Genomic DNA, 72,089 nt, shown 5'->3' with positions numbered 1-72,089 from the left:
CTAACAGGAAACTGAGACGTGGCAGACAGAAGAGTGGGGTCTTAAACCAGCCCCCGTGGGGCATTAAAACTCAGCTGAAGCAAACAACACAACACTTCACTTTTTTATTTTTTATCTTTTTTTTCCCTCTTTTTTTGTATTATTTTTTCTTCATTCTATTTTGATTTATTTTTTGTTATTTTATTTTCTCTTTTTCCCCCCCACTTCTCCCTCTTTCATCCTGGTTTCTCTTCTCCTGTGCCCACGTTAGTTTTCCTCTTTCCTTTCTTTTTACCCCTTGTTAAAAATTGATCTTATCTGCTTTATTGCTGTGTTATTATTGTAGTCTCTGTGGGCTTACTCATGTATCTAACTAGAGGCCCAGTGCATGATTGAATCATGCATGTGTAGGGTCCCCTACACGCTTTCGCTGTTCACGGTGGAGCTGGGTGCCTGTCTGCTGGTGCACCAGGCCTTTCAGAAGCCTCCAGCATGGCGGAGGCTTCTGAAAGGCCTGGTGCCGGAGCAGACAGGCACCCAGCTCCCCCACTTTTGATGGTCCGCGGCCGCTGAGGGGGGCTACCCTGCTGTTGAGAGGCACAGGGGGCGGGACTCCAGCCCCCTGCGCCTCTCAACGGCCACTGAGGGGGGCTGCCGTGGACACCTGGCTACCCTGCCGTTGAGAGGCGCAGCTGGGTGTCCGCGGCAGGCCCCCTCAGCAGCCGTGGATCTGGCCGTTGAGAGGCACAGGGGGCGGGAGTCCTGCCCCCTGCACCTCTCAACAGCAGGGTAGCCCCCCTCAGTGGCAGCGGATCCATGCCTCTCAATGACCAGATAGGCCACCCCGAGTCCCGCCCCCCAGCCTCCCGCCGCCCAATCGTGGGCGTAGTGGAGTGATGGTAATTTACATGTTACTCTGTTATTAGATAGGATTTCCTCTCCCCTGCTCCAAGTCGATGCAACCTTCTCCTTTCTCTTTCTTTGCTAATTTTCTTGTGAAATTTTTTAAAAACATATTTTTATTGATTTCATAGAGGAAGGGAGAGGGAGAGAGAGAGATAGAAACATCAATGATGAGAGAGAATTATGGATCGGCTGCCTCCTGCACACCCCCTACTGAGGATGGAGCCTGCAAACCAGGCATGTGTCCTTGACCAGAATCAATCCCAGGATCCTTCAGTCCACAGGCTGATGACACTCTATCCACTGAGCCAAACCAGCTAGGGCTCAAGTTGTATTTTGTGCTGTTCAGTCAATGTGGTAGAGAGTAAGCCACATAACCAGACACCCTGAGACAAGACTCCATCCACAAGTGGGACAATAACACTCAAGACCCCCTACCAAGAGAACCCAAGTATCCCAAGTAGGGGGCATCCCTAGAATACCCAGCAGAAAAGACCTGAGAGATTGCACCACTGGGTCCCACAAAACATCTATATATATAAAAGGCTAAGTGACCAGCTGGTAGCTATGACACCCACTGACCACCGGGGGGCAGACGCTCAATACAGGAGCTGCGGAGTGACAGCAACTTTGTAGAGTGCCCTCTCGCACTCCGGGACCCCTTGGGAGATGTCAGACTACTGGTTTCAGCCCAATCCCTGCAGGCCAGCCCAAGGGACCCCACCTGCCAGAGGAACTCTGCTCACTCTGCAGATGCCCTTCAAGCCCCGGTGCCACCCCAGGTGTGGTCGGCCAGGGAGGCACCACAGGAGGTTGGCTCCAGGGTGTGTCCGGCCCATCTCGTCCAGTCCCACCCCGCCAGCCACCTTCTAATTAATTTACTTTCAATGTACATGAATCCATGCACTGGACCTCCAGTCTACTATATAAGACAAACTAAAAAAATCTGGGTGGCATGGCAATTTGATCTAATACATAGAAACATTCACAAAGGAACAATAATAATGGGGAGACAAAAAAATAACCCCCATACAAAAGAAAAGGAGGAATCACCAGAAAATAAAATAAATGAAATGGAGGCAAGCAATTTGTCAGAGAAAGAATTCAGAGCAAAGGTTATAATGATGCTGCAAAGAAGGAAAGACAAATTCAAAAACATGTGTAAGAACCAAGAGGAGATGAAGAAGAAGCAAGAAGAAATGAAGAATACAATAAAGAACACAATGGAAAGTATCAAAAGTAGTCTAGAAGAAGCTGAGGACTGCATCAGTGAGTTAGAAGATACAACAGAAAAAAACACCCGGGCAGAGCAGCAACTGGAAAAAAAAAAAACTTAAAAAGCAGGAGAAGAGCCTAAGGAAGCTTTGGGACAACATGAAACAAAACAACATCTGCATAATAAGGGTGCCAGAAGGAGAGGAAACTGAGCAAGGAATAGAAAACCTGTTTGAAAAATAATGACAGAAAACTTCCCTGATTTTGGGAAGAAAAAAGTCATACAAGTCCAAGAAGCACACAGAGTCCCAAACAAGATGAATCCAAAATGACCAACACACGTCCCTTCGATAGCTCAGCTGGTAGAGCGGAGGACTGTAGTTGATTTCCAAAATGAACAACACAAAGACATGTCATAATTAAATTGGCAAAATCAACGACAAAGTAAGAATCTTAAAGGCTGCCAGAGAGAGACAGAAAGTTACCTACAAGGGATCTCCCATTAGACTATCAACTGATTTCTCTACAGAAACACATCAGGCCAGAAGGGAATAGAATGAAATATACAAAGAGATGCAAAGCAAGGGACTGAATCCAAGAATAATATACCCAGCAAGGCTATCATTCAAAATTGAAGGAGAAATCAGAAGCTTCACAGGAAAAAAAAAGGCTAAGGGAGTTTATTACCACCAAGCCAGAAATGCAAGAAATACTAAAGGATTGCTGCAAAAAGAAGAAATAGAAAGAGAAGAAGGAACACAGGCATAAAGAATAATAATGGCAACAAACAAGTACCTATCTATCTATACTAATAAAAGGGTAATATGCTAATTAGACCGGGAGACCTCCTGGACAAAGCCATGGTGGCAGGGCCGAGGCAGAGGCAGTCAGGGGTGATCAGGCCAGGAGAGGAGGGCAGTTGGGGGCCAGCAGGCTAGAGGGGGGGCAGTTGGGGGCAAGCAGACTGGCAGTGGTGGGCAGTTGGGGGTGATCAGGCTGGCAGGGGGGGCAGTTGGGGGCAAGCAGGCCAGCAGAAGAGGGGTAGTTGGGGGCGATCAGGCTGGCGGGTGGGGGCAGTTGGGGGCAAGCAGGCCGGCAGGGTGGGGGCAGATGGGGGTGAGCAGGCCAGCGGGGAGGCAGTTGGGGGTAAGCAGGCTGGCAGGGGGGCAGTTGGGGTGAGCAGGCCAGCAGGAAGAGTGGTTAGGGGTGATCAGGCAGGCAGGCAGGTGAGCGGTTAGGAGACACTAGTCCCGGATTGCGAGAGGGATGTCTAAGTGCCAGTTTAGGCCCGATACCTATGATTGGACTTAAACTGGCAGTCAGACATCCCCTGAGGGGTCCCAGATTGGAGAGGGTGTAGGCCAGGCTGAGAGACATACCCCCCCTTTACATGAATTTCATGCACCGGGCAACTAGTCCTATCTAATAAAGAGGGAATATGCTAATTGACCATCACTCCATCACAAAGATGGCTGCACCCACAGCTGAGGCCAAGTTCCCATAAGGAGCCTTAACAAGCAATCAGCAGGGACCTGAGGCTATGCCCTCTCCTGCCCCCATGGGGCTTGACAGGAGACCTTAGGCCATGCCCTTCACCCTGGTGTCAGGCTGCACCTCCCTGCCCCGGTGCCAGGCCAGGGGACCTGAGGCCACGTCCTCTGCCCAATGGGGCTTGACAGGGGACCTCAAGGTGCACTTCCCATCCTGTTGCTGGGCTAGGGGACCTCAGGCTGCTCCCCCCGCCCCAGTGCCAGGCCAGGGGATCTCAGACCGCACCCCCCACCCAGCAAGGCTTGAAAGGGGACCTCAGGCCATGTCCCCCACCCTAGCACCGGGCCAGGGGATCTGAGGCTGTGCCCCCCTGCCTGTCTGGGCTTGACAGGGGACCTCAGACTGTGCCCCCCACCCAGCAGGGCTTGACGGGGGACCTCAAGGTGCACCCCCATGCTGGGTCGGGGGAACTCAGGCTGCACCCATGCCCAGCAGAATTTGACGGGGGACCTGAGGGTGCGCCCCCCCTCCTGGTGCTGGGCCGGGGGACCTGAGGCTGCCCTCCAACCTGATGGGGCTTGATGGGGGACCTCAGGCCATGCTCCCCACCCAGTGGGGCTTGACAAGGGATTTCAGGTCGTGTCCCCCACCTGGTGGGGCTTGATGGAGGACCTCAAGGCACAACCCCTGCCCCGGTCTGAGCTGGGGGACCTCAGGCCATGCCCCCCATCCTGGTGCCGGGCCAGGGAACCTGAGGCTACGCCCCCTGCCCGGCAGGTGACAAGATATTATACATAGAAAAGAACTAAAACCTAGACTTCTCAGACTATTCCAAAAAATTCAAGAGGAAGGCACACTTCTAAGCTCTTTCTATGAAGCCAACATTACCCTAATCCCAAAACCAGATAAAGGCACTACTAAGAAAGAGAATTACAAGCCAATATCCCTGATGAATATAGATGCTAAAATCCTCAACAAAATTCTAGCAAATCAGATCGAGCATTACATTAGAAAAATCATACAGCATGCCCAAGCAGGATTTATTCTGGGGATGCAAGGATGGTACAATATCTGCAAATCAATAAACATTATATACCACATAAACAAATTGAGAGACAAAAATCATATCAATTGATGCAGAAAAAGCATTTGACAAAATCCAACACTGATTCTTGATAAAAACTTTCAGCAAAGTGGGAATAGAGGGATCATACCTCAACATAATAAAAGCCTTATATGACAAACCTACAGTCAACATCACATTCAATGGGCAAAAACTAAAACCATTTCCCCTAAGAACAGGAACAAGACAGGGATGCCTGCTTTCACCACTCCTGTTCGACATAGAATTGGAAGTGCTAGCCATAGCGATCAGACAAGATGAAAAAATAAAAGGCATCCAAATTGGAAAAAGAAGTAAAACTGTCATTATTTGCAGGTGAAAAGATATTGTACATAGAAAACCCTAAAGACTTCATCAAAAAAAGAGTAGACTTAATAAATGCGTTCAGGGAGGAGAAACCAAGATGGTGGCATAGGCAAACACCTAAACTGCAGCCTCGCACAACAATTTCAAAAATATAACTAAAAGACAAAACGGACATCATCCAGAACCACAGGAAAGCTGACTGTCTGGAAATTCTACAACTAGAAGGAAAGAGAAAACCACAAGGAAAATCAGAGGAGCTGTAAAAGCCTGAGGTACGGAGACACGGGCGCACGCGTGCGAAGAGGACGGGGCAGCTGAGTGCCTGGCTGGCATTCTCTAGCAGGAAGAAGATAAAAGCTCTGGACTGTGCTGAACCCCAGTTCCTACTGCACTGAACCCCAGTTCCAGGCGAGACTCTGGGGACCCAGACTCATACTGGGGGAATCTGGGCTGTAAGGCGGAAACTCAGGGGAACGGCGAAAGGCAGAGCTCCAGAGGCACGCACGTGAATGTGCGCTGAGGACGGACTGTTGACTGTGCCGTTGGATTGTCCTAGCGGAAAGGAGACAAAAGCTCCGGACTGCACTGAACCCCAGTTCCGGGCGAGAATCTGGGAATCCAGATTCATTGGGGGAGAGACTAGACTGTCTGGCAGCAGGTGAAACTCGAGGGCACTTTTCTCTCAGAGGTGCTTGCAGCGAGTACCGAGGGACAGTGAGGGACACTGAGACCCAGGAACCTCATAGGGCAGGGCTGACGGGAAGCCAAGGCTGTAGGCTCCACCCTGAAACTCCGCCCCATCCAAGCTGAGCACAGAGGCTTTTGCAATTTTGCAAGTCTAGTCGAATAAGGCTGTCTCCCAGTGTAGACACAGCTGATCCTCACAGGCAATTGGCCTGGAGGTCAACTCCTCCCAGTGATACCAACAACAATCAAGACTTAACTACAACAAGGCTGTATACACAGTCCACAAAGGGGTGCACCAAGAGTGTCCACCTCAGGTAACTGGGGAGGCCGAGCCACTGGCCCATATAGGACACCTAGCACACAAAGCTACTCTACCAACTCAGGGAAGCAGTGAAAATGCGGAGACAAAGAAACAGATCACAAACGAAAGAAATGGAGGAAAACAAACGACTGGAGATAGAGTTCAAAACCACAGTTATAAGGTTTTTCAAGAATTTCCTAGAAATGGCCGATAAATTTAGCGAGACCCTCGAGGATATGAGAGAGACCCTCGAGGATATGGAAAAGGACCAACTAGAAATTAAACATACACTGTCTGAAATAAAAAATATTATGCAGACACCCAACAGCAAACTAGAGGAACACAAGAATCAAGTCAAAGATTTGAAATACAAAGAAGCAAAAATCACTCAACTGGAAAAGCTAAAAGAAAAAAGAATCCAAAAACATGAAGATAGTGTAAGAAGCCTCTGGGACAACTTCAAGCGTACCAACATCAGAATTATGGGGGTGCCAGAAGAAGAGAGAGAGCAAGATACTAAAAACTTATTTGAAGAAATAATGACTGAAAACTTCCCCCACCTGGTGAAAGAAATAGACTTACAAGTCAGGAAGTGCACAGAACCCCAAACAAAAGGAATCCAAAGAGGACCACATCATAATTAAAATGCCAAGAGCAAAAGACAAAGAGAGAATATTAAAAGCAGCAAGAGAAAAACAGTTAATTACCTACAAGGGAGCACCCATATGATTGTCAGCTGATTTCTCAACAGAAACTATGCAGGCCAGAAGGCAGTGGCAAGAAATAGTCAAAGTGATGAATAGCAAGAACCTACAACCAAGATTACTCTACCCAGCCAAGCTGACATTCAGAATTGAAGGGCAGATAAAGAGCTTCACAGATAAGAAAAAGCTAAAGGAGTTCATCAATACCAAACCAGTATTATATGAAATGCTGAAAGGTATTCTTTAAGAAGAGGAAGAAGGAGAAAAAGATAAAGATAAAAATTATGAACAACAAATACATATCTATCAACAAGTGAATCTAAAAATCAAGTGAATTAAAAATCTGATGTACAGAATAAACTGGTGAATATAATAGAATCAAGGGCATAGACAGGGAGTGGACTGACAACTCTTAGGGGGAAAGGGGTGTGGGGGGTGTGGGAAGAGACTGGACAAAAATCGTACACCTATGGATGAGGACAGTGGCGGGGAGGTAAGGGAAGAGGGTGGAATGGGAACCAGGTGGAGGGGAGCTATGGGGGGAAAAAAGAGGAACAACTGTAATAATCTGAACAATAAAGATTTATTAAATTTAAATAAAAACAAAAAACAGCGCTGGATTCATGGTACCATGAGTGTACGTGGCCAGAAAGGCCCCACCTGAGAGCACTGGCCAGACAGCATTATCTCCTTTACTTACTTCTTATGAAAACAACCTGTGTCCATTGATGGATAGACAAATATAGAAGATGTGGCATATACATACAACAGACTACTACTCAGCTATAAAAATGGTGGAAGCCTATCATTTGTCACGACACGGATGGGCCTTGAGGGTATTGTGCCAAGTAAAATAAGTCAGGTGGGTGCCCTCATAGGAAAAGACACATACCATATGACTTCTCTTGTATGTGGAATATTAAAAAACAACTAACAAGCAAAAAAGCAAAAACAAGCTCCTAGAGGCAGATTACAGATTGGTGGTTGGGGTGAAGAGGGGCAGGAGGGCAGAATGGGAAAAAGGGTTCAATTGTATGGTGATGGATGGAAACTAGACTTTTGGTGGTAAGCACGATGTAGAATGTACAAATGTCAAATTATAATGTTAGACACCTGAAATTTATATATGTTACCTCAAAAATAAAAAAAATAAAATAAAAAAAATAAATGTGTTCATTAATGCAGCAGGATACAAAATTAACACCCAGAAATCTATGGCTTTTTTATACACCAATAAAGAACTCACAGAAAGAGAAACTAAAAAAAAATCCAAATTTTCATTGTAACAAAAAAAATTAAGATACCTAGGAATAAACTTAACAAAGGAGGTAAAAGACCTGTACTCAGAAAACTACAGGACACTGAAAAAAGAGATAGAGGAAGACATAAACAAATGAAAGAATATACCATGTTCATGGATTGGTAGAATCAATATCATTAAAATGTCCATACTACCCAAAGTAATCTATAGATTTAATGCAATCCCCATTAAAATACCAATAGCACATTTCACAGACCTAGAAAAAAACTCTCCCAAAATTCATCTGGAATAAAAAAAGACCCCGAATAGCTGAAGCAATCCTGAGAAAGAAGAACAAAGTTGGAGGGATTGCAATACCAGATATCAAGCTATATTACAAAGCCACAGTTCTCAAAACTGCCTGGTACTGGCACAAGAACAGACATATACCCCGATGGAACAGAACAGAGAACCCAGAAATCGACCCAAGCTATTATGCTCAATTAATATTTGACAAAGGAGGCAAGAGCATACAATGGTGTCAAGACAGTCTCTTCACTAAATGGTGTTGGGAAAATTGGACAGATACATGCAAAAAAAAAAATGAAACTAGACCACTAACTTACACCATACACAAAAATAAAATCAAAATGGATAAAGGACTTAAACATAAGGTGCAAAACCATAAAAATCTTAGAAGAATCCATAGGCAGCAAAATATCAGATACATGTCGTAGCAATATCTTTTCCAATAGAGCTCCTAGAACAATAAAAAGCTTCTGCACAGCAAAAGAACCCATCAACAAAACAACAAGAAAGCCCACTGCATGGGAGAACATATTTGCAAATGTTATCTCTGATAAGTGTTTAATCTCCAAAATATACAGAGAACTCAAACAACTTAACAAAAGGAAGATAAACACTCCAATCAAAAAATGGGCAAAGGACCTAAATAGACAATTTTCAAAAGAGGACATATAGAAGGCTGAGAGACATAAAAAAATATGCTCAAAGTCACTAATCATCTGAGAGATGCAAATCAAAACAACAATGAGGTACCACTTCATACCTGTCAGAATGGCTATCATCAACAAATCAACAAATGACAAGTGCTGGAGAGGATGCGGAGAAAAAGGAACCCTCGTGCACTGCTGGTGGGAATGCAGACTGGTGCAGCCACTGTGGAGAACAGTATGGAGTTTCCTGAAAAAACTAAAAATGGAACTCCCATTTGACCCAGTGATCCCACTTCTAGGAACATATCCCAAGAAACTAGAAACACCAATCAGAAAGGACATGCGCTGTACTTATTTATACTATTGGCAGTGCAGGTTTGTTTACACTAGCATCACCACAAACATGTGAATTTTTTTGTGGTGTCTTTATCTGGTTTTGGGATTAGGGTAACGCTGGCTTCATAGAAAGAGGTTGGAAGTGTGCCTTCTTTTTGGAATAGTCTGAGGAGGATAGGTTTTAGTTCTTCTTTGATTGCTTGGTAGAACTCCCCTGTAAAGCCATGAAGACCAGGGCTTTTGTTTGCTGGAAGATTTTTGATTGCTGCTTCAATTTCTTCAGTAGTTATTGGCCTATTCAGGTTTTTTTATGCTTTTTTATTGAGTTTTGGGAGCTTGTATTTTTCTAAGAATACGTTCATGTCATCTAGGTTGTCCATTTTGTTGGAATAGAGTTGTTCATAGTTATTTTTTCATAATCATTTGTATTTCTGTGGGATCAGTTGTTACTTCACCTCTTTCATTTCTGATTTTGTTTATTTGGGTCCTCTCTCTTTGCTTCTTGGTGAGCCTGGCTAGAGGTTCATCAATCTTGTTTATCCTTTCAAAGAACCAGCTCTTGGTTTTGTTGATCTTTTATATTGTTTTTTCGTTGTTGTTGTTGTTCTCTATGTCGTTTATCTCCGCTCTGATCTTTATTATTTCCTTCCTTCTGCTTACACTGGGCTTTTCTTGTTGCTCTCTTTCTAACTCTTTGAGTTGTAGGGTTAGGTAGTTTATTACCATTGTTTCTTGTTTTTTGAGATAGGCCTGTAGAGCTATGAACTTCCCTCTCAAGACTTCTTTCTCTGTGTCCCATAGATTTTGGATTGTTGTTTTTTCATTGTCATTTGTTGCCATGATGCTTTTTATTTCTTCTTTGATCTCTTTGGTAACCAAATCATTGTTTAATAGCATGCTATTTAACCTCCAGGTGTTTGATTTTTTTATTGTTTTTTATTGTAGTTGATTTCTAATTTTATGCCATTGTGATCTGAGAAGATGCTTCATATGATTTCTATTTTCTTGAATTTGAAGAGACTTTGCCTGTGCCCCAATATGTGGTCTATCTTTGAAAATGTCCTATGTGCACTTGAGAAGAACGTATATTCTGTGGCTTTGGGGTGGAATGTTCTGAAGATGTCAATTAATTCCATCTGATCTAGTGAGTCATTGAGGATTGATGTTTCTTTGCTGATGTTTTGTTTAAAGGATTTGTCCAGTGGTGTTAGTGGGGTATTAAAGTCCCCTACTATGACTGTATTGCTGTCAATCTCTCCCATGGTATCCTCCAGAAGTATTTTTATGTATTTGGGTGCTCCTGTATTGGGTGCATATATGTTTACCAGAGTTATATATTCTTGTTGAATTGCTCTCTTTAGTATTATGAAGTGGCCTTCCTTATCTCTTGTTATGGCCTTCACTTTGAGGTCTAATTTGTCAGATATAAGTATTGCTACCCCAGCTTTTTATTTTCATTTCCATTCGCCTGAAAAACCTTTTTCCGTCCCTTCACCATCAGTTTGTGTGAGTCCTTTGTTCTAAGGTGGGTTTCCTATAGACAGCAGATATATGGGTCATGTTTTCTTATCCACTCAGCTACCCTATGTCTTTTGATTGGGGCATTTTATCCATTTACATTTAAAGTTATTATTGATAGGTACTTGTTTTTTGCCATTTTTATTCTTTATGTCTGTGTTCCTTCTTCCCTTCCCATTTCTTCTTTTATGGCTGACCCCTTAGCATTTCTTGCATTGCTGGTTTGGTGGTAATGAACTCCCTTAGTCCTTTTTTGTCTGTGAAGCTCCTGATTTCATCCTCAATTTCAACTGATAGCCTTGCTGGGTACAGTATTCTTGGATTCAGACCCTTGCTTTGCATGACTTTGTATATTTCATTCCATTCCATTCTGGCCTGATGTGTTTCTGTTGAGAAATCAGTCGATAGTCTGATGGGAGATCCTTTGTAGGTAACTTTCGGTCTCCCTCTGGCAGCCTTTAAGATTCTTACTTTGTTGTTGGTGTTTGCCAATTTAATTATAATGTGTCTTGGTGTTGTACTTTTGGGGTTCATCTTGTTTGGGACTCTGTGAGCTTCTTGGACTTGTGTGAGTTTTTTCTTCCAAATATCAGGAAAGTTTTCTGTCATTATTTCTTCAAACAGGTTTTCTATTCCTTGCTCAGTTTCCTCTCCTCTGGCACCCCTGTTATGCGGATGTTGTTTCATTTCATGTTGTCCCAAAGTTCTCTTAGGCTCTCCTCCTGTTTTTTAAGTGTGTTTTTTTTTCCTAGATATTGTTCTGCTTGGGTATTTTTTCCTACCTTGTTTTCTAGCTCACTGATGTGGTCTCCACTTCTTCTAGTCCACTCTTGATGCTTTCTATTGAGTTCTTTATTGCAGTGATGTCATTTTTCATTTCTTCTTGCTTCTTCTTCATTTCCTCTTGGTTCTTACACATGTTGTTGAATTAGTCTTCCATCCTTTTCTGAAAACTTAATGACCATTGCTCTGAATGTTTTTCTCTGTCATATTGCTTGCCTCCATTTCATTTACTTCCTTTTCTGGTGATTCCTCCTTTTCTTTCATATGCGGGCTGTTTCTTTGTCTCCTCATGATCACTCCTCTCAGGATTTCTGGTTATGTAGCTCTCTCTCTCCTGCGTTGACTTTCTCTAGGTGATAACTGACCTTTCCGTTGGTGGATAGCCTCACTAGCTGTGTTTAATTCACCAGTTCCTGGTGGGTGCTGTTTGATTCAGCTCTTCCTTCTATCTGCTCTGTGAGAAGGTGCAGGGCCCGTCCACATTTTCTGCACCACTTTGTCTCCCCTTGAGCAGACCTCCCAGGCGCCCATGATCAGGGAGGCTGGAATTCTGGCATTCATAGATTCGCAGCTCAGGTAACTGGTTCCTGGGCATTGTGGTTGTAAGGTCCCGGGAGGTATCCAAGTTCTCCCCGGTTGAAGGTGAGGCTGGGGTTCTGATCACCATCGATTTCCTGATCACAACCAGTCTCCCCTTCAAGATGGCGCAGCCACTGAGGCAGAGCTGGCCGCTCTGGGAGAGATTTCAGCCACAGTAGAGGCTGCCTGGTCAGGGGGGCACTGGTCCAGCAGTCCCCAACAATCCCTTGGAATATAGCTGTCCCTTACTCACAAAAACAGACACTCCCTGCACGTCCACGCACTCTCCTTTCTTTCTCTCAGTCACACACTATTTTGCAGCCTGCCATCCCGTCAGCTGCCATCTTGGATATCTCATGATTTTTTAATTGACATAGAAATCCATAAGTTAGTGTGAGCGCTTGAGAAAAAGGATTGTTGAAATCTTTTGACTATACTTCTCTTAAAAATTAACAGCCAAGAGAGACTGGGAGAAAATATTTGCTGAACATACACCCAACAAAGGACTGGTATCTACAATGTATAAATAATTCTTACAATTCAATAATATGAAAACAAGCAATTCAGTGAAAAAATAGTCAAAATATTTGAAAAAACAATTCACACAAAAATATGTGGATGGCAAGTAAGCACATGAAAAAATGTTCAACGTCATCAGTAGTTATTAGGAAAATACAAATCAAAACTACAATAAGATACAACCACTTCACATCTACTAGTATGCTAAAACTAAAAAGACTGATCATAAGCACTGTGAGAATGGGGGCAACTGGAACACATACACTACTGGTAGGAATGTAGAATGGCTCAGTCACTTTGGAAAACAATTACCACAATTTGGCATCATCTTTGAAAGTTAAACATATATCTACCATGCAATCCAGCCATTCTACTCCTATTTACCTAAGAGAAAGTAAAGCATATGTCCCTACAAAGACATCAATTTTCATAACAACATTCTCTGCAATAGCTAAAACACTAGAAACAATCCAAATCCCATCTCAAAGTGAATAGATATGCAAATGCTGGCATATGCATACAATTCAGCAATAACAGGGAATGAAATAGTGATACCCACAACAACATGACTGAAAGAATCCAGACCAAAGCCCTGACCGGGTGGCTCATTTGGTTGGAGCGTCGTCCTGTACACCAAAAGGTTGCGGGTTCTATTCCCAATTAGGGCATATACTTAGGTTGTGGGTTTGGTCCCCAGTCAGGGGCGAATGGGAGGCAACTAATCAATATTTATCTCTCTCCTTCCTCTCTCTATAAAAATCAATAAAAACATATCCTTGGGTGAGGATGAAAAAAAGAATCCAGACTGAAAAATAGTACAAATTGCATTATTCCATTTATATCAAAATCTAGAAAATGCAAACACATCTATCATATAGTGACAGAAAGCAGGTAGCTGGTCCCTGAGGGATGAGGGAGGGTGGGAAAGCCTAGAGAAGGGATGACTAAGGGACACAACGAAACTCGGAGGAGTGATGGGTATGTTAACTATCTGGATTATGGTGATGGCTTCATGGTACATACGTATGTCAAAATGTGTCAAGTTGTAGTTTAAATACGTGCAGTTTACTGAGGAACAATCATACCTCAATAAAATTATAACCAAAGAACTGTGTTTCTTTTGACTCATATTTTTTCTAAGTATTTAATGAAGCATGAAAAACAAGAACAGAAGCCTGTATTAAAAACTATTAAGTACAGCCCTAGCCGGTTTGGCTAAGAGGATAGAGCGTCAGCCTGCGAACTGAAGGGTCCCTGGTTTGATTCCTGAAAAGGTCACATGCCTGGGTTGTGGGCTTGATCCCCACTAGGGAGTATGCAGGAGGCAGCCAATCAATGATTCTCTCTCATCACTCATGTTTCTCTCTCTCTCTCTCTCTCTCTCTCTCTCTCTCTCTCTCTCTCTCCCTTCCTCTCTGAAATATATATATATTATATATATATATATATATATATATATATATATATACTGTTAAATATATATATATCTTTTTTTAAAAAAACTGTTAAATACAGTGTGTAATAGAAAACTACTGGAGCCTGGCTGGTGGGGCTCAGTGGTTGAGCATTGACCCATAATCCAGGAGGTCACCAGTTCAACTCCTGGTCAGGAATTCACATACCTGGATTGCAGGCTCAATTCCCAGTGATGTAGATGTTTCTCTCTCTCTCTCCCTCTCCTTTCCTCTCTCTCTCTCAAATCAATAAAAACATTTTTTTTAAATTTTAAAATTGACTGTGGTGATGGTTGCACATATATGTAAATATTCTAAAAACACTGAATTGTACACTTTAAATGGGTGAATTGTGTGGTATGTGAGTTATATCTCAATGAAGCTGTTAAAAAAATCTATCTACTCTTTTTAATATTTTTTTATTGATTTCAGAGAGGAAGGGCGAGGGAAAGAGAGATAGAAACATCAATTATGAGAGAGAATCATTGATTAGCTGCCTCTGAGCATCCCACACAGGGGATTGAGCTGGCAACCCAGGCGTGTACCTGGACCGGAATCGAACCATGACCTCCTGGTTCACAGGTTAACACCTAACCACTGAGCCATGCCAGCCAGGTTCTATCTACTATTTTTTAAAAAATGTATATATTAATTTAACAAACTTTTTAACCTGGAGAAGAGAAAATACTATAGGCAAGTATGTGATTAAAAAGTGAAAAGAGCCTGGCCAGTGTGGCTCAGTGGTTGAGCGTCAACCTATGACCCAGAAGGTCACAGTTCGATTCCCAATCAAGGCACATGCCCGGGTTGTGGGCTTGATATCCAGTAGGGGGCATGTAGGAGGCAGCCAATCAATGATGTTTCTATCTCCCTCTCCCTTCATCTCTGAAATCAATAAAAATATATTTTAAAAAAGAAATAGTCTTTCTCTCAAAGATGATTTGAGAATTATTGGAGATAATGTGTACAATGCTCTTGACACAGTCCATAGCACATGGTGAGCACTCAATACATGTGGATTATCATTATTAAGGTATATATGGTACCCAAACTACAATAAAGGGCCCAAGCTAATGGCAGAAAGGCAATTTCTATCCTGTACACTTTGCTTAAGAAAGTATGGCAACACTTAAAATATGTATAAACTAGAGGCTGGATGCACAAAATTTGTGCAAGAGTAGGCCGGCTGCCTCGACCCTCGCAGCCTTGGCTTCGTCTGGAAGGTTGTTCGGATGGTCGTTCCACTGTTCGGCTGTTTGGTCGATTTGCGTATTATGCTTTTATTATTATAGAGATTTCTATCCCACATGGTTTAAGTATTTTTGAAAGTTAGTAAACAGTAAAAGCTCATCTATCTAGAATGACTTATTCTAAAGAGTATATATAACAGATTTTACTTATTTATGTAAATAGGAAAAAACCATATCATGGGTAGGTTAAGTCACAGTTTTGGAGGACATATTTAGGTTAATTTTAAAGGAGGGTACACCATCTACAATGATGTAATGGTAATGACTGTGGAATTTTAATAACACTCTTAAATTCCAGGACTCAGTCTTTGAGCCAAGTGTTTTGAAACCTGGCTTTAAGAACTCCTAAGTAACTCTTCTTGCTTATAAGGGTCCTAAGAATCTTCAGTGTCAGGGCAAAGCAAAACTACACACTCACAGAAGGCCACTTACTTTCTTCATTGCTCTGCTGAGGCTTAGGTGAGAAAGCTCAAGGGTACAAAACCCAAAAGCTCAAATGTTTAAAATATCATGTTGCTCAGCTCTCACTGGAATCTCTTTCCTTTTCCCCCTTCATCTCTTGTTTCCATGTTTGTGCTGAATCCTGGATAATGCCTGAGGCTCTGAATCTTTGGCTCTCTTAATACATGGTGTCATTTCTTTCACCTCTTCATTTCCTCAGCCAGGTTGGGAGTTAAATCTTCAATCTCTGCAGGAAGCTACGTGAATAACCATCACACACCTGTGGGCAGATGAAGCCTGCCCCATACATCATGCTCCTCGTGGAAGAAGGAAGAGCCTTCTTGGGAATGAGTTCCTCTGCGAAGGTCATCATGAAGTTACTGAAGGAGGTTAAATGAAAGACTTGGAAGAAATTATCAGAAAGAGGCAAAAGTTCTGGGTCAGGACTTGTTTCATCTGTGAGATGGCGGAGGTCCAGGGGAGATCCAGTTCACTTTCTGAGAAGAGGTTTTCCTTGGGGCTTCTTTTAAGCTCGAAGCACCGCATGTGATACATGCCAGTGTAAAGGCGGGCAGCAGCAAGGATGGCGAGGACAACAGCAACCGCCTGAAAAATGAGCAACATTTCCATGTTATCAGAGACAAGGCCCAGAAAAGGATGCTTGTAGATCCTACCAGTGCAGCCATTTGGTTAATTTAATAAGCTGAAGCCGACTTCCATGTCTAGTGAAAACCTCAGCAAACAGGGCACACTTTGCTTGCTGAGTAAAGGTGAGCATGCTATGGGAAGCACATGATGACACCATCAGGTGAAGTCCACTGAGCCAGTCACCTTCGTGATAGCATTTCCAAGGGAACCAAGGAAGCAGGAAGGCTATAAAGTGGCACCATACAAAACACAACTGTGACAGCTGGAACAGCAGTCAGCCTTCGAGTTATTGTAAAAATACCCAGCCAGGCCATTAAGAGCATTCCAGATCATTAAAATTATCCAGAAGAAAAAAAATCACAGCATCACTTTAGTGTAGTTAACACTGATGAAAATGACCCTTGGATGTTTACTTAATGTGATCGAACCAAGCCTGACCATTTAAAACACTCATTGGTCTAGGGACTAACTGGGGCGCCTGCAGACATATTAATAACGATAACTGTGGATGCTACTCAGAGCCAGTGCGCTTTCACTCTGTGTTTAGTATCCTTGCGCCAGAGTTTACATGAATCATTTTATTAAACCCTTAAACAATCCTGAGAAGCAGGTACACTTATTACTCCTACTTTACAAAAGAGGAAACTGAGGGCCAGAGAAGTTAAGAAACTTGCCTAGCTAATGAATGACAGAGCCCGCTCTGACCCAAGGCGGATGGAAAGTACTCAGAGTCTTTATGGTAGGCAGCCTCCCACAAATACACAGAGCCATGCCTTAGCCAAGAGGGTGGCCTGCGCGCGTAGCATGGCATAGTTTCACACCATTTCATTAAGAAAGGTTAAAATCTCATTGTTGCTATCCAAGACCATGAACTGAGTTACAATTTGTGGATACCCTGGGACTTTCCAAGACACAGAATATCTTTGCAATGATTCTAATTTTCCACATAAGTGAATTTTCCAGCTAGCCAAAGCTTACCCTTTGAACTCTATAACTTCTATGTTTTAAATGGCAATCCTTTACAAATCTCTCTCTGCCCTCATACAGAGGACCTGGGACATGGCTCTCGTCTTAGAATGTCTTTTAGCTGTGTGAGGAAGTGGCTCTTTGGAGAATCACAAGAATGCACACTGTGAGGAAGAGAAATTGTCCTAGCTGAAGGGACAAGAAGGGCTCCGTCTCACCTGGGCTTGGTAAAAGGCCACTTCTGAAATCTTGTACAGATGTAAAAAACCTTCCGAGTGAAAACTGGAAAATTTAGCATTTCAATCCCTAACGTTATCAGAGTAAGCCCAAGCAATGGGCTTGGTACTTAAAAGTGTCATTTTTTCCATGCAGATTTCTTCTTCCCTTTTTTTTTTTTTTTAAAGGAAACTGGTCAACATTTACTGTTTGCATAAAATAACTGATGAGTGGCACAATTCCACTGGACACTAGTTAACTTTAATTGAGTCCAAACCCACTAGCTATGAATATATAACCAGACTTAACACTTTATTCTCTGCATTCACTCAACATTTTTTGAGCTGTTGCCAGAAACCCTAATTTGCATAGAGTATGACTCTACTTGAATATGTTTTAATATATTTTCTAATTTATAAAAGTAAGACTTATCCAAGATTTAGACATGCTTAACTCGTGGCCAAGGAGAGGCGTTTATGATATTACTAAAGGCCCAGTGCACGAAATTCATGCACGGGTAGGGTCCCTAGCAGCTGTTGGCTGGGGCCTCCCTTCCTCCCCGCCCCCCTCTCCCCCCTCTGCCTGCCACGACCACCAGCTGGGGCAGGGCAGCCAGCCCCACCCCCTGGTCGAACTCCCAGTGGAGGGGACAATTTGCATATTAGGCTTTTATTATACAGGATTGTCCACCTTACCTGGGAGGGTGCACAGAAAAGAAACAATGAGGTGGCATCCTTTAGCTAAAGCCAGAGAGAAGGAATAGAAGCAAGCCCTTCATTTTAACATAAAGTTCTCTGTTCATTTTAACATAAAATTCTCCATTTAGTAGTACAAACTTGTATATTTTTTTGTTCATAAGTAAAATCAGTTTTATTAATAGATTTCCACATGTCCAGAGAAAACAATAAGTTCCAAGCAAAAAAACCTACACACAGTGAAATTGGAAGTATCTCAGGATGACAAAAATATATATAAATATGTACACCCACAATCACTGCCGCCTCCAAAAACCTTTATTCTTCCAACCTTTCTTGGGTATCTTCTTCCACTTCTTTTTTTTTTTTAAGTATATATATTTTTATTGATTTCAGAGAGGAAGGGAGAGAGATAGACACATCAATGATGAGAGAGAATTACTGATCAGCTGCCCCCTTGCACGCCCCCCACTGGGGGGGATCAAGCCCGCAACCTGGGGATGTGCCCTTGGCCGGAATTGAACCTGGGACCCCTCAGTCTGCAGGCCGATGCTCCATCCACTAAGCCAAACCGGCGAGGGCTTCTTCCATTTCTTAATAGGGTTCTGTTCCTCATCAAGATGAGGGGTTCCTCCTGTCAAAGCACTGATGTCACTGAAGTGCGTGAGAGAATGAAGCCGTGAGCTCATGACATTTTCGCGTTTTCATCGTCCTTTCTCTCGCTTACTGACACTTAAACGCGCCATCCTGCTCTCCTCATAGTTACTCCTGTGTTGATCCTCCTGACTCGGGCGAGTACCATGAGGATGCCGGCATCACGGATTTCCTCTGGAGCGTCTGAGTACTGCTCCTTAAGCTCACGGATGGCAGAGCTGCTCAATGCTCGCCTCTTGGCTCGCTCTAGACGCTTCTCCCGCTCAGCCTCTGTTTCATCATAATGTGCTGGCACCAAGCGGGTGGAACACATTACTTAACTGCTCCGTTTGCAGATTTCTTCCCTGAAGCCCCAGCCTGTCCTTCCTCCGTTTCATCTTCCTCATCCTTAGAGCTCATCGTGTTGCTGGGATGAGGCTTAACGAGTGGGTCATTCTCCCCGAGGCTGCCTGTCACTAGTCAGGAGCAGTTTGTCCATTTAATACTTCAGTTTTTGGTCCCAGGGACAAAGTTTTTCTTAAACCGTGCGAATCTCCACCAGGCTCAGAACTGCAGCAGGTCCCTGGGGAGACCCTGAGGCTTTGTGCAGAATGAGCTGACTCGTCCACAAGGTGCAGGAGCAGCAACTGGTCTTTCACTTCCAAGAGGCTGAGACGCTCTCTGTAGGCTAGGCCCCAGCTTGAACTTTTTTTGTCAGAGCTTGAACTTGGGCAGTTACAGCCATTACCTGCTCCTGGGGGTTTTTCAGAAGTGTCACCGCTCTCGGCAGATCTGACTCCAGCACCTTTGTAGGCACCAGCGCCACCATCGTCCCAAACTTGTATTGAAGATTTACTTTTTCTTTTCTCCTGACAGACTATATAGTTTTGGCGCAAGGGACATACCTAAGACAGATATAGAAAAAAACACGTTCTAGTTCTTGCTCTGATCAAGGTTCCTCTTAAACCTGGCGATTGTCTTATTCTTCCTGTGACATGATTTACTCAACTGGAAAACAGGAAAAGGTTAACCAAGCTAGAGGTAGGCACAGATTTGTCTTCCTTTTAATCTTGATGGTAGTTTTAAGATAACACCATGAGTTTCCTGTTCATCCCTGCCTTACTAGAACACTGGTCTCCACAATCTTTATTGAATCAGAAAACAAACAAATATTCAGATAACTTGAGAGCGGTAAATTGCTTGAATAAGCCTAAGGAGATAAGCAGACACTGCAGTCTGCATTGCCCAATTTCTTAGGGAATGGAGGGCAAACCCGGTGGGGAGAGGGTATGTGGCTCAAAGAGAGGAAGAGAAACTGTCCTCCAAGAATAATTCCAGTGCTATGGAAAACAGGGCCTGAGAATTACCACAAGTGGTTACTAAAACCATATGCCGACCATGCAGACGCAGGCTGAATAAAGGCTATTTGCCCATATGTGTACTAGATTCAGCTGTTATGAGAAAATGCAAACTTGAATATATTTTTTGTCAATATGCAGTGTTTGAACACTTGAAATATACAAGTACTATTGTGTGGATGTCAGCCAACATTTTTGGCTTTCAAGATAAATTCTCAGGTTTGCAAAAGCTGGGAACTACTGGTGAAGACCTCACTCTTGGGAGTTAGGTTTGGCATAAGTGAGAAGAAAGATTGAGGCTAGAGGTTACCGGATTACTAAGAGGGCCAAAAACAAGAGTCAGAAAACCCGAAAGCCAATGTACAAATTTAGCCCAAATTTAGATTCTAGACACTCTTCTTTTCCTTCATTTCATTTCAGGCATTCTAGAACAAGAAGCACGCCACACCCTCTCAACTGTCCTATCATTAAGTCAGAAGGCAGGAATTTAGAAACTCAGAATTTTGCAAAGGGTCATAAGCTTGCTGAGTTGAAATCAAATTTTTAAAAAGAATTTGAGTTAAGCATCCATCCTGTCTGAAATATGTGAATAGAAGGTTTAATAACATTATGAAAATTCTATAGCCTGAACTTCTTTGTACATGTTGAGAGGAAAAATCTTCCTTATTTCAACTTGCAAAAGAACTATCAATATTTTATTTTAGATTGTCATCCTAATACTTATTTCTGTAAGTATCTAACTGAAAATCACCACTTACAATTCTTTTAAGCCACCACTGCTCTGTAAAGACTCTCCTTACCTGATCTTCCTACAGCAACAAAACACAGAACAAGAGTATTTTATCTTTACCACCGGGGCAAAGGGCCTCTGGTTCCTCTTGACAACAAAGAGTTTGAAAGTAGCAACATGGTGCCATGATTGGGCTGGGCAGGGGCATTAAATACCACCGGGGTTGTTATTCATTAACCTACTACTAAACCAACGATTTGTTGCTGAAGAGACTGCTCATCATTACTTCTAAGCTAAGTAGACTCCGCAAGAATGCTGACCACCCCTCAGAGGCAGGGCTTTTAGCATTGAAAGTTAACATCTTTCAATGCAGTTTTAGTTTAAGCTTTTCCAGGAAAAAACAAAGAAAAAAACTTTTCCTTAAATAGTGTCATTATGAAGAACCCACTAACACCAAAAGGCAGAAAGCATGACTTTTTTTTTTTTCATTTTTAACTATCAGTAACTTTTAAACTATCAATAACTTTAATTCTCCAGGTCTTTCTCTCTCTCTCTCTCTCTTCTTCTCTTCTCTCTTCTCTCTCTTCTCTCTCTCTTCTCTTTCTTTTTAAAGGAGAATGTTAAAGAATGTTTCAGTACACTTTCCCATTTGGGGTCAAAATGAGCTATTTGCCATGAAGAAAAATCTTGCAGCTCAGTGGCTGTGGAAGATGAGTTTCTTAAAGGTCAGATTCATGATTCTAGCCCTTCAGTTTCCACAAACCATCATCAGCAAATCCTAATCCAATCATCTCTCTTTCCAAAGAGCTTCATCTGTAGTGACTTACTTTGAAATTAAATGGTTTTAAATTCTTTTCTTTTGGCTCTGGACTAATATCTCTGCCAGAATACTGACAATAGGGAAGCAAAGGCTTTACATGGGACCTAGCTTTCTTCTTTGTTAACTTAGCAATAAAAAGTAGATCAGGATACCCGGATTCAGAAGAAAGGAATCTGTGCGTTTACCACTCCTCTTTTATTATGATTATTACCATCTAACACCATTATTCCTTCCACAACTATTGACTGGCATTCTCTTCTCTCCAGGTGCAGTATCATGACCCCAGAGGCATAACTTGTGACCTCGAACCTTTTGAAAATCGCACTCACAGTTTTTTTCTAAGGAGATCGCTTCAACTGCACCCTTCCAGCCCCCAGGCTCCCAGGAGGACCGGGGCCAGCCCTTGAAAGGGTGTGGACAGTTCCCAGAGGGACAGAGGTCAAGACGGCGGCTGGCAGCCCTCAACTGCGGCCCACCCTCCACTGCCCGCACCGAGGAGGGCGAATGTGGGAGTCAGAAGACCGGGGAGGGCCGCTGGGGAGGGCACCGCGGGTTCCCGGCACCGTCCGCGCCCCCCCTGCCCGAGGGACGCCCCACGACAGCAGCCACGCTCGAGGCCGGACTCCGGCCCTCCCGCCCACGTGGCCTGACCACGGGCTGTCCCGCCGCCCAGACACCCACCGACGGCGCCGCGCCGGCCGCCCCCTCCAGACCGGACACCCGAGCGGGGTCCCGAAGCGAGCCTGAGCGGGGAGAGGGCGGGCCCTCAGGCCGCACCTCCTCGCTTTTCCCCGCCTTCTTTGTTTCCCCCGGAGATCCTATTGGCTGCTTGCGGGCGAGCCGCGGGTCTGCGGTGAGAAGCGGTTGGACGACGTGGCTGCCGCTCGGCCAGTGGCCCGCTCGCCATTGGCCGAGGCGCCGCCGGGGGTTTGAATCGCCGGGTGGGGAGGCTCTGCCCCAGTGCCACGTTGGGCCCGGCTTCGGCCGGACGGGCTGGGTCGGGGCAGCGGCGGGCGCGCTCGCGCCGGGTGCCGGCCGTTGGGGCCGTTGGGCGACGCGGGGCGAACCGGCGGCCGCGCGTCCCGCCCGAGGGCGGCTCTGGCTGAGGGCGGAGGGGCCGGCGGAGCGCCCGGGGCAGCGGCGGAGGCGGGACGGCGGCGAGGGCCGCTGCCCCTGGGAGAGCCGGCGGAGATGCTGGCGGGAAACCTGGTGGAGGGGTTCGAGATGAAGGAGGACGAGCCGTGGTACGACCACCAGGACCTCCAGCAAGGTGAGGCGGGCGCGGCGGCAGGCTCCGGCCGCGGGGCTTTCAAAAGTAGCTTCTGCTTGCGGCCCGGGGACGCCGGGCGCGGGGCGGGCCGGCGCTCACCGGACGTGGGGACCGGCCGCACCTGCCCGTCCCTCGGCGGAGGCCGCGCAGTCCTGGGCCGGCCCCGCCGGTCGCCCTCCAGGCCTGGCCCCTCGGGGCGGCGCGCCGGGACCGGACCGTGCGCTCGGGGCACCGCACAGTAACCGCGGGAGGGGACTGCTCGGCGTTGACCCCGTTTTCCAGGTGAGGACGGCGAGGGCCGCCGCGGCCCAGAGACGGCCTGCGGCCGGGAGGGGCCGCCAGCGTTTGACCCGCTCCTCCCGGAGCCGCGGGCGCCGTCCGGCTCGGCCCCCGCCGCGCACTGCCCCCCGCGCGGGGCCGGGCTGTGGGGGCTGCTGTGCCGCGTCCACCCGGCGCCCCGAGACGGCGAAGGCGCCGCTCCCTCTGCCTCTCCCCTCGCCCTGAACCCCAGCTCGTAGGTCAAGAACGGGCTTGCCTTGGATTTCTCGCCGAGTCTGTCCCCAGAGAAAAACTTGGGACGGCCGTGGACTTGGGAAGGCCCCTGCTTTTGCATGTTCGGAGCAGGAACCTGCGATTGGAGAACCTTTTTGTGTGCCAGGCACTGACTGGCCCTCAACACAGGTGTCACTGAGTCCCAACGACGGTGGAGGTAGAAGAAACTGTTATTGGGGGGCCAGGGTTCCCCTCCAAACCCCATAGCAAACTTCCCTAACCTCGGTACGGAATAATCCTCGGGATTTTCTTCAGGCGTCTTCCTTTTCTGCAGTTCTGTGTAAATGCAACTTGTTTAGCTTTAACTTGCTCTGAAAATTAGCATTTCATTTAGTGAATGTTAAATGACCATGATGTTTGGTCATGTTAACCATTGAATTGGGGGAGGGGGTAGAACGACTCACACTTAGAAAAGGAAAATAAAACAAGCACCTTTTGGGGGAAGGTGATTTCTTAAATCAGTGTGCCGTGGACAGTCACTTAAATCAAAGTGGTTTACCATTATGCTTGTTTACATAGTAGGAGCTATTTAACGGCTGCAGTGCAGTATTTACCATCATAGACTCTAAGCCCACAAGATAAAGGTGTCTTCCATTTTAACAAACCTGTTTTCAGAATTCCCCATAAGGATTGATGGCCTAGTTTGATACTTTCTCTAGGATTAACGTGACAACCAACGTGCAGTTGCAAGATTTCCTTCTAATAAACTACGCAGCTTGTATAATCAAAGCTAAATATTTTTCTTCCCTGCATTTAAGAAGCATAGATCTGTACAGGCTGGGGGGTGGAGGGGAGGCGGGAACCGGCACGTTTTGTTTTGAATCTAGCATAATACTTAGCATATAATAGAAGCTCAATTTTAATATTTGTTGGGCTGATCTGAGACACTCATTCAGGATTACTGTTTTCATGGCTCTCTTCTATCAGGTACCTTAGTCCATACTGCCCTTTCTTCTGTAGGAGGTTGTTAGGAACAGCCATTTGTAATATTTCAATCTACTTGAGAAGCAAATGCAACTTGTTGGGGTTACATGTAGAACTCCTTAACCTCTGATCAGAAGGAAGTCATCAGGTGTTAAATTAATGAAGCCCAGAGAACACAGGTCTGAACCTCCTTAATGCCAGTTTGCATTTGGAATTTGTTCTGTGCTTCTCCAAGGACTTTTACATCCATTATCATAGTGGACTTTGACATGACCCTGTATGTCATAACCAAGTGTGTGGGGTAGGAATGGATGTGAAATGCCAACAATCATACCTTGTGAATATGGCCTGTAAAAGAATGAAGGCTGCAGGCACAGCAGATCTGTCCTGCTAAACAGATTGGTAAGTAAATGTAGTGGGATTTTATCAAGTGCAGACATCTGTTCATTTGTTAACATCCTCACTACTGGCAGACCTTGTTTTATCGCACTTCACTTTATTGCATTACACTGGTTTTGCTTTTTTTTTTTTTTTAATCCTCACCCAAGGAGTGAGGATATTTTTTCCATTGATTTTTAGAGAGAGTGGAGGGGAAGAGAAAGAGACAGAGACATATAGATTGGTTGCCTCCCAAACATGCCCTATCGGGTTAGAGATTGAACCTGCAACTGAGGCACGTGCCCTTGACTAGGAATTGAAACGGCGACCCTTTGGTCAGAGGGCTGAGCTGTCACCACTGAGCAAACCAGTCAGGGTGGTGGTGCATTTTTTACAATGGAAGGCAAGACCCTCCACCAGCAGAAAGAGTATGACTCACTTTATTGTGATACTCGCTTCATTACCGTGGTCTAGAATCAAACCCACATTATCTTCAAGGTCTGCCTGTATTCACTTGATTGAGTGAGCCTTGTTTGGAGAGAGCTACTAGAACAACTTTTTAAGATCCTGTTCTCAAAGTCAGAACTACACGTTTTTTCCCTTTAGCAATAGACGCATTATTTAAATAGATTGAATTTTTGTATCATTTTGCTGGGGCATTCTTTTTTAAATTAAAATTGCTGGGGGGAAAATCTAACTTTGGAAGGCTCTGGTCTACTCTTCATACCTTTATAGAAACATGTAAAGCTGTGTGAGGCAAAAGGAGAAAACCCTTTGCTTTTACAAAACACTTTGATGAAGAGATTGTCTTTTGTCAGAGGGCTGAGTTGGCACAGGAAGAATACTGACAATGATCTCTGCGCGGCTGATCCTTTCTGGGACAGCAGGAGCCTTCTGTTAGGAACGTGCCCCTGAGAGCAAGGTGGAAAGACTTCAGAGACCGGCTTTGCCTTCGGCTGCTGTTATAATTGTTGTTTGGTGAGCTGTGTAAGCTTAGAATAAGGATTCAGGTTTCTATTGCATGGATCAGCAAATGAAATCTTAGTTTTAAGGAATCCTAAGATTCCTACTTCTTTTCAAGATGGGTACATTTTCCTGGTGTGTAATTTGCTGAATCACTGTTTGGAGGGTCATTAAAACTGACATCATCGTTTTTCTTGATGTTTATATTCAAATTTTTTGCGTCCCAATTATAGTAACGTTGGCAACAGGAGGTACACAGAAGCATCACCAAATGACGCATTTGACTTTGGAATAGGAAAAGCTTTCAGCCTTAATATTATTGAATTACTGCTGTAGACCACAGCTAATACGTTATCATCATATGATTTTGAAAATGAGGAAAATAAGAAAAATATAAAAGCAGTGGAATTTAAAGGTTTCTGATTTCTGGAAGAAAGGTACTTTTAAAAATACACTCTGGCTGCTAGAGCTAATTTTTTTCTGCCTAAGGCATATAGGGCTGAGTGGAGTATCTGTTTAAAGCTAACAGTGTAATGGATTATTGAAATGGATTATTATCGCTTGCAAAGGCTGATTAGTGAAAGCACATTAAACACGAAAGTGTTGCTAGGTTGTAGTTCTCAAGCCTGCAGTGAACCTGTGGTATTTTCAGTGCTGCCGAGGCCAGTTCAGGATTTAGAAAAGACAGCCGCCTGGTGAAAATCCTTATTGGGAAATAGATGAACAGGTGCATACGGGCTTCAAAACTGTTTTCTTTCCTTTTCTTTTGTTCCTTAATTAAAAACAATAGTAAAGAACATTGAATACTCTCCCATTTGCGCCACTGATTATTTAGAAAACCCACTTGGGCTTACTGCCAGCTTTGGCTCCTTTTGGTTATGGAAGCCGTATGCTAGATGACAGGAAATGAACTTTTTTTTAAGGGCCAAAAGAGGACCCTGGTCCTTAAACTAACAGATGAAGTAATATCCTCTTTGCAGTGTCACTTCACAGGCCCTTTCTTGTAGTTGATACTTGTCTTGCCAGGATTCTATCCTAAAGAGCCTATGAAATATGTAGGAGACTGAGTCTTGAAGTTACTGAGCCCGGTTGGGCTTTGTTTAACGGGAAAGAAGGGCTGGGATAGGACAGGGTCTTTTCTGGTTACTGCTGACTGGAAGAGGGCTTTACTTGGCATCCCTTTCTGCAGCAGCGGGAGGAGCGCTGCTCCTGGCTGGGAGTTAAGAGCTTAGGTGGTTTCATAACGGAATGGCAGTAGGTGAGGGTGGTCTAAAGTTAGTCTTGATTCGGATTTTGACTGCCAGTTAAGAGCATCTTTGATGAGTCTCTGGTCCTTCCTAGTAAGGAATTACCACTACAAAACAGGCCAGAAGAGACTTTGTCTTCCGTACAGTGTGGAGACTTCTGTGTGGCACTGTGTGTACACATTACATACCCTGCGGTACACGGTAATTCTTTCTGGAACAGCTGTAGCCTGGCATCGTTCTGTTTTCACTTAGCTTGCCTGAGGTTGTCCGCACTTTCTTTGACGGAGCAGGTAATAGGAGCTAGGTAGCTCAACTCTAGTTTCTCATTGCCATCTGTGAAAACAAGTGAAAAGCTTAAGCACCTGAGTAGGAAAATTTGCCCTCTACCTTGAAGAAGTGTGTGGACACACTGTCAGTCATCTGAAAACTGTGTAGATATGGATAATGAAGTGGAGAATGGTGATGAGAGAGTTAGAACCTGGTGATAGAAGTGTTTGTTTTGCCTGTGACTCCTGTAGATTTAATCAGGTCCGTTAGTATCTTTGTGCTTAAAGTTGTCTCATCTGAAAAACTGGCCTAAATACCTTGAAAAGATACAAAGATGGATGTCTCTTACATGATTTGAGCTTTTCATAAAGGTTCTATGTCTTGTGAATACAAGATGTTATTTCATAGAGTTGTTATTTGAAGTACTTAGTACATTAATAGGCATTGTTAATATTTAAATCATGAGAGAATTTATTTTAACACCTGTCTACCAACAGTACACTAATTTATTTTAAATGTAAAATGTGTGCTGTTAGCTGGAGTGGTAAATGGTCGATCTTGCTGCTTTATTTCCCAATGAGAGAAAATCACCCAAGCAGAACACTAGTTCTGCACTAGAATGAACAGTACCAGGTGACAAAATGTATTGCTTTTTTGTTACCACTTATTCTAGGTTGAGTTTTAATATTGGTGGTAATGAATAGATGTAAACCTTATTTGTCAATCTCTACAAGTTAAGTTTTAAAATCATGTAGTACAGGTCCCTGTTTTTGTAACAAATACCTTTTCATAATAAATATATTCGTGACATCAACTTAGAACAAAAGTCAAACTTTACCATGGCCCATAAAATCTTGTGTGATCCGGTCCCTGCCTACTTCTCCAACTTCATCTCCTACCATTCTTTCCCTGGTGCTGCTTTCACACTGGCATTTTATCGAGGACATGCCACGTTCTCTTGTGTTGCAGTGCCTCTGGCTGGCTTTTACTGGTGAGGTCCTCATCCTTCAAGCTTTAGCTAAAACGTGTCCTCAGGGTGTCTTTCCTTGTGACCTTCCTTTCTAAAGTAGATCCTTTGTTATCACCAAATCCTTTTTTTTTTCTTCTCTCACCCACCACATCCAGTTGGGTTAACACATCCTTTTAGCTCTACTTTCAAAACATATCTAGAATCCTGCCCCTTCTCTCCATCCCCATCTCTGCCACCCTAGCCAAGCCACCATCATCTATGGCCCAGATGATTGCAGTATCCACTTGTCAGTTGCTGCCCCGCTTTTGTCCCTTACACACACTGTGCTCCAACCTCATTGACCTCCTTATTCACTCTAGTGATGCTTCTTGCCAGAGTCTTGTTACTTGTTTTGCCTCTGCCTGGAATGTTGGCCACCTAGATAGATCGACATGGGTCAATTATTCTGTTTCTTCATATCTTAATTCTGTCACTCTTGTCACATTAAATTTCAACCTCCTACATTCATACTCTTCCTAGTCCCCTTCCTTGCTTTATTTTTTCTCTTGAGCAGCACTTCCTGCTAATATATATCTTATCATTCTGTTCCTCCCAATCTAATCTAATACAGAGGGAATATGCAAATTGACCATCATGCCGCAACAAAGATGGCGGCACGCACAGGGCGGAGTGTTTCCATAACACAAGATGGCTGTGCCCACAGCGGAGGCCAAGTTCCCATAACGAGCCTTAAGGAGCAATCAGCAGGGACCTGAGGCTGCGCCCACCCCCACCCCCCCACCCCCGCTCGGTGGGGCTTGACAGGGGACCTGAGGCTGCGCCCCTGCCTGGCAGGGCTTGACGGGGGTGGGGCCAGCCAGGTCTGGGTCTCGTGCGATTTCAAGGCGTGCGCAGGTGGGTGGGGACTTGACTCTGGGTCCCTTGGCACACCCCAGACTCTGACAGGAGGAAGATTTTCATATACATTTTACTAATTTCTTTTCACCTCTGACATTTCTATTATAGAGAAAGGGCAAATGCAATATTAAAATATTTCCTCTAATTAATTCCCTTTTAATGTGCACAAATTTCGTGCACCAGGCCACTAGTAGAATATAAGCTCATGAGGGCAGGAAATTTTTTAGCTAAGTTCACCCTTATATTCCCTGTGTCCAGAATGGTATCTGGTGTCAGACCAACTGAAAGAGTGTAGAGGCATTGCTAGAAATAAATGATAAAGATTTATTCAAATGTCTTAGGGTTTGCAAACCAGAAACACAAGGCAAGACCCAGAATGCTCCGAAGACAAATGAAAAACTAAGAGTTCTTATAGTAAAAAATAAATCCTTAGCCTCTGGATTGGATAACCGGTGGTCTGGATAAGTGAACATTGTTTCCTTAGTCCTTCAGGGGTGATCACATCGTTACCTGGAGGTTGGATGTATATCCAAGCATTGACAGGACTGGAAGTTTGAAAGTTTTAAGTTCCCAGGCTAGTTAAAACAAGAATAGTATTGTTTCTCAAGCCTTGGCCTGATTGCAGTAATACAGTAGCTTGACTGTAGTGACTCCATGTTACTTCCTCACTCTGTTCCTCACTGGTATTATTGAATGTATGCATGCATGTATGAATGAAGGTGTTTATCACAGTTTGCAAGTTTATCTACTTGTTATCTTGCTTCATTCGTTAATCTAGAAAAGCAGGAACTTCATTGTATTAACCGTTCAGTAACTAAAGCTTAGTGTGATGCCCAGCAATAAACTGTTATTTGTGAGTCAATACTAGTACTACTGGTACTATTTGCTTCTGTATTGCAGCTTAGTTCATAAAGTACTTCCTTCTGTATTATTTCATTTTATTTCACAATCCTATTGTCTTTAGACAAGAAGACTAAGTGAAGGGACCTTTAAAGGCCCGTCTTGAACGTATTTATCTGGTAAATGACAGTCAGCACTGGGTGCCAGACCTTCCTGCTCAGTTGGGTTCATTCCCACTACACTAAAGGGTCTCTATGAAGTTTATGCGGATAGTTACTTCAGTTACCTGTGTTAGAACAAGTGTCCTTTGGGTATCATTTAATTTTTCTGGGATTGTGTATAATACAAACAAATCCTGTCTTACGTGCATATATACCTAAGAAGCATGTCGAAAAGTGAGGTTCAAAATAGAAATATGGTTCTGTGCTAAATCAAAGTACTGTAAGAACAACTGACATGGAATTACCTCACAATCGCTGTGCTGCTTGTCTGGTTTGCTCATCTTGGAGAAGGACATGAAGAGAAGTAGAAAAAATGGAAGACCTGGGGCAGTGTTCATATTACTGCTGTATTTTCCCTTTTCTTCTTTTTGTTTACTTAATTTTTATCCCATTTGAAGGCCAGGATCTGTAACAACAAACTGCTTTGACAGTTGCAATAATACAATGCACATTTACAGCAGTCAGATTTCATAGGAACTTTAGAGACTATTTGTTTGTTTGGATCCTCACCTGAGGAATGAGGATGTTTTTTCCATTGGTTTTTAGAAAGAGTGGGAGGGAGGGAGGAGAGGAGAGAGAAACATGTATGTGAGAGAGACGCATTGATTGGTTGCCTCCTGCACACACCCCAACTGGGGACGAATATTGAACCTGCAACCCAGGTACATGCCCTTGACCAGGAATTGAACCCAGTCAATTCCGGTGCGCAGGCCCATGCTCTAACCACTGAGCAGGCCAGCCAGGGTGGAGACTATTTAAATATCTGCCTATATTTTGGTTGAGGCTCTGTCCAAAAAAGTAGGTATATAGGATATGAATAAATCCAGTCCATTAGCAAATAATTACGATTTTAGAAGTCACAATGCTGATTGATCACTTCTAGACTAATGAGTATATCTCCATAAAGTAGATGGGTCTTCTTCACATCTTAAAAGGAGGAGTACATAAGAGCATGGTACAAGTAGAGGGCCCCAGTTCAACTGGATCTTAAGTAGGACTCAGTTTTCTTTCTGGGCCATTCCACCTTCTACCGGGATTAGACGTAAATTTGCTATGTTGGGTCGGGTCTTGGTTCATTTTTATTTCATGGCCTGGGTTATATGAAATGTTGAAGTGAAATCATTTGCATTATTCACTTGTCGTGCTAGATCTCCAACTTGCTGCTGAGCTTGGGAAGACATTACTGGATCGGAACACAGAGTTGGAGGATTCTCTTCAGCAGATGTACACAACCAATCAGGAGCAGTTACAGGAAATTGAGGTAATTTACTCAGAGTTACACTTGGAGGCGTGGTATGTTGCTGCTGTTATACCAATCATTCTTCTAAAATGACACTTGCAATTAAAAGCAATGTTTAATTTCTAACACAGACTTCTTTGAGAAGAAGAACCGTCAGAGAGGGCAGAGAGGTAGATTTCTGCTTTTAGGCTTTCCCAACACTATAGTCTGAGTGATGAAAGAGTTCTCTCTGCACCTTTGGTGAAGTATATTGAAGTAAATGGTCCAGTATTTGCCACTATGTGAAGCAAAATAAAGCTATGGATATTATACTTAGTATCACTTTTTTTTTTTTTTTTTTTTTTTTAAACATATTTTTTTTATTGATTGTTTACAGAGAGGAAGGGAGAGGGATAGAGAGCTAGAAACATCGATGAGAGAGAAACATCGACCAGCTGCCTCCTGCACACCCCCTACCCGGGCTGTGCCCGCAATCCATGTATATGCCCTTGACCGGAATCGAACCTGGGACCTTTCAGTCCGCAGACCGACGCTCTATCCACTGAGCCAAACTGGTTTCGGCGTTAGTATCACTTTTTAAAAAAATATGAATTCTGCAAAGAGGTATGAGAAAATAAATAATATAATGAACACTTACGCACCCACCACCCAGCTTAAAAGAGAAAACTCACACTGTGGAGCCTTCTTGGTTGGGTCTGCCCTTCCCTTTTGCCCCCCACTCCCATCCCCACCCCAGATGTTAAAGTAACAGTAGAACCAGCTTGTGTCTACATGCAAAAACGTAAAAGATTTTTAGAACAGTGTTAAGAACTTACTGAGCTCTGATTTTATATTGAACCATATAATTAAAATGCTGGAAATTGAAAGAATTAGAATTACACAAGAATTTGAAGTCCTTGACTTGAAAGCAATCAAGAGAGGAAGGAAGAGGGAAGGAAAGAAAGAGGGAGGGAGGGAGAAAGAGACAGACATCAATGTGAAAGAAATATCCATCAATCATCTTCTGTACACACCCCAACTAGGGATCAAACCCGCAACGTAAGTATGTCCTCTGACCGGGAATCAAACCCACAACCTTTCAGTGTACAGGATGACACTCTAGCCAACTGAACCATACAAGCCAGGGCCACAAATTTCAGTTTTTGAATACAAATAAACCTATCATCAAAAGTGAGGCAAATTTATAATCTCAATATCCTTAATTTTACATAGTAGCCATAATAATCTTCTTCATCAGGATTTGTGAATATAGCCAGTGATGTGACTAAAGTACACTTTTATAATTCTAGGAAGGTACATATTATAATGATATTGAAATCACCAGCTACCATTTTTAGCACATTCATCATCTAAAGAGCATAGAACATGCCATACATGAAATTAATTACTTACAGAGTTTTGCAGAAATCTAAAAATGCAGGAAAATGAGGTGTTTTTAAACTATTAACTAGCTAGATGTCATATGTAGTTAAGGAACTCATTCTTACTTTGGTTCATAGACTTTGTTTTTCAGCTCATTGGAAGATTTCACTTAGAGGTCCTAGTGCATAAACAATATACACTGTGATATATATTTACTCGTATTTGGCTTTTGCATAGTCTTAATACATTGGATTGATGTTTTTTATGAAAATGCCTATAAATAACTATAACTGAATACTATTACTGGTATTTTTGCAGATTTCCCAAGTATAGATGGAAAAAGAAGTCCAAATATTTGCATAATTGAGATAATGATGCTTATTTGTTCCTGTAGGAGATAACACACACAATTGCTTTATAACCCAAGTAACTTGTCTTTCTAACTTTGTTTTCTGTGGTGTTGAGAATGATTAAACAGTTAAGATAGAAGGTTGGCATTCTGAAAAAAATCCAAAGATCTTTGAGATTCTCCAAATCTACAAATAACACTCCATCACCTAATGTCTTCCATGAGATGTTGCAAAGTATAATGAAAATGAAGTATCCAGTTCAGACCTTAATGATTAAATAAATATAAAATTAAATATATGTACAAGCTACTCAAATAAATTTAGCCTGTAGTAACTCTACCTCCAGCCCTGGTTGGGGCACATGCAGGAGGCAACCAATCGATGTGTCTCTCTCTGTCTCTCCCTCTCTCTTCCACACTCTCCAAAAATCTATGGAAAAATATCCTTGGGTGAGGATTAATAAAAAATAAAATAAGTAAGCCTTTAGTACTTCTAAAAACATTTTCATGAATCTCTTTTTCTTAAAAAAAATTTATTTCAATTATAATTGACATGCAATGTTATATTAATTTCAAGTGTATAGCATAGTGATTGTATATTTATATAACTTATGAAGTCATTTTCCAATATGTCTAGTATCCACTTGGCACCATACATAGTTATTATAATATCATTAATTATATTTCCTATGCTGTACTTTACAACCCCGTGACTATTTGTAAGTACCAATTAGTACTTCTTAATCCCCGCACCTTTTTCACTCATTCCCCGCTCCTGCTCCCCTCTGGCAACCTTCCCTTTGGTGCCTGTTTCTATCAGTCTATTTTTGTTTTCCTTTATTTGTTTTGTTTTTTTAATTCTACATATGACAGAAACCATTCAGTATTTGTCTTTATTTGTCTGACTTATTTCAAATAGCATAATATCCTCCTTATCCATCCATGTTGTTGCATATGGTAAAATTTCATTCTTTTTTATGGCCAAGTAATATTCCATTGCATATATGTACCATATGTTCTTTAACCATTTGTCTGTCAATGGACACTTAGGTTGTTTCCATATCTTAACTGTTGTAAATAATGCTGCAGTGAACATAGGGATGCATATATCTTTTTAAACTAGTGTTTTGGATTTCTTCAGGTAAGTACCCAGAAGTCAAATTAGTGGGTCATATGGTAATTCTGGTTTTAATTTTTTTGAGGAAACTTCAAATTTATTCTTCATAGTGGCTGTACCAATCTGCATTCCCATCACAGTGTATGAGGGATCACTTTCTTCACATTTTCCCCAATGCTTGTCATTTTTTGATTTATTGATGATAGCCATTCTGACACATGTGTTGTACTATCTCATTTTGGTTTTAATTTGCATTTCTCTGATGACTCTTGACATTGAGCATCTTTTCATATGTCTATTGGCCATTTGTATGTCCTCTTTAAAGAAATGTCTATTCAGGTACTCTGCCCAATTTTTAATCAGATTGTTCATCTTTTTGGTGTTAAGTTGTACAAGTTTTTTATATATTTTGAATATTAACATCTTATTGGGTATATCATTGGTGAATATCTTCTCCCATTCAGTAGATTGTATTTTCATTTTGTTGATGGTTTCCTTTGCTGTGCAAAAATTTTTTAGTTTCACATAATGCCATTTGTTTATTTTCTTGTTTTCCTTGCCCAAGGAGTCATATCCAAAAAATATATATATTATTAAAAGCAATGACAAGAGAGTTTACTGCCTAGTTTTCTTTAAAAGTTTTATGGTTTTGAGTCTTACATTCTTATTGGGTTGATCACTTTATCATTATCAAATATCCTTTGTCTCTTCTTATAGCCTTTTTTTTGAAGTCTATTTTGTCTGCTATAAATATTGCTTCCCATCTTTTTTTAGTTTATTCTTGTATATGGTGTAAGAAAGCGGTTTAGTTTCATTTTTTACATGTACCTGTTCAGTTTTCCCAACACCATTTATTGAAGAGACTATCTTTACTCCTTTGTATATTCTTATCTTATGAATAGATTAGTTGCCATAAGTTTTTTTCTAGGCTCTTTATTCTGTTTCATTGATCTGTGTGTCTGTTTTTATGCTAGTAATATGCTGCTTTGATTACTATGGCTTTGTAGTATAGATTGATACTATGTAGTGGAATACTTCCAACTTTGTTCTTCTCAGGATTGCTTTGACTACTCAGTGCCTTTTGTGATTCTATATAAATTCAGGATTATTTGTTCTATTTCTGTGAAAAATACCAATGGAATTTTGATAGGGATTGCATTGAATTTATAGATTGCTTTGGGTAGAGTGGACACTTTAACGATGTTAATTTTTCCTATCCATGAGCACGGTATTTGCTTCCATTGATTTGTATCTTCAGTGTCTTAAAATTTTTTTCAGTGTCTTAAATTTTTTCAAGTACATGTCTTTTACTCCTTGGTTATATTAATTCCTAGGGATTTTTTTATGGAATTATAAATGAATCATTTTCTTAATTTCTTTCTGGTATTGGTAAATATCTTTCTTTTCATTGTTGGTAAATGAAAATGCAACTGATTTCTGACTATTAATTTTGTATGCTGCTATTTTACTTAATTCATTTACCACTTCTCTAATAGTAACTTGGTGGGATTTTTAGGGTCTTCTATATACAGTATCATGTCATTTGCAAATAACGACAGTTTTACTTATTTCTTTCTTCTTTAGATACCTTTTATCCATTTTCTTTTCTGATTGCTATGGCTAGAACTTTCAGTACTATCCATATATATAAAAGCCTAAGTGACCGTTACCACTGGACAACTGGACACCCAGCTGGTAGCTATGACATGCACTGACCACCAGGGGGCAGACACTCAATGCAGAAGCTGCCCCCTGGTGGTCAGTGCACTCCCACAGCCAACCTCCCATGGCCAGCCAACCTCCTGCAATCCCTCCCCCGGCTGGCCAGCCCTGATCGGCCCCAATCGGGACTGGGTGACACAGCCCCCAATAGGCCCAAATTGCCGGCCAGGCTGAGGGATCCCACCCATGCACAAATTCGTGCACCGGGCCTCTAGTGTTAAGAGTGGTGAAAGTGGACATTCCTGTGTTCCTGATCTTTAGGAAAACACTTTTAGCTTTTCCCCATTGAGTATGATGTTAGGTATGAGTTTGTCGTGTATGGCCTTTATTATGTTGTGGTATGTTCCCACTTACTGAGAGTTTTTATCATAAATGGATGCTGGACTTTGTTAAATGCTATTTTTGCTTCTATTGATATGATCATATAATTTTTATTCTTCAGTTTGTTTATGTGGTGTATCACGTTAATTGATTTGTGGATATTGTACCAACTTTAAATCCCAGGAATAAATTCCACGTGATCATGGTGTTTGAGTTTTTTTATTTTTTTTTATTTTTTATTTTTTTAAATATATTTTATTGATTTATTACAGTGAGGAAGAGAGAGGGACAGAGAGTCAGAAACATCGATGAGAGAGAAACATCGACCAGCTGCCTCTTGCACACCCCCTACTGGGGATGTGCCCGCAACCAAGGTACATGCCCTTGACCGGAATCGAACCTGGGACCTTTCAGTCCGCAGGCCAACGCTCTATCCACTGAGCTAAACCGGTTTTGGCTGTTTGAGTTTTTTTAAATGTATTGATGAATTCATTTACTAATATTCTGTTGAGGATTTTAGCATCTTGTTCATCAGGTGTAATTTTCTTTTTTTAATAAAATAATAATTTTCTCTTTTTTTGTAATGTCTTTGTCTGCTTTTGGAATCAGGGTAATGTTGGCCTCATAAAATGAACTTGGGAGCCTTCTCTCCTCTTGAATTTTTTTGAATTGTTTGAGAAGAATAGGTAAATTTTTGAATGTCCGTTAAAATTCATCTGTGAAGCTATCTGGTCTAGGGCTTTCATTAGTGATTGGATTTCATTAGTTGTTATCAATCTCTTCAGATCTTTTGTTTCTTCTTGATTTAATCTTGAAAGTTTGTATGTTTCTAGAAATGTAGTCATTTCTTCCAGGTTGTCCAATATGCTGACATATAATTGTCTGTAGTATTTTTATTTTATTTATTTATTCGATCCTCACCTGAGGATATTTTTTCCATTGATTTTGTAGCGATTGGAAGGGAGGGGGAGAGAGAGAGAAACATCAATGTTAGAGAGATACATTGATTGGTTGCCTCCTGCACACGCCCGACCAGGGCCAGGTATTGAGCCTGCAACTTAGATACATGTCCTTGACTGGAATTGAACCTGCAACCCCTCAATGGTTAGAGTGCCAATGCTCTAACCACTGAACAAAACTGGCTAGGGCTGTCTATAGTATCTATCCTAATATATAAAAACCCAGGGTCCGTAACATCCAAAACGACCAAAGGCTCGACCAACCGGAAGTCAGTGCTGGGTTGCCGTGGCGACCCAGCACTGACTGCCCTCTGCTGTGGGGCGCCACGACCCAGCACTGACTGCTGAGGAGGCTGCGGATCAGACCCAAAGAGAGGCCTGGAGAGAGAAGCAGGGTCTGATCCATAGCCTCTGTGGCAGCTGTGATCAGCCCTTGCCTCTCTCTTTCTCTCAGGCCCTGGCCAGCAGCCACGCCTCTCTTTCTCCCTGGCCTCCACTGGGGCTGCTGATCAGCCCCACCTCTCTGATCAGGCCTGGAGACACTGACTGGCATAGAAACTGACCAATCAGAACCTAATCTGGGTGAACTGCAAAGGCAGAACCTAAGATGGGTCTGAGGAGGGGTTTTAAGGGCAACAGCTGTTTGGTGTAAGGTGTAAGAAAGCAGTTCAATTTTTTAATGACCTGTTTGGCAGTATAGTGCATATGATTGGCTATCAGTCCAGATATAGGGATTATGTATTTTTGTCTACCAGGAGCATCTCCTCCTGATGAAAAAGGCTCCCCCCCCCCCCCCCCATTTAAGCAATCCTATCCTATATAATCTATACTACTAAAAGGGTAATATGCTAATTAGACCGGGTCCACCAGACATCCGACTTCCTTCTGGACAAAGCCATGGTGGTGCGGGCCAAGGCAGAAACTGTTAGGGGCAATCAGGCTGGCAGGGGAGGGCAGTTGGGGGCGAGATCAGGCTGGCAGGGGAGGGCCATTAGGGGCAACCAGGCTGGTAGGGGAGAGCCATTGGGGGCGAGATCAGGCCAGCATGGGAGGGCCATTGGGGGTGAGATCAGGCCGCAGGGGAGGGCAGTTAGGGGTGATCAGGCAGGCAGAGGCACTTAGGGGCAATCAGGCTGGCAGGGGAGAACAGTTGGGGGTGAGATCAGGCCGGCAGGGGAGGACAATTGGGGGCAACCAGGCTGGTAGGGGAGAGCCGTTGGGGGTGAGATCAGGCCAGCATGGGAGGGCCATTGGGGGCAAGATCAGGCTGGCAGGGGAGGGCAGTTAGGGGTGATCAGGCAGGCAGAGGGGTTAGGGGCAATCAGGCAAGCAGGCAGAGGCAGTTAGCAGCGATCAGGCAGGCAGGCAGGTGAGCAGTTAGGAGCCAGTGGTCCCAGATTGCAAGAGGTATGTCCAACCGCTGGTTTAGGCCCGATCCCACAAGGACCAGGCCTAAACCAGCGTTTGGACATCCCCCAGCCTGCACCCCATTTGTAGAGGGTGCAGGCTGGGCTGAGAGGGACCCCCCTCCCCGTGCATGAATTTCGTGCACCAGGCCACTAGTATATATATAAAAGCCCAGTGACTGGAATGACAGAACAACCAGTGGCTATGCCGCGCACTGCGGCAGCCAACCGGCCTGATCCGTGCCCGATCAGCCCCCTCCCCCCCTTCCGGCTGTGTCTTTTTATCTATCTGAAGTTGGTCTCTTATAGGCAACATATATATGGGTCTTGTCTTCTTATTCATTCAGTCACTCTGCCTTTTGATTGGAGCATTTAATCCATTTACATTTAAAGTAATTATGGATAGGTATGTATTGCCATTTTACTGTTCATATTTTTTCTTCTTCTTTCTCCTTTCTCCTTCTTTCTTCTTCTCGCTTTAACATTTCTCATGATGATGATGAACTACTTTACTTTTTTCAGTTCTGGGAGGCTCATTGTCTCTCCTTTGATTCTAAATTGTAGCCTTGCTGGGTAGAGTAATCTTGGCTGTAGGATCATGCTTTGCATCAGTTTGACTATTTTGTGCCAATCCATTCTGGCCTACAAAGTTTCTGTTGAGAAATCAACTGACAGTTTTATGGGAGTTCCCTTGTAGGTAACTAACTGCTTTTCTCTTGCCACTTTTAAGATTATCTGTCTTTAACTTTTTGTATTTTAATTATCATGTGTCTTGGTGTGGGTCTCTCTGTGCTTCCTGGACTTATATGTGTCTATTTCCTTCACCAAGTTAGGAAAGTTTTTCATCATCATTTCTTCATATAGATTCTCAATCCCTTGCTCTCTCTTTTCCTTCTGGTACCACTATGATGTGACTGTTGTTACACTTGATGTTGTCCCAGAGGTCCCTTAAACTATCCTTATATATGTATATATTTTTTTAATATATTTTTATTGATTCCAGAGAGGAAGGGAGAGGGAGAGGGAGAGAGAGAGATAGAAACATCAATAATGAGGGAGAATCATTGATTGGCTGCCTCTCTGCATGCCCACCACTGGGGTTGGAGCCCACAACCTGAGCATGTGCCCTGACCAGAATCAAAGCCGGGACCCTTCAGTCTGCAAACCGACACTCTATCCACTGAGCCAAACCAGCTAGAGCATCCTATATAATAAAAGCCTAGGTGGTGTCGCACAACGTCATCACAAGATGGTCACCAGAGGTGGCTGGCAGGGGAGGGCAGTTGGGAGTGACCCAGCTTGCAGGGGAGGGCAGTTGGCGGCAACCAGGCCTTCAGGGGCGGGCATTTGGGTGTGACCAGGCCGGCAAGGGAGGGCAGTTGTGGGGGACCAGGCCTGCAGGGGAGGGTAGTTGGGGGTGACCAAGCTGGCAGAGGAGGGCAGTTGGGGTATCAGGCCGGCAGGGGAGGGCAGTTAGGGGTGACTAGACCTGTAGGGGATGGCAGCTGGGGGCGACCAGGCCTCCAGGGGAGGGCACTTGGGGTGACCAGGTCGGCAGGGGAGGGCAGTTGGGGGCCATCAGGCCGGCAGGGGAGGGCAGTTGGGGGCAAGAACAGGCCAGCAGGGGAGAGCAGTTGGGGGTGAGATCAGGCCAGCAGGGGAGGGCAGTTGGGGGCGAGCAGGCCTGCAGGGGAGGGCAGTTGGGGGTGACCAGGCCTCCAGGGGAGGGCAGTTCGGGGCAAGAACAGGCTAGCAGGGGAGGGCAGTTGGGGGCGAGATCAGGCCGGCAGAGGAGGGCAGTTGGGGGCGATCTGGCTGGCAGGCAGAAGCGGTTAGGCGCCAGCAGTCCCGGATTGTGAGAGGGATGTCTGACTGCTGGTTTAGGCCCGATCCCCTAAGGAGTCCCAGATTGGAGAAGTGTAGGCCAGGCTGAGGGACACACACACACACACACACACACACACACACACACACCATGCATGAATTTCATGCACCAGGCCTCTCGTATCCTTACATTTTTTAAATTCTTTTTTCTTTCTTGCTATTATGATTTTGTGCTTTCTACTACCTTGTCTTCCAAATTACTGATTTGATTCTCTGCTTCATTTAATCTGTTGATTCCTTCTAGTTTAGTCTTCATTTCAGATATTGTATTCTTCATTTCTGACTGGTTCTTTTTTATGGTTTCTATCACTGAGTTCACCTATTCTTCCCCTAAGTTCATTGAGTATCCTTATAACCAGTTTTGAGCTCTGTATCTGGTAGATTTCTTGCCTCCATTTCATTTAATTCTTTTTCTGGAGTTTTGTCCTGTTCTTTCACTTGGCCATGTTTCTTTATCTCCTAATTTTGGCTGTCTTCCAGTGTTTGTTTCTCTATATAGGTTGATCTGCTAGATCTCCCCATCTTGGCAGGGTAACCATATGTAGTAGGTGTCCTCTGGAGCCCAGGGGCATAGTCTTCCTGGTCACCTGAGTGGTGCTCCAGGGGTGTCCCTTGTGTGGGTTGTGTGTGCTCTCCTGTTGTAATTGAGCCTTCATTGCTGTTGGCACATCAATGGGTGGATGGACCCTCAGGCTAACTGTCTGCAGGAAGGTCTGATGCTTTTGTAAAAGTACCCAGGCAGCCCTGACAAGTTTGTCTCAGTGGTTACAGCGTCAACCCTAGAAACAAAGGGTTGTGGGTTCGATTTTCAGTCAAGGTTCCTCAGTGCAGGTTCAGGCCCCAGCCCCGGTCAGGGCACATGCAGGAGGCAACCAGTTGATGACTCTCTCTCACATCAGTGTTTCTCTCTCTCCCCCTTCTCCCTCTCTTTCACTCTCTCTCTCTAAATATCAATGGAAAAAATATCCTCAGGCGAGGATTAAAAAAAATTGCCCTACTAAAGGGTACCCATTAGATACCTATAGCCTAATTCCCTGCTAAAAGATGGCCCTTGTAAGAAAAACAAAAAAAACAAAAAAAACAAAAAAAAAAAAAAAAAAAAAAAAAAAAGATGGCCCTTGTATTATGTGTCTCTTATCACTACAACCTTTGGGAGCCCCTAAATTTTATAAGGGCTGTTTTCTTAATTCAAATCTTATGTCAGTTGTTTTTTTCTAAGTAAATTCTTTTATTGAAATACTAGAGGCCCGGTGCATGAAAATTCATGAACTGGAGGGGGAATCCCTCAGCCCGGCCTGCCTTCTCTCACAGTCTGGGAGCCCTCAGGGGCAGGAGGTGACCTGGCGATCAGGGGAAGGCGACACCCCATCACACCTCTGCTTTTGCCACCGCCGGCAGCGCAAGCCTCGGCCGGCCCTGGTTACCTGTGCCTCGGGCCAGCCCTGGGCTCAGTGGACTGGGGGACTCCAGAGGCAGGCGCACGGAGCAGCCGCGCTCCTGCCGCCCTGGCAGGGCTGAGAGGAGTGGGCGCCACCATCTTGTAGCTGTGGGTGCCGCCATCTTTGAAGGCGAGGCAGCAATTAGCATATTCCCTCCTTATTGGCTGTGGGTGTCTCCATCTTTGCAATGGTATGAGGGTTAATTAGCATATTCCCTCTTTATTAGATAGGATACATACAGAAGAAAAAGCATAAATCCTTAGTATATAGTTCAGTGAATTTTTATAAAGTAAACATACCCTGAAACCAACACCCAGATAAGAAATGGGAATTTTATCAGCTCTTCCAGTCACCATGCCCACTAACCAGCATTCTAACACCCTAGATTAGGTTAGCCTGTTTTTGAACTTTACATTAATGGAATCACTTGTACAAGTTTTAAACTAACTTTTCAGAATGTTTATTGGGAGTTTTCTTAATTAGAAAAGTAATACATGATTATTTTTAAATTTAGAAAAATATGTAGTCGAAAATCAGAGTCAGTTCTTATCCCACCAACCCAGAGAAATTTTAAATGAGACAGTTAAGAAAAATGGTCCTTGACACACTACTCATGGTGAATGAAGAATAGTGCAGCCTTAACAGGTTTGGCTGAGTGGATTGAGCGTTGGCCAGTGGACTGAAGGGTCCTGGGTTCAATTCTGGTCAAGGGCACTTACCGTGGTTGCAGGTTCCCTGGCCCTAGTCGGAGTGCATGCAGGAGGCAAGCAATCAATGTGCCTCTCTCACATCAATGTTTCTATCTCTCCATCTCTCTTCCACTCTCTAAAAAAAAAAGAAAATCAAAGGAAAAACATCCTCGTGTGAGGATTAACAACAAAAAAAGAATAGTGCCACCCATTTACTATGCCCTTTTAAGGTTGACGGCAGTGCCTTAAGAGGCTAACACAGAAGGGTAAATTAAGTCTCCGTAAAACCCAGAGAAGAGATGGTAAAACTCCTCTTTGGATCCTGTCTGAAGTCACAGCTGGGGGGAAAAAAAAGAATAGTGCAAATACTAGGTGACTGGTGAAAAATACTAACATAAAACTCCCCAAACTATGACTCGTTATGGAAACAGACAACTAGGAAACTGTCAAAGGGCATTTCTAAATAGAACTAACTACAAGTTGGCTTTCAAAAACTGTCAGAGGGTTTCAAACAATCCTTATAAAAATTGATCAATATTATGTTGGGCATCATTTTTAATGTAAAAAGATTAAATTGTTGAAAGTAATGATTGACTTCAGAGACACCTCTAGCCTTTGTCACTTTTCATTCAGTGTTAATCTGAGCAGCTAATTTTTCAAGAATTCAGAACAAATTTTTCCCCAGATGAGAAAGAGGAAAGAAGCTTTGGAGAGTAATGAGATCTGACACCCTCAGACAAAATCAGATTCTCTTCAAGTGCCTAGAATCATAGAAGCAGCCTCCACAGCCTTTTATTTGTGTTGCTTCTCTTCTTGGAACCTTCATTATCCCCACAGGAGTTGTCCCTCCCACTCAGAGTAATCTGGCCTATAAAAAAGAATGAAATCTTACTATTTGGGACAGCATGGATGGGCCTACAGGGTATTATGCTAAGTGAAATAAGCCAGTCAGAGAGAGAGAAATACCATATAATCTCACATGTGGAATCTAAAGAACAAAATAGGAGAAACCAAGATGGCAGCATAGGTAAACACTTAAACTGCTGCCTCGCACAATTTCAAAACTACAACTAAAAGACAAAATGGACATCATCCAGAACCACAGGAAGGCTGGCTGAATGGAAATTCTACAACTAGAAGGAAAGAGAAAAGCACACTGAGACTCAGAGGAGCTGCAGGAGGCAGAGGTACTGAAAAGCGCGCGTGGAGAGGACTGGCAACTGAGTGCACGGCTGGCTTTCTCAAGCGGGAGGGAGACAAAAGCTCCTAATTGCACTGAACTCCAGTTCCGGGCAAGACTCTGGGGACCCAGACTCATGGGGTGAAACTGGACTGTCAGGAAAGAGAAAAGCACACTGAGACTCAGAGGAACTGCGGAAGGCAGAGGTACCGAGGCACACGCGCAGAGAGGGCGGGCAACTGAGTATGTGGTTGGGAAACTGTTCTGAACTCCAGTTCCAGGCAAGACTCTGGGGACCAGACTCATTCGGGGAGAAACTGGACTGTCTGGCAGCGGTGGAACTCGAGGGCGTCTTTTAGAGGTGCTTGCAGCGATTACCATGGGACACTGAGACACAGGGGCCTCATAGGGCAGGGCTGACGGGAAAACAATGCTATCTGCTCCGCCCTGAGACTCCGCCCCATCCAAGCTGAGCACAGAGGCTTTTGCAAGTCTTGCCTCATAAGGGTGTCTCCAGCACAGTTCTCCCAGTGTAGACACAGCTGATCCTCACAGCCAATTGGCCTGGAGGTCAATTCCTCCCAGTGATACCAACAACAATCAAGGCTTAACTACAAAAAGACTGTGCACACAGCCCACAAAGGGGTGCACCAAAAGTGTCCACCTCAGGTAACTGGGGAGGCTGAGCCACTGGGCCCTATAGGACACCTAGCACACAAAGCCACTCTATCAACTCAGGGAAGCAGCGAAAATGCGGAGACAAAGAAACAGATCACAAATGAAAGAAATGGAGGAAAGCAAACGACTGGATATAGAGTTCAAAACCATGGTTATAAGGTTTGTCAAGAATTTTCTAGAAAAGGCTGATAAATTTAGCGAGACCCTTGACAATATGAAAAAGGACCAACTAGAAATTAAGCATACACTGACTGAAATAAAAAATATTATACAGAGATCTAACAGCAGACTAGAGGATCGTAAGAATCAAAGTTTTGAAATACAAAGAAGCAAAAAACCCTCAACCAGAGAAGCAAAAAGAAAAATGAATTCAAAAATATGAAGATAGTGTAAGGAGCCTCTGGCACAACTTCAAGCACACCAACATCAGAATTATGGGGGTGCCAGAAGAAGAGAGAGAGCAAGATACTGAAAACCTATTTGAAGAAATAATGACTGAAAACTTCCCCCACCTGGTGAAAGAAATAGACTTACAAGTCCAGGAAGCGCAGAGAACCCCAAACAAAAGGAATCCAAAGAGGACCACACCAAGACATAATTAAAATGCCAAGAGCAGAAGACAGAGAATATTAAAAGCAGCAAGAGAAAAACAGTTAGTTACCTACAAGGGAGCACCCATATGATTGTCAGCTGATTTCTCAACAGAAACTATGCAGGCCAGATGGGAGTGGCAAGAAATATTCAAAGTGATGAATAGCAAGAACCTACAACCAAGATTACTCTACCCAGCAAAGCTATCATTCAGAATTGAAGGTCAGATAAAGAGCTTCACAGATAAGAAAACGCTAAAGGAGTTCATCAACACCAAACCAGTATTATATGAAATACTGAAAGGTATTCTTTAAGAAGAGGGAGAAGAAGAAAAAGATAAAGATAAAAATTATGAACAACAAATATATATCTATCAACAAGTGAATCTAAAAATCAAGTGAATAAAAAAATCTGATGAACAGAATAAACTAGTGAATATAATAGAATCAGGGGCATAGAAAGGGAGTGGACTGACAATTCTCGGGGGGGGGAAGGGGTGTAGGGGTGCAGGAAGAGACTGGACAAAAATCGTACACCTATGGATGAGGACAGTGTGGGGGAAGTAAGGGCAGAGGTGGGGGTGGGAACCGGGTGGAGGGGAGCTATGGGGGGAAAAAAGAGGAACAATTGTAATCTGAACAATAAAGACTTATTAAATTTAAGAAAATAAATAAAATAAAGAACAAAATAAATGAAGAAACAAAACTGAAACAGACTCATAGATACAGAGAACAGACTGATGGTTGCCAGAGGGGAAGAGGGATTGGTGTGAAGAAGGTGAAGGGTAAGAAGTGCAAATTGGTAGTTGCAGAATAGTCATGGGGATGTAAAGTACAGCATAGGGAATACAGTTAATAATATTGTGATAACTGTATGGTGCCAGGTGGGTACTGGAAATATTGGGGGAACACTTTGTAAAGTATATGATTGTCTTAACCACTATGCTGTACACCTGAAATTAATATAAAATAATATTGAAAGTAAACTGAAATTGAAAAATAAATAAATTTTAAAAAACAACAAAGGGTAGCCATAGCCAGTTTTGCTCAGTGGATAAGAGCATCGGCCTGTGGACCAGAGGGTTCCAAGTTCGATTCTGGTTTAAGGGCACATACCTTGGTTGCAGGCTCCTCGGCCCAGGCCCTGGCCCTGGTCAGGGCTGGTGCAGGAGGCAGCCAATCATTGTGTTTCTCTCACATTGATGTTTCTCTTTCTTTCCCTCTCTCCCACTCTCCCTAAAGATCAATGGGGGGAAAAATATCCTCAGGTGAGGATTAATGAAACAAAAAATAGAAATCAAATCTTAACCCTTTGCACTCGGATGTCGAGTGTGACTCAACACGGTAGCATTAGAATAAAGGAATCGAGAAAAAAGCAAGCGAGTGCAAAGGGTTAAAAAAAAATAAAAGGGTAAAAGAAAAGAACAAAGTAGTCTGGTCTTTCAAGGTATCCTTTTAAGAGCTCATGTCTTTGGAAATTTTAAAGTATTTTGTGCTTCCTTTACTAAAGGTATCAATATTTTACTGTATGTTTTACTCTCTCACTTTCAAAAGTGAGATTAGGTGTGGTTTTTATTTTCACATTCATGCTTCCCTCCCCCCCCCCTTTAAATTTCCTACAGGCTAAATAATAATATTTTAATCAGGGTAAAAAGGTTTTTCAAAGGTAATAGGAAATTTCTTCAGTATTTTGGAAACTCATTTTGATACTAAATTAAGAGGATTTGGGCTTAAGTCTTAATATAAGAATAATCCCAACATTGCATAAAAGCCAAATTTCCATTCCATTCCTTAGGCATTTTTAGTTTGGGTTGTTGCTGGGACTGACCAGTAGACCATGAGTGACGAATGAATGGATTACCCTGACACATGTTTCTGTGAAAGAGAGGGCTAAGGGACTGCTTGGTTATAGGAACCAAACAGTCCCATTCACGTGTCTCCTTAGCCCCATTCACCTGCCTCCTTAGGCTTTTATTGTAACAACAGCTTAAACTAAAATTAACCTCTAGATACTATTAGCAGGGTAAGTATCCTTGAGAAAACACATATCGTGTCTTTAAAACAAGGACATTTTGAAGTCTAAACATAAAGATTCCAGTAAAACACCCAAGGCTCAGACTTGTTTGGAAAAGTCAAGGCAGGTGCCCTGACCGGTTTGGCTCAGTGGATAGAGCGTCGGCCTGTGGACTCAAGGGTCCCGGGTTCGATTCCGGTCAAGGGCATGTACCTTGGTTGTGGGCACATCCCCAGTAGGGGGTGTGCAGGAGGCAGCTGACGGATGTTTCTAACTCTCTCTCCCTTCCTCTTTGTAAAAAATCAATAAAATATATATTTTTTTTAAAAAGTCAAGGCAAGGTCTGCTGCCTTCGGCAAGGTCCCCTAGGAGCCCCTGACCTTTCAGAGAATCCTCCTTACGGACATTCTAACCAAGCCCCGTGCTTCCCATATCTTGTGTCTGTGTTTTCCTGGATTCTAGCTCGGTTCTACAATTGCAAATCCTATCTAATAAAAGGATAATATGCAAATTGACCGTACCTCCGCTACACCCACAAGCCACGCCTACTAGCCAATCAGGAGTGAGTATGCAAATTAACCCAACCAAGATGGCTGCAGCCATGGAGCTGCAGCAAGCAGGAGGCTTGGGTTTCCCTGGCAATGGAGGAAGCCAAGCTCCCATAGCCCTGGCCTGCCTTGGCCTCAGCTACAAAGTTTCAATTATAGAAGATAAATAAACCCCAGATACCAGGGCCTCTGCTTGGGTCACCGGGGGGCGTGGCCAGCCTGCAAACCACCCAGGCCCCTCGCCCAGGCCGCCCCACGCCCGAAGGGAAACCCCACCCTGATCCGGGACACCATTCAGGTCAAACCAGCTGGCCCCCACCCGTGCACCAGGCCTCCATCCTATCTAATAAAAGGGTAATATGCAAATTGGCCATCACTCCAACACACAAGATGGCTTCCCCCATGTGGACAAAGATGGCTGCCCCCATGTGGACACAAAATGGCCATGACAAGATGGCCAGCAAGGGAGGGCAGTTGGGAGGGACCAGGTCTGCAAGGGAGGGCAGTTGTGGGCCATCAGGCCAGCAAGGGAGGGCAGTTGGGGGTGATCAAGCCTGCAGTAGAGGACAGTTAGGGAGGGACCAGTCCAGAAGAGGAGGGAAGTTGGGGGCAACCGGGCCTGCAGGGAAGGGCAGTTGGGAGGGACCAGTCCTGCAGGGGAGGGCAGTTAGAGGTGACCAGGCCTTCAAGGGAGGGCAGTTAGGGGTGACCAGGCCTGCAGGGGATGGCAGTTAGGGGCAATCAGGCTGGCAGGGGAGCAGTTAGGCATCAATCAGGCTGTCAGTGGAGTGGTTAGGGGTGATCAGGCTGGCAGGCAGAAGCGGTTAGGGGCAATCAGGAAGGCAGGCAGTTAGGATCCAGCAGTCATGGATTGTGAGAGGGATGTCCCTTGAGGGGTCCCAGATTGAAGAGGGTGCAGGCTGGGCTGAGGGCCAAACCCCACCCCCCATGCATGAATTTCATGCACCGGACCTCTAGTAGTTAATATAATCCTGTAGGCCTTCCTTTTTCATACATTTGCCTCATTTGTGAAGGTGGCCTATTTTGTAGCTTTTGTGCATAACCTGAACCTTGTGCTAATAGTTGAGGTGACCTTCTGTACAAATTTTAAGACATGTGAGATAACTCACTGCACTTAAACTTTGATAATCTTGCCTGTAAGTTGACATTTTTGCTACCCCCATGTTCTCCCACTGTTTGCCTAAATGTCTCCCTTTCCCCTGTTTAATACAGCAAATACTTTTGTACATGAACTCTTTTTGGCACTTGAATTTTAGGATCCAGTCAGATTCATTTGAAACTGTGTATCAAAGATTCTGAATTGAGAAAACCAGAACATTAGAAGCATATCTGTGTTCCTTTAAGGGTAGGAAATGAACTAATCCGTTTCCTTCTACATTCAGAAAAAATGACAAGTGCTCATTTGAAGTTTCAGAAAGCAAGCCTTAAAGCAGCATCTGACTGTGTAGACTTCTGATTCTCTGGCCTTAAGTCAGTATTTGCTGAGAGATCTAATAATTTCTCTTTTAAGTTGCTGACCAATTTGGACTCATTTGCTAGGTAACCAATCACAGATTCTTGGAGAAGTGAAGGGTTTTCTGCTTAGTTTTAATAAGATTAAACTCCGACCACGTGAAAACAAGCTCCCTGCCATTTTTTGGATTATCTTTAAAGCCAAGTTCTGTAAGAGCAAAGTATCACAAGGTCTTCCTAAGTGGTTTCATTTTGTTTTTATCACAGGCTTTAACAAAAAAAACAAAAAAAAAAAATGATTGATTTGAGAGAGAGAGAGAGAAACATCAGTTTGTTGTCCCACTTATTTATGTATTCATTGGTTAATTCTTGTATGTGCCCTGATCGGGGATCGATCTAGCAACCTTGGTGTATCAGGACAATGCTCCAACCAACTGAGCTCCCCAGCCAGTGCTATCACATACATATCAAACGAGGAGGTCTTACTGTCGTTTTTCAAATAGCCTCTTTGTGCTTAGTTGCATATTGACGTGTTTCCTTTACATTGGCCATAACTAATTTGAGCATCTTGAAAAAGGGGCAACAACTTGGAACTCACATAATGGCTGGTAGGGATTGTAAATGACTCTCCTTCAGATTACTGAGGCATATGTGTGCTGTGGGCATAAATATGTGGAAATAATCTGAAAATGCAACAAGAGGGCAGAGAATTAGTGGCTAATAGAGTCTTTTTCTAAGAGGGCTATAACCAAAGTCCTTCTCAAAACCTTTAAGCCTCTGGACATGTCACAGTCTGAGTTGTACAAAGCATGACCTGCTATTGTGAAGCGAGGTCTAGAAATGGCCATTCAGCCAGTATTTTTTAGGTCTCTACTGTGTGTCAGAAATTGTGCTAAATGGGCCACATATATAAGGGGAGGTTTAGAAAGACAATGACATTGCTCGGCTGGTATGCCTCAGTGGTCGAGTGTCGACCTATGTATGAACCAAGAGGTCATCAGTTGGATTCCCGTCAGGGCACATGCCTGGGTTGCAGACCCGATCCCCCCAGTCGGGGGCATGCAGGAAGTAGCCAATTGATGTTTCTCTCTATCGCTCTCCCTTTCTCTCTCAAATCAATAAAAACATTAAAGGAAGAAAGGAAGAAAGACCTTAGCCAGTTTGGCTCAGTGGATAGAGCGTTGGCCTGCGGACTGAAGGGTCCTGGGTTCGATTCCTGTCAAGGGTACATGTCCAGATTGCAGGCTCGATCCCCGATGGGGAGGGGGTAGTGCAATGATTCTCTCTCTCATTGATGTTTCTATCTCTCTCTCTCCCTCTCTGGAATCAATAAAAATATATACTTAAAAATATATATGACATTACTAAGTAAACAGTTCAGTGACTTATTATGGTGTTCAGTGTTTTGAGGGAAATGACTAGGGTGCCTTGGGAGAAGTAGTCTGAAGAGGCTTTAGAGAAAGGCCTGAAGGGTAACTGGGGCTCTTGACTACTTTTGTGTCATGCATCCCTTTGGACGTCTGCTGAGGCCTGTATGTTCCCCTCAGAATACACACCATACAAAGAATTGTACCAGGAATCTATTCTTGAATGACTGTCAAAATGCTGGCAAAAAGGGATGTGTGATTAGTAATAGGTGTGTCTTTATGAATACATTAATGGCAGTCTAAAAACTGTAATTTCAAATAGTGATAAGTGTAACCAGTAAATCAAGATTTCTGCTGCAACGATTAGTGAGATATGAAAATATCATTGTTTCTATTGGTGAATTCCTAGATTCCTATTGGTGGTGAATGCCACCATTCATAATTGAAGGAAATGCTAAATTTCATTTAGAAGTTAGTGAAGATGAAGGTGTAACTTTCCCCACATCCAAGTTTACAAGACCCTCTCAATTTTATCCATGAACTCCAGGTTAACTGCTGGATTAGAAAGAGCCAGCAGGTGAACGGAGAGTAGGGTAAAGGTCTTAACCCTTTGCACTCGGATGTCGAGTGTGACGACATGGTTAGCAGTAGAATAAAGGAATCGAAAAAAGCAAGCGAGCCGAAACCGGTTTGGCTCAGTGGATGGAGCGTCGGCCTGCGGACTCAAGGATCCCGGGTTCGGTTCCGGTCAAGGGCATGTACCTTGGTTGCGGGCACATCGCTGGTGGGGGGTGTGCAAGAGGCAGCTGATTGATGATTCTCTCTCATCAATGTTTCTGACTCTCTATCCCTCTCTCTTCCTCTCTGTAAAAAATCAATAAAATCTATTAAAAAAAAAAAAAAAAAAGAAAGAGCCAGCAGGTGAACGGAGAGTAGGGTAAAGGTCTTAACCCTTTGCACTCGGATGTCGAGTGTGACGACATGGTTAGCAGTAGAATAAAGGAATCGAAAAAAGCAAGCGAGCCGAAACCGGTTTGGCTCAGTGGATAGAGCGTCAGCCTGCGAACTGAAAGGTTCCAGGTTCGATTCCGGTCAAGGGCATGTATCTTGGTTGCGGGCACATCCCCAGTAGGGGGTGTGCAAGAGGCAGCAGATCGATATTTCTCTCTCATCGATGTTTCTAACTCTCTATCCCTCTCTCTTCCTCTCTGTAAAAAATCAATAAAATATATTTAAAAAAAAGAAAAAGAAAAAAGCAAGCGAGTGCAAAGGGTTTTAAAGGACAAGGAACCATGAGTTAGGCAGCTCCAAAATTTTAGGGTAAATGTACCTGCTGAGTGTGAAATAAGGAAGACAATAGCTAACAGATGAAACTGGAAAAAACATTTAAGAGACAGTTGGGGAAGTATTAACACTGAAACATGAGAGATGATATAAAGGAATTATTATAGTTTTTAGGTATGATTAGAATTGTGGTTAAATTAAAAGTGTATCTTAGAAATATATAGATATGTATACTTGAATTAGATGTCTTAGGTTTGCTTTAAAATGATTGAAGATGAGAAATATGAAAGCGATGAAACAAGAGTGACTGTTTTGATAATTGTTGAAACTGGATGGTGGGTAGATGGAGGTTCATTAAACCATTTTCTCTGCATTTACGTATGTTTGAAATTATCCATAATAGAAAGTTTAATAACGTAGTAGATAAGATTAGCCGTCTGTAAAGACTCAATATTTGGGTGGGCTGAGAATTTAGGAAGAAGCACTCGAGGTTAAGGTAAGTGGTATGTAATTTCAGAGGATTATGATTCTAAAAACATCAAAATATAACATGGTAGAGAATGCTACTGTATACAGTTAATATATAGCCTAATCTTTTCTAAAAATATGTTTTTATTGATCTCAGAGAGGAAGGGAGAGGGAGAGAAAGATAGAAACATCAGTGATGAGAGACAATCATTGATCGGCACACCCAACACTGGGGATCAAGCCTGCAACCTGGGCATGTGCCCTGACTGGTAATTGAACCATGATCTCCTGGTACATGTGTCGACACTCAACTACTGAGCCACTGCTGGGCTGTAGCCTAATCTTAATGACTAACTGCAACTAAACTAAGTTCTCAGAAGGGAAATGGTTAGGTTAAGCTTCAGAATTGTTGCCCTGGCTAAATAACCCGGTAGGTTAGAGCAGTGGTCGGCAAACCATGGCTCGGGAGCCACATGCGGCTCTTTGGCCCCTTGAGTGTGGCTCTTCCACAAAATACCATGGCCTGGACGAATCTATTTTGAAGAAGTGGCATTAGAAGTAGTTTAAGTTTAACAAATTTGGCTCTCTAAAGAAATTTCAATCGTTGTACTGTTGATATTTGGCTCTGTTGACTAATGAGTTTGCCGACCACTGGGTTAGAGCATCATCTGATACACCAAGGTGTATTGGATCCCCAGTCAGGGCATATGCAAGAAACACCCAATAAATGCATAAATAAGTGGAACAACAAATCAATGTTTTTCTTTCAAGTCAATCAATTAAAGTATTTTTTAGCCCTAGTCGGTTTGGCTCAGTGGATAGAGCATCAGCCTGCAGACTGAAGGGTCCTGGGTTCAATTCCAGTCAAGAGCATATGCCCGAGTTGCAGGTTCAATCCCCAGTAGGGGGTGTGCAGGAGGCAGCCAACCAATGATCCTCATCATTAATGTTTCTATCTCTCTCTTCCCACCTCTGAAATCAATAAAAATATATTTAAAAAAATTTTTTTTCATTATTATTTATCCAAGTGAATGCTTCTATCTCCCAGATCCAAGAAAAGGACATTGGGGGAGGGGAAGCTTCCAGGATTTTCTACATCCAAAATCAATATTTCTCTAATAATTGTGATCCATGAACCACTTGTACTGACATCACCTGGGTTTTTGCTAAAAATGCAGAATTCTGGCTTTACTTCAGTCTCGCTGAATGAGAATTCTAGGGGAAAGGGCCCAGGTTTCTATATTTCAGTAATCCTCCAGATGAATCTTGGCACATGTAAAGTTTGAAACCTGGAACTACATAAAGATGACAATAGCTGCCTCTTATTGAACAGTTTTTTCATATGCCGGATACCATGTTGAACCCTTTACAGCTGTAGCACCTTTTTGAGGTAGATGATAAGGTGATCTCACCTTAGAAAAATTCATTTACTCGTTGAAAGTCATCCAGGCAAAGTGGGACCTCACACCACATTCTGATCCTAAAGCCTGTGCTCGTAGCCACTAGCCCACTGTCTCCCATTAGGCCGTCTCTACTCGGAGCCTTTGCCCACCCAAAGGCTTCTGTGGGAATTGGCTTCTCACCTGCCCTCTATGGAGTAGCTGTGTCCTGCAGAAGACAGGAGTATTTCCGTCACTGGCAGGAACAGTTCCTGTTGTAAATTAGTATTTAGTGTCTGGTCCATGCATTAGCCTTCTTTTAAGTTGTGGATTGGTCCCAAAGAGTACTTGAGACTTAATACTTGGTATAAAGTAACTTGAAATTTTTCTGCAACTATTATATATTTTCCTGTGATTCTAAACCTTTTTTTACTCCAGTATTCCTCCAAGAGATTGAACACATTCCTGTCAGTGACAGGAATCTGCTGTGACATTGCTAGCCAGAGGACAAGATTCAGGGCCCCCCGGCAGTTCTGAAAGGCTTCTCCCAAGAGACTCCACGGTCAGGGTCCCAGGGACCAGGAGAGCCAGTGGGGCTAGAAGCAAAGGGTAGGCACAGACTCGACGGGGATGATGCCCTGTGCTGCTTACCCCCTTTCATTAGCACCTACAAGTAGGTGTGAACCGCCCTTCAACCTCTCTGGTACAATTCTGAACCCAGAAGGGTTATCAAACAAGATTTTTTCCTCAAGTTTGCAGCAATTTTTTTTTGGCAGCAAACCTTGAACTGAGACTATTTATGCTCCTTACCATACTTGTTGATACAGAAATATTAGTGCTTGATTACAGAGTGTTACCCAGACCTCACTGGGGGTATTATAAAGTGTGTGTGGCATGTGCCATGTTGTCTTTCAAAATTTTAAAGAATTTTCCAAAAACACTTTTGGCCCCAAGAGTTTAGATGAGAAAGTTGAAATTGTGAGAGTTGATTTCTCAACACATTGCTCCCAAGTTATGTGACTAGATTTGAAAAAAGGCCATGTGTGTTCTTCCAGCTCTGTTACACTGCTGTTTAACGAGCCCATTGATATCATTTATCCTGCTGTTTGAAAAGCCGGTTAGCTCTGCAAATACTTGTATCCTGTATAATAAAAGCCTAATATGCAAATCAACCTAACGGCAGAATGACTTGTTGCTACGACACTCACTGACCACCAGGGGGCAGATGCTCAACATAGGAGCTGCCTCCTGGTGGTCAGTGCGCTCCCACAGGGGGAGCACCGCTTAGCCAGAAGCTGGGCTCATGGCTGGCAAGCACAGCGGCAGTGGCAGGAGCCTCTCCTGCCTCCACTGCAGGCGGGAGGTAAGGAGCAAGGGGTACCAGACTGCAAGAGCCCCGGACTGTGAGAGGGATGTCTGACTGCTGGGCTGAGGGAGTTCCCCACTTCCCCCCCCCCCCCGCCGCCACCCCCAGTGCACAAATCTCGTACACCAGGCCTCTAGTAGCTCTATAAAAAGCCTCAAGAAACGTGTTTTTAAAGTAATATATTTGGTCTGTTGCCATTTGGTCATTGTAATGCTTCAGACTTACCTTTTTTCTTTCCAGAGAAGTCCTATAAATATTTCATTTGGAATTTTACTGTTTCTGTGTCTTCAGGTGCAGTCGAATAGGAAATCAAAGTAACTGAATGCCGAGGCATTAGACTATGATTATTCCCCTTATCCTTGCCATTTAGAAAGCAGTTTAGCAGCACCAAAATAACTAATTTTTCATGAATAAGGATTATGGTGATAACATTCTCAGAATTAAGAATAACAAGTATTTGAAAAAAAAAAAGAATAAGTATTTGAATAATGAGCTAAAATATCTCTTTCTGGTTAAATCAATATTATCACCATATCCCCTCCAGTTTTGTTTTACTTAGAGAAAAAGAAAATTATTTTTTCCCAAGTGAAAATCACCTGAAATCCTCCACTTTAGGCTTTCTTATTTCTGCAAAACATGAAACTTTTGCTTAAACATGATCATGTTTTCTGTGCCTTTTCTTTCTCTTTGAGATCATTTTTTCTCACGAGATTTTTCCTACTGAGTGTGAATTCTGCATGTTGTGTGCTTTGTAAGGCTTGACTGCCCTCAGGGATGCACAGGAGGTTGGTAAGCACTAGGGGAACTAAGTGTGTAGAGCATGGCCTGGACTCACCTCCTCTGAAGACAGGTAGCTTAATTGGGACTTAAAGTTCCTCTTTTCATAAAATAAACCTGTGGTATTGTGGTGTAATAGAAATTATATTGCCTGGCTGGTGTGGCTCATGAACCAGGAGGTCACAGGTCAATTCCCGATCAGGGCACATGCCCAGGTTGCAGGCTTGATCCCCATTAGGGGGCGTGCAGGGGGCAGCCAATCAATGATTTTCTCTTATCATTGATGTTTCTCCCTCCTCTCCCTTCCTCTCTGAAATAAATAAAAATATATTTTTTTAAAGAAATTATATATTTGTCCCCAGTTCCTGGCACAGAGCTCGTAAAACCCTTGGAATGTCTGACTGGTAGGATTTAGACTGGTTGCCAGAGAAAGGCTAGAACTCTCAGCCCAGCTCCAGCCTCTGGGGGGGAGGGGACAGGGACGGGAGATTGCACTCAGGCACCAATGGCGACATGGTGATGATCTAATCAGACATACCTCTAATGAGGCTTTGATGAAACTCTGAAACGAGGTGCTAGGAGGGTGGGTTGTGTGTCTGGAGAGGGTGTGGACACTGCACCCTCCTCCAGCCCCACAGTTTGCTCTGTCATCTCTTCTTTTTAGCTGTTCCTGAGTTGATTCCTTTATAAATAAACCAGTAAATGCATGTGAAGTGCTTTCTTGAGTTCTGTGAATTGTTGTAGCAAATTATTGAACCTAAGGGGAGGTCATGGGAACCTCCAAATTTTAGCTGGTTGACCGGAAGTACAGGCAGCCATGGGACTTGCATCTGAAGTGCAGGCAGTTTTGTGAGACTCAGCCCTCACAACCTGTGGGGTCACTAACTCCAGGGAGTTTGTGTCAGAATTGCATTGCATGTCCCCCAGTGGTACTGGAGGGCAGCAGGTGTCTCATGTGTTCACTGTGTGACTGGGTGCATCCACCTTCTCTTCCAGCACCTGACCAAGCAGGTGGAGCTCCTGCGGCAGATGAATGAGCAGCATGCGAAGGTTTATGAGCAGCTAGATGTCACAGCAAGGGAGCTGGAAGAAACAAATCAAAAGCTTGTTGCTGACAGCAAGGCCTCACAACAGAAAATTCTGAGGTAAACTTTCTAAAATTCATTGAGGAAGCCCAGGGTGCAGGAGTCATCCTATCTAATAAAAGAGTAATATGCAAATTGACTGTACCTCTGCCACACCCACAAGCCACGCCCACCAGCCAGTCAGGAACGAGTATGCAAATTAACCCAGCCAATATGGCTGCAGCCACAGAGAGAGCAGGAGGCTTGGGTTTCCCCGGCAATGGAGGAAGCCAAGCTTTCCACCTGCCCAGGCTGGCCCAGGCCTCTGCTTAAGGCTACAAAGTTTCAATTATAGAAGATAAAAATCCCAACAAAAATGGCCCCAGCCATGGAGCAAGCAGGAGGCTTGGCTCCGCTCAAGGCTACAAAGTTTCAATTATAGAAGATAGATAAATCCCAGATATCAGGGCCTTTGCTTGGGTTGCCGGGGGGCGTGGCTGGCCTGCAAACCACCACAGGCCCCTCACCCAGGCCGCCCCACACCCCAAGGGAACCCCCACCCTGATCCTGGACACCCTCAGGGCAAACCAGCGGGCCCCCACCCATGCACTAGGCCTCTATCCTATCTAATAAAAGAGTAATATGCAAATTGACCATCACTCCAACACAAGATGGCTGCCCCCATATGGTCAAAGATGGCTGCCTCCATGGGGACACAAGATGGCCGCCACCAGATGGCCAGCAGGGGAGGGCAGTTGGGAGGGACCAGGCCTGCAAGGGAGGGCAGTTGGGGGCGATCAAGCCTGCAGGGGAGGGCAGTTAGGGGTGGCCAGGCTGGCAGAGGAGGGAAGTTGGGGGTGACTGGGCCTGCAAAGAAGGGCAGTTGGGGGAGGCCCAGGCCTGCAGGGGAGAGCATTTGAGGGGGACCAGGCCTTCAGGGGAGGGCAGTTAGGGGTGACCAGGCTGGCAGGGGAACAGTTAGGCATCAATCAGGCTGGCAGGCAGAAGCGGTTAGGGGCAATCAGGAAGGCAGGCAGGCGAGCATTTGAGAACCAGCAGTCCTGGATTGTGAGAGGGATGTCCGACTGCCCTTTTAGGCCCGATCCTACCTGGATTGGGCCTAAACGGGCAGTCGGACATCCCTCGAGGGGTCCCAGATTGGAGAGGGTGCAGGCTGGGCTGAGGAATACACACAGCGCTCCCCCCCCCCCCGTGCACGAATTTCATGCACCGGGCCTCTAGTTTAGTATAAACTAGAATAGAGCATGATTGTCGTGGGTTTGGGTTAGTATGGGGTAAGGTTTAATTCTTTATGAGGACTAGAGACTAGGGAGCATTCCCTTCCAATTAAGAAAGCCCAGTTTGAGTGACTGGCAGCTAATCTCCTCACTGCTGTGCCCTCAATTTCATGTGACAAGCAGCAATGGCTCTGTCTGTCCCTCACAGTCTGACGGAAACAATCGAATGCCTGCAAGCCAACATCGATCACCTCCAGAGCCAAGTGGAGGAGCTGAAGTCGTCTGGCCAGGGGAGAAGGAGCCAGGGGAAGCATGGCCAAAAGTCGGCCCCCAGCTTCGCGGGTCTGAAAGAGCTGTATGACCTACGCCAGTAAGAGCCCACCCTCCACCGCGCATACGGCGAGCATCCCGCACAGTTGCCATCTGCATTCCTGTAGATTCAAAATATATTTAAGAAACGTCACGTGGCTGTTAGACCACCAGTGGTTTGAACAAAACCACTAACTGCAAATTATAGAGTTCTTGGGTATTAGCAATTTCATGGAAATTCATTTTCTAAAGTCTTGGGAGCATTATTTCCATGCTATTAATGTGCTAAATCTTAGTTTAAAATAAAATGCAGTACTTCTGATAGACTACAAATTTGGGGGTTATATTTTACATTAGAGTGAAGGAGAAAATTGAAACTTCAGTAAAACAGAAATCCCAATGAATGGTTTTTGTGCCTAAAGAAATGCCTTTATAATTTAGTTATGAGATTGAATTTTTACTTAAAACTATTTATTGAGCACCTGCTGTGGTCAGGTGCTATGCTAGACATGAAGAGTGGCAAGTAAAATAGACACAGTTCCTGCCCTCCTTCAAGGAGTTTTCCATCCCACGAGAGGTAGATGAACAAATCTTCACACAGATAAATACAGTTACAAGTTGCCAAGGATTCTGAACAGGGAGAGAGGCCAGTTCTGTGTTTGGTTGTTCTCCCGTGGCTTGGTTCATCAGATCACCTATTGAGTTGTTCCAACTGCAATACAAGTGATTCCCTCAGGCCTAACTCAGAACCCCTGGGTGTGGGTAAAAAGCTGCCAGGTGATTGTGATGTGCACTCCTGGTTAAAGACCACTGCAGCAGTGGCTGCATATTATGAACCACACGGAGAACTTTGAAAAAAGCCAAGTCCAGGCAGCAGACCATTTAGGTCAGAATCGGGGGTAGGACCCAGGCATCAATAATTTTTAAGACTACCCCAGAGAGTCTAATCTCTCCAAGGCCAAGGAACACTGGCCATTCTGGTTCCCTTGAAAGCTAATAGACTACTGGTCTTTGGGAATGGGTATTCTGGACACTTTTCATGTTTAAAAAAGTTAGTCTCAAAAATTATATTTTCACATATGTTTTATTTGCCCATGCCCACTTCACACAATTTCTTTTTAGCCACTGCTCTAATGAGGAATGGGCAAAAATTCGGTCCCTGCATTCTGATAGACTACAAATTTGGGGGTTATATTTTACATTAGAGTGAAGAAAAATATTGAAACTTCAGTAAAACAGAAATCCCAGTGAACAGTTTTTGTGCCTAAAGAAATGTCTTGACAAAATATTTAGCTGAAAAAAGTCACTACGCTTCCTCTCACCATTCTCAGTCAACTTGGTTAATATATTCTCTCCATATTTTCCCTAGACACTTTGTGTATGACCATGTGTTTGCAGAAAAGATCACTTCCTTGCCAAATCAGCCAAGCCCCGACGAAGAAGAAAACAAGCATTTGAAGAAGGCCGTGAGGACGCTGCAGGCACAGCTGAGCCTGGAGCGGCAGAGGCGCGTGGCCTTGGAGGAGGAGTACGGGCTCGTGCTGAAGGAGAACAATGAGCTGGAGCAGCAGCTGGGGGCCACTGGCGCCTACCGGGCCCGGGCGCTGGAGCTGGAGGCTGAGGTGACTGAAATGCGGCGGGTGCTGCAGTCGGAGCGTCCCTTCATGAATGGGGTTGAAAAGCTGGTGCCCGACTCCCTATTTGTCCCTTTCAAAGAGCCTGGCCAGAGCCTGCTGGAGGAGATGCTGCTGACGGTGCCCGAGGCCCAGCGCAGGCCCCTCAAGCGCAGCAGCAGTGAGACAGTGCTCAGCAGCTTGGCCGGTGGTGACATCGTGAAGGGCCATGAGGAGACCTGCATCCGGAGGGCCAAGGCTGTGAAGCAGAGGGGTGTGTCCCTGCTGCAGGAAGTGGACACACAGTATAGCGCCCTGAAGGCCAAGTACGAGGAGCTGCTGAAGAAGTGCCAGCAGCAGGAGGGGGACTCACTGTCCCACAAGGCTGTGCAGACTGCCAGGGCTCCAGTCAGGGACCCAGCTGCCAGGGACCCCCTCGCCGCTGGTGCCCCCGAGCCTGCTGGCTCCCCCACCAGCACACCGCCTCCTGAATACAAAGCGCTCTTTAAGGAGATCTTCAGCTGCATCCAAAAGACGAAGCAGGAGATTGATGAGCAGAGAATGAAATATCGTTCTCTCCCCTCCCCTTAATGGGGCCTCCAGCTCCCCTGCTCATTTCCTATCTCCCATCACCCCTCTCCCACTCAGACATGTGTTGGTAGACCCCAAAGCCTGAAGCTGCTCACTACTTTGCTTACTCAGCAAGTGTATATATACAGTGAGGAAAGAGGATGGCTCCTGATAACAGTTTCCTAACCCGTTTCCCTTTAAGCCCCACAGTAAGTCCCTCCCATGACAAACTGGCCTCTGGCTGGCACTGACTAGGCTGCCATTCTTGAGAAGCCCCAGAGCAGTGGGGGCAGAGCTGTCTCCTGGAGAGGTAGTCCTGGAGCTTCCAGAGGATGTACTGACGTGCACAGTGCCTGCTGCACTGGGAAAGGGCCGGGGAAACTATTTCACTCTTGTAACCAACTGTTGACTCTTTTTTTCTTCCAACAAACATCATTAGGAAATGTGATAAGGCGATCCCTGCTGCCTCCTGGCTTAACTTCTCAACAATGTGGAAGTCAGCCACCAACCTGAACTGTTCCCAAGCACTGTTGGATACTGTGAATTCATGAAGAAGACCATTCAGGAGGAAGTAGGGGTCTAATCCAAAGAACAGTATTAACAAGTCCTCCACACCTTTGAGTTTCCTTTGCTACCAGTCGAACTGTGACAGGTAATCCTAACAGATCTAAAGCACTGAGCACCCTGCAGAAAGGCGAGCTCTGCTTGACCCAAGTTTGCCTGTCAGCCTGCGCTCCAAAGGCCTCCACCCCACGTCCAGGTGTGTTCACGCGAAGCACAGTGTTAGGGTAGCCGAGCACACACCTCTTTCCTTCCTAAATTCCAACAAAGGGGACAAACCCCTCCTGTGCTGTCTGAGCTGCTGACCTGCCCAATGGCTACGGCTCCTGTCAGTGGTTGGGCTTGGCTGCAGGAACCCGTCTGCTGCTTTACTGAACAGTGTTGGCATCATTCTAACTGTGGAAATGGATGACTCCTCGCACTTGCATACTTTAATTTAAAACTATTTAAGAGAACGAAGGTTCTAGTAATTGTATATATTTTTCTAAAAACCAAATAAAACTACCTATGAAAATGAACAAATGGGTCTATTGCTTATTAATTTAAGCTTAAGCCATTTCACTCTTGTAACCAACTGTTGACTTTTTTTCTTCCAACAAACATCATTAGGAAATTTGATAATTTTTTTTATTATTTTCAGACAGGAAGAGAGAGAGAGAGAAACATCTGTGAGTTGCTGCCTACACATCCCCTACTGGGCATGTGCCCTGGCTGGGAATCAAACCAGCAACCCCTCGGTGCATGGGCCAACGCCCAACCAACTGAACCACTCAGGTCAGGGCTTGATAGTGAGTCCCCTCCACACCCCATTTCCTTACACAAGTCCTTGGGACTATGTAATAGCATCAGTTCTGCTCAGACTGACAAGTGTTGGTTAAAATTACTATATGATTGAAAAACATTTTCAAATTATATACTCTATAATTTTTCACTATTTTAGGAGCGTCAGACTGGGTACTGAATTAATAGCACTTGACCAGTTGATTCTCAAAACATTTTCTCATTCAGTTATAGGAAAGAAACATTATAATATTCAAACATTAAATGAGCATTGACTTCAAGAGTGTGTAAACTTAGTTATCTTGTCTTCCCTGATCTCCCAACCCATCCCCGCCCCAGAACCAACTATACAAGTTAGGTTTCTTTTTTTTTCTTTTTTTTAATTTATTATGGAAATGATTTCCCTAGAATTCTTTTTTTTTATATATATATTTTATTGATTTTTTACAGAGAGGAAGAGAGAGGGATAGAGAGTTAGAAACATCGATCAGCTGCCTCTTGCACACCCCCTACTGGGGATGTGCCCGCAACCAAGGTACATGCCCTTGACCGGAATCGAACCTGGGACCCCTGAGTCCACAGGCCGATGCTCTATCCACTGAGCCAAGCCGGTTTCGGCAAGGTTTCTTGTGTAGACTTCCAAAATACTCTGTGTATATATTAGTACACAAATCCTATCTAATAAGAGGATAATATGCAAAATAACCGTCACTTCCATCACAAAGATAGCACCCAGTCCTCTCAGCCCCGCCGGAGTCCCCCAGTCCTTGGGGACATGGGGGGAGCGGCCTGGTGGAATGCTTCACCCCAGCCTCAGAAGGCCTCTGGGCAGCGGGCATGGAGCAGCCAGGGTGGGGGGACGGAGAATGCTTGCGTCATTGCCCCGGCAACAAGGCAAGTGTTCTGCACCCAGCCGCAGATGGGCCTCTGGCCAGGCTGGGGCACGGATGGGCTTCTGGGCAGTGGAGTGGCCAGGCCCCACAGAGAGCTACTGGCGCACGGATTTGTGCGCAGGGCTACTAGTATGTTTATATGACCCATATTTTTAAACAAGTATACTATAAGCACTCTTCTGCATCTTCCATTTTTACTGAACCATGGATCTTTGAAATCATCTTTATCTGACTACATGGTCTGGGAGCACGTGAACACTGAGCAGGCGGTACGCTCATGCTTTTGTGCCTGACGAACATCATCTGTTCCTCGCTCTTGATTGGAAGAGCTTAGGCTCACTGACTATCTACATTCTTTTTTTTAAAATATATATATATATATATGTTTTTTCATTGATTTCAGAGAGGAAGGGAGAGGAAGAGAGAGATAGGAACATGAATGATGAGAATCATTGATTGGCTGCCTCCTGCATGTCCCCTACTGGGGATCAAGTCCGAAACCCAGGTATGTGCCCCTGACTGGAATCGAACCCAGAATCCTTCAGTCCACAGGCCGACGCTCTTGTCCACTGAGCCAAACCAACTAGGGCTATCTACATTCTTTATGATAGCTGTATAGTATTCCAGTTAATGGATACATATGTGTGTGTGTGTGTGTGTGTGTATGTATGTATATATATATATATATATATATATATATTCATTTAAATACTCCCTGGTGGGTAGACTGCTTCTAATCTTTGCTACTACCAAAAAAATTCATAAATATAGATGTGTGTGTGTGGGTGTGTGTATCTTCTTGACAATCCTTTGATCCATCTGATTTCATTTTTTAATTATAGTAAAATAATTAAATAGTGTAATAACAGTCTTAATCATTTTTAAATGTATAGTTCAGTGGTAGTAAATACATTCACATTTTTTGCAGCCATCATCACATCCATCCCAATAATTCATCTTTAAAACTGAAATTCTGTTCCCATTAAACAATAACTTTCCATTCTTCACCCAGTCCTTGGCAACTATCATTTACTTTCTGTCTTTATGACTTGGACTACTTTAAGTACCTCATATAAGTGGAATCAAACAATAGTTATCTGATTGGTTTATTTCACTTAGCATAATGACCTTGAGGTTCATTCCTATTGTAGTATATTGCAGAGTATCCTTTTTAAGGCTGAATAATATTCCATTATATATACAGTATATGCTACATATTCATCTATCAGTGGATACTTGGGTTGCTTCCATGTTTTAGCTATTGTGACTAATGCTGTTGAGAACATGTGCATACAAATATTTCTTCAAGCCCAGCCAGTGTTGCTCAGTGGTTAAGCGTCAACCTATGAACCAGGAGGTCAGGGTTTGATTTCCAGTCAGGGCACATGCCTGGGTTGTGGGCTCAATCCCCAGTAGGGGACGTGCAGGAGGCAGCAGATCAATGATTCTCTCATCACTGGTGTTTCTCTCCCTCTCCTCTTGGAAATCAATAAAAATATATTTTTAAAAAAAACCAAAATATTTCTTCGAGAAACAGCTTTCAGTTTTCTTTGAGTATATATGCAGAAGTGGAATTGCAGGATGACATGGTAGTTCTGTTTTTAATATTTTGAGCAATCTCCATACTGTTTTCCACATTGGCTGTACCACCTTACATTCCCACCGATAGTGTACAAGGATTTTAATTTCTCCACTTCCTTGCCAACATGTTTCCTTTTTTATATATATAATAGCAATTCTAATGGTTGTGAGATGGTATCTCATTGTAATTTTGGTTTCCATTTCCCTAAAGATTAATGATTTTTGAGAACCTTTCCATGAGCTTGTTGGCCATTTGTATATCTTTGGATAAATATTTGTTCAAATCCTTTGCCCATTTTTTGTTTGTTTTTTAAACATGTTTTCATTGATTTTAGAGAGAGAGGAATGGAGAAGGGAGAGAGAATGTAAAACACCAAATCTGCTACCTCCTGCCCACCCCCTCATTGGGAATCAAGCCCACAACCCCGGGCATGTGCCCCAACCAGGAATTGAACTGATGACCTTTCAGAGCATGGGGTGATGGCCAATGGAACCACACTAGCCAGGGTTTTGCCAATTTTTGAATCAGGTGGTTTCTTGTTGAATTTTAGTTCTCTGTATAGTCTGGATATTAATTCCCTATCAGACAATATGATTGGCAAATGTTTTCCTCCATTCTGTGGGTTGCCATTTTACTCTGTTGATAGTGTCTTTTTAATGCATAAACTTTTTAAAAATGTTAAGAGTTTCATTGTTTTGGGTCTTACATTGAGGTCCTGATCCATTTTGAGTTAATTTTTTAATATGTTAGGTAAGGGTCCAACTTCATTCTTTAGCATGTAGACACCCAGTTTTCCCAGCACCATTTATTTCTGCAAAAACCATCATTTGGATTTTGATAGGGATTGTGTTGCTTCTGTAGATCTCCTTAGGTAATATTATTTTACATCTCAGTTCATTAACATGAGATGTATTTTCATTTATGTCTTCTTTAATTTCAGCAATTTTTCTGTCTTTATTATTTTAAGGTTGTACATTATCTTTTTTTGTTTGTTTATTAAATCAATTGGGGTGTCATTGGTCAACATGAACAATATAGGTTTCATGTGTGGTTTCTCTGTTAAAAAATCTGCATATTGCACCATTTATACACCATCCAAATCTCCTGTCACCTCATATTAGGACCTCCTCCTCCTCCCACCTCCTTCCCTCTGGCACCACCACTCTGCTCTTTGTGTTCAAAAGCTTCAGTTTTATATCCCACATATAATGAAATCATAATGGTTCTTAGCTTTTTCTGTCAGACTTATTTCACTTAGCATAATGTTCTCAAGGTGCATCCATGTTGTTGCAAATGGTACTATTTCATCCTTTCTTATGGCTGGGTAGTATTCCATTGTGTGTATGTATCACATCTTTATCCAGTCTTCTATCACTTTGGTTGTTTCCATGTCTTGGCCACCATGAATAATGCTGCAATGAACATAGGGGTGCATATATCTTTGCAACTACATGATTTCAAGTTTTTCAAGTATATACCCAGGAGTGGGGTTACTAGGTTATATGGTAGCTCTCTTCTTAATTTTTCGAGGAATCACCAGACTGCTTTCCATAGTGGTTGTACCAATCTACATTCCCACCAGCAGTGAATGAGGGTTTGCTTTTTTCCACAGCCTCTCCAACACTTGTTATTGCTTGTCTTGTTGATAATGGCCACTCTATCAGGTGTAAGGTGGTATCTCATTGTAGTTTGGATTTGCATTTCCCTAATTGCCAGTGAGGTTGAACATATTTTCATATATCTGTTGACTCTTTGTATGTCTTCTTGGGAGAGGTGTATTTTCAGGTCCTCTGCCCACTTTTTGATTGGGTTGTTTGTTTGGTGTTGAGTTTTATGAGTTTTTTACATATTTTGGAAATTAAACCTTTGTCAGAGCTACTGTTTGCAAATATCATATCTCATCTGTTTGGCTGCCTGTTTATTTTGTTGTCTGTTTCCCTTGACATCGATGTCACAGAAACACATCGATCGGTTGCCTCCTGCAGGAACCCCACCAGGTGGGGGAGGAGCCTCCAACCAAGGTACGAGCCCTTTGGTCCATGGCCAACGCTCTATCCATTGAGCCAAATGGGCCAGGGCTATCTTCAAAAAATGGGCAACTCACTTACATTAATATTTTTAATTATTTTTTTCTCTTTGCTTTTCTGATTGGATATTTTTTGCTTCCTCAGATTCCAAATAGTTGATTTGATTCTCGACATCCTCTACTCCAAGCATGTCAAACTCACAGCTTGCTACTCTACTGTTGACTCCCAGTAAATTATTCTTCATGTCAGTTAGTGTATCCTCCATTTCTGATTGGACCTTTGTGTGTCCTTGAAATTCTCACTAAGATCCTTAAAAGTCTCACTAAGTCCCTTGAAGCTCTCATTAAGATCCTTGAGCAACCTTATAAACATTGTTTTGAACTCTGTATCCAGTAGTTTTCTTGCTTCCATTTCTTTCATTTGTGACATGTTTCTTTTTCTCCACATGTTGGCTGCTTCCCTGTAGAGTTGCTATGTATTCTTGAGTTGGTAGAGTAGCCTTGTGTAGTAGGTGTCCCATAGGGCCCAGTGGCTTAGCCTCCCAGCCACTCTAGTTGTGTCCCTGTGTGGGCTGTGTGTACAGTCTTGTTGTAGTTGAGACTTGATTGCTGTTCGTGTTACTGGCAGGAATTTTGACCTCCAGACTAATTGCCTGTGAGGACCAGCTGCAAATAAAGTAGAAGAGCTGTTCTGCAGGAGATACTCCTATGGACTTGCTTCAGCGGGGCTTTGGTGCTCACTGAGTCTTCCCCGTGAGTGTGTCACTGTGGATGTGAGAATTGTGATCTGGTATTGAGAAGCCTAAAAAGGCTAATTCCAACGTAACCCTGATATTTGGGGGGCTAGCAATCTGAATCTGCCAGCAAGCCCAGTGTACATTCTTGATAACCTATAATTAAGTCACTGCCTCTTTCCCAGAAACTGGCCTTGCAAAACCTGTTACCTAAATACAGAGGCCATAAACTCTGAACAATGCACAGCCCTGGAGGGTGGGGGTTATTAGTGCTGGTGCCAGACCAGACCACCAGACACCTGGGTCTTTTTTTTAAAGCCCACAAAGGGGCCAGAAGCATAATTCATATTTGAGGGACAGAGACCCCAGAAAGATATAAAAGAGAAGCCCCCTGCATGTTACTTTAGTCAGATTTGAGAAGTTCTTCTGTTGAGTCCGCCAGTGTAATAAACTGTGTTATTCCTTTTCTCTAAAGTGTTGTTTGTTTTTTCTCTGGTCTTCTGCAACAGTATGGTCTGAAGCTGTTCACCAGGTGCACTTGGCTCTGGGGCCTCCCAGGAGGTGCAAAGTCAGCCACTGCCTGAGGCCACCCAGCAAGTGCTACAGAGCTATCTTCAGATGGTTGCTACTTGTATTGGGCTTGGAAGTGCCCAGGCCAGGCCCAGCTGTAAAGCAAAGCAGGCTGGTGCTAGTGCCAAGTCTTGGGCCTCTTACTGATAGGTATGGGGCATGCTGATGCCAGTTGCTGCTTGTTTGAGAGATATAGGAATGTCTGAAGCCTGAGCCAGGACAGTCCATTCACTATAAACAGTTTGGGTGGGACTGCAAATTGGGTGGGGTGTGGTCTCAGGGAATCTCCAGGATGTGGAGCAAACAGTGTGGGCCATGCTGATGGAAACTCAGATATGGCTGCCAGTCAGCTCTGTAACCTGGGAAGTCTCAACAATGACCCTGGGAGCACCCTTGGTGGGAAGAAAGTGGGCCCTGAGTTCTTGTTCCAATGTTAGATAAACCAGTTCCTCCCCATATGTTCCTGAGTTCCCTGCAAGCCATTGCCCCAGCACTGGAGCCCAGAGGGATCGAGTCTCAGTAGGTCTGTGTACCAGCCCTTCAAGTGGAATGGCTGATTCTCCAGCAGCCTCTGTCACTCAGCCACAATCCCCACTGACTTTTACAGCCTGAAGTGATGGGGACCTCTCTTCCCAGCTCTGGAACTCTGGCCTGGGGATCTGGTGTGGGGCTGGGACCCCTTGCTTCTCACAGAAGGCTTTCCCAGCAGAAATATCCCTCTTGATTAAAAACACACCACATGTGGGTGTCTGACCAACTCATTCCATGCCTCCACTTCTCCTACCATTCTTGATGTAATTTCTTTTTATATATATACTAGAGGCTTGGTGCACTAAATTCATGCACGGGGAGCTCAGGGGTCCCTCAGCCTGGCCTGCACCCTTTCCAATCTGGGACCCATCAGGGGATGTCTGACTGCCGGCTTAGGCCTGATCCCAGTGGCAGTCGGACATCCCTCTCACAATCCAGGACTGCTGGCTTCTAACCGTTCACCTGCCTGCCAGCCTGATCCTCCTAACTGCTCTTCCCTGCTGGCCTGATCCCCCTAACTGCACTCCCCTGCCAGCCTGATCGCCACTAACCGCTTCTGCCTCAACCCTGCCACTGTGGCTTTGTCCAGAAGGATGTCCAGAAGTTTGTCCAGAATATGTCTGGTCTAATTAGCATATTACCCTTTTATTAGTATAGATGTTTCTCCTCTTGCTCGACCCTGACTGGGGATCAAGCCTACAACCTGGGCATGTGCCCTTGACTGGAATAGAATCAGTCCACAGGCCGACACTCTATCCACTGAGCCACTCCAGCCAGGGCTGTAATTTTTCTCTAGTTGTAGGACTTCCATTCAGCCAGATTTCGGGTGGTTCTGTATTTTAGTTGTAATTTTGATGTGGCTGTGGGAGTCAGCAAGTACAGGTTTTTACTTCTACCACTACCTTGGTTCCCTTCCAGAATTATTTTTGTAAATTTCCTTCTCAGATTGTTCATTGTTGGGGTATAGAAATGAAACACTTTGTATTGAGTTTGTATCCTGCTACTTTGCTTAATTCATTTCTTCTAACAGTTTTGTAGTGGAATATTTGATTTTCTACATATGTCATCTGCAAACAGGTCATTTTATTTCTTCCTTTCCAATTTAGATTCCTTTAATTTCTTCTTCTTGCCTAATTGCTCTGACGAACTTTTACCACTGTGTTAATAAAAGTGGTTAAAACGGGCATCACTACCTTGTTCCTGATCTTACATGAAGTGCTTTCAGTCTTTCAAAACTGAGGATGGTGTTCACTGTATTTTTCACATATGGCTTTTATTACCTTCTATTCCTGATGTTGAGTGTTTTTATCATGAAAGGTATTGAATTTTGTCAAGTACTTTCCCTGCATCAATTGAAATAATTATATGGGTTTTTTCCCCCTTCATTCTGTTGATGTGATGTATTACATTGATTTGTTTTTGTGTGTTGAACCATCCTTACATTCCAGAAATAAATCCCTCTTAGTCATGGTATATAATCTTTTTAATGAGCTGCCAAATTTTATTTTGTTTTGTTGGCCTCAGTATTCATAAGGGATGCTGACCTGACGTTTCCTTGTAATTTCTTTTTCTGGCTTTAGTGTTAGGGTAATGCTGGCCTCATAGACTAAGTTAGGTAGTATTCCCTCATTTTTTTTTTTTTCCTGAAAAGGCTGAGAAGGATTGGTATTAGTTCTTATTTAAATGTTTGGTCAAATTCATCAGGACCAGCCAAGGCTGTTATTTGTTAGATTTTTTTTATTTTTTAATTACTGATTCAGTCTTGTTACTAGTTGTATGTCTATTCAGATTTTCTATTTCTTTATGGTTTAGTCTTGGTTGGTTTTGTGTTCCTAGGTATTTGTCCATTTCATTTAGTTTATCCAAATTGGCATGCAATTGTTTATAGTACTCTCTTACAGTGTTTTTATTTCTGTAGAATTGGTAGCACTGTCCCCACTTTCATTTCTGATTATCATAATTTGAGTTTTCTCTCTTTTTACCTAGTCTGTCTAGCTAAAGCTTTGTCAATTTTGTTGATCTTTTCAAAGATCAGTTTTTGGTTTCATTGATATTTTTCAATTTTCTATTTCATTGATCTCTGCTCTAATCCTTATTTTCTCCTTACTTCTGCTAGTTTTGTATTTAGTTTATTCTTTTTCTAGTACCTTAAATAGTTTGCAGATTTGACATCTTTTTCTTCCTGAAAGATTTTTTGCCCTAGCTGTTTTGGCTGAGTGGATAGAGCGTTGGCCTGTGACCCGGGTTCAGTTCCAGTCAAGGGCACATACCTCGGTTGCAGGCTCCTCCGTGGCCTGGTCCTGGTTGGGGTGCACGCAGTAGGCAATCAATGAATGTCTTTCTCGCACATTGATATTTCTCTGTCTTTCCCTTTCTCTTCCATTCTCTCAAAATCAATGGAAAAATATCCTTGGGTGAGGATCTATATATATAAAAGCCTAAGCGACCTTTACGACGGAATGACCAGAACAACCAGTCATTATGATGCACACTGACCACCGGGGGGAGATGCTCAACACAGGAGCTGCCCCCAGCCTGCAGGCCCTGATTGCCAATGAGGCTGCTAGCCAACCTTCTGGTTGCTCCCCTCAGCCAGCAGGCCCCTAGGCTGGGACGGGGAACCGGAGGTGGGTGGCGGTGGATGTGGCCCCTTTCCCAGGGTGGCCAAGAGCTGGCTCCCTCCTTGGGGCTGGCAGCCCAATTCCCAGGCCCCTACCCTGGCCAGCAGGCCCCGAACAGCCCACCGCCCGCCCACCTAGGTGGCAGTTGGCCCCTCCCCCCGACCAGCAGGTCCAAATCGCCCAATTGGGGCCAAGCCCCGCTGGGATGGGGAACCAGGGGTGGTGGCAGCGGACGCAGGTGGCAAGGGAAGGAGGAGGTGGGGCGGTGGGGAACCTGATCACCCTGATCACCGGCCAGCCTAAGGACCCCACTATGCACACATTTTTTAATTGATGTAGAGAGAGGGCATGGGAGAGAAAGAAATCGATTGGCTGCCTCCTGCACACCTACTACCAAGGATGGAGCCCACAACCAAGCATGTGCCTGACCAGGAATCCAGCCAGCAACCTTTCAGTGCACGGGATGATGCCCAACCAACTGAACTAGACCAGCCAGGGCTGATATCTGTTGTTGTTGTTGTTGTTGTTAATTCTCATTTGAGCATATTTTTCCATTGCGTTTTTGTTTTGTTTTGTTTTTAGAGAGAGTGAAAGGGAGGGGGAGAGACAGAGAAACATCAATTTGAGAGAGAGACATTGATTCATTGGATCTCAACCAAGGACAGGGATCAAGCCTGCAACCGAGGTACAGGCCCTTGACCAGAATCGAACCCAGGACTCTTCAGTCCACAGGCTGACACTCTATTCACTGAGCCAAACAAGCTAAGGCTGATATCTTTCTTTTTTAATAATAATTATTTTTAATCTTTATTGTTGAAAGTATTACCTATGTTTCCCTTTTTCCCTCATTGAGCCCTCAATCTGGCACACCCCAGGTCTTCACCGCCCTGTTGTCTGTGTCCATAGGCTGTGAGTACACGCATGCACGTTCTTTGGTTGATAACTTCCCACCTGCCCACTCTCCCCTGCCTTCCCTCTGAGATTCCAGTCTGTTCTATGCTTCTA

At 43.8% G+C, this 72,089-nt stretch overlaps 1 protein-coding gene, 1 non-coding gene and 1 pseudogene across 2 annotated transcripts; 2 read left to right on the top strand and 1 right to left on the bottom strand.

Annotated features, from left to right (window-relative positions):
• Positions 1-18,738: 18,738 nt before the first annotated feature.
• LOC129148662 (neuroguidin-like) lies at positions 18,739-19,772 on the bottom strand (annotated as a pseudogene).
• Positions 19,773-22,839: 3,067 nt separating this feature from the next.
• CDR2 (cerebellar degeneration related protein 2) lies at positions 22,840-61,863 on the top strand. The gene is made up of 5 exons (XM_054714413.1): positions 22,840-23,121; positions 31,529-31,641; positions 56,989-57,137; positions 58,503-58,664; positions 59,973-61,863. Exons 1-5 carry the CDS (start codon positions 23,043-23,045, stop codon positions 60,805-60,807), a joined length of 1,338 nt encoding a protein of 445 aa, XP_054570388.1. The 5' UTR covers positions 22,840-23,042; the 3' UTR covers positions 60,808-61,863.
• Positions 43,086-43,208, top strand: LOC129148903 (small nucleolar RNA SNORA26). Its single transcript, XR_008555934.1, has one exon. It is a non-coding gene; the product is annotated as a small nucleolar RNA SNORA26 (small nucleolar RNA).
• Positions 61,864-72,089: the final 10,226 nt, after the last annotated feature.

This window comes from Eptesicus fuscus, chromosome 4 (assembly GCF_027574615.1).
Source record: "Eptesicus fuscus isolate TK198812 chromosome 4, DD_ASM_mEF_20220401, whole genome shotgun sequence".
In the NCBI taxonomy this organism is placed as follows: domain Eukaryota; kingdom Metazoa; phylum Chordata; class Mammalia; order Chiroptera; family Vespertilionidae; genus Eptesicus; species Eptesicus fuscus.
This window is presented reverse-complemented; position numbering and strand designations above follow the sequence as displayed.

Coding starts and splice junctions, on each gene's coding strand:
- CDR2 (XM_054714413.1), top strand. CDS start 23,043: ATGCTGGCGGGAAACCTGGTGGAGGGGTTCGAGATGAAGGAGGACGAG. Junction 31,642..56,988: donor AGCAGTTACAGGAAATTGAG/GTAATTTACTCA, acceptor CTTCTCTTCCAG/CACCTGACCAAGCAGGTGGA. Junction 58,665..59,972: donor GAGCTGTATGACCTACGCCA/GTAAGAGCCCAC, acceptor TATTTTCCCTAG/ACACTTTGTGTATGACCATG.